The following is a 70,869-nucleotide window of genomic DNA, read 5'->3' as shown; positions in this document are numbered from 1 at the left end:
CAAGGGTACTGGCCTCCTCAACAAGAGGTGAGTTGAGAGCGGCCTTCCGTACCGGCCTCTTTCTCGCTCCATTTCACGTATGGGACCCTTTCCCCGGTCTCTCCTACACGAGCACTGTGAAATTCCTCTGGCTTCAGGAACGGCAATATTAACTAAAGCGCAGGAACTCTCTAGCATTGATTCTTGGTGTTAGTAGCCCGCCACCTAGGCATCCAGGCACACAAGGCAAAGCACGGCGAATCTCCTAACACAACAGGTGAGTCGACAGCAGCCTTCCTTACAGGCCTGCTTCTCACTCCGGGTTCCGTTTAGGTTCCATGTCGCATGCTTTCACAGAAACACACACGAGATGAAGTTCACGCTCAGGAAGGGCGATCTGTGCTGAGGCACGCGTTCTCTACAGTTTTGTTCCTTTGCGTAGGGTGGACGGCCCTTAGGACTCCACGCACACGCGGGAGAGCCGACCTAGGTTCCTGAAACAAGAGTTGAGTCGACGGGTGCCTTCTCTGCCCATGCTTATTTCTCCCTCGGAATTCTACTGGGACTCACTCCCCACATTTGCCCTGAAGCAGAGTTCAAAATGCTGCCACCCTGTGGAGAGGCAGATGAACTGAAGCTGGGGTTCTTTACTGGCTTCTTTCTGCCAAATCAGTGTGGAGCCCTTAGCATTCCTAGGCACACATGGAGCAGTAAGGGTTAGCTTCAGGTAACAAGAGCTGAGTCGAGAGGTGCCTTCTGGCCCGGACATCTTCTCCCTCAGTTTCACGCGGGGAACGCGTTCCCCAGGCTCTCACCCACGGTAGCCCGGAAACTGCTTCTTCCCTCAGAGAGGTGGATGGTAGCTAAAGCACGGTTTCGCTACCGTGTTGTTTCTTCGAGTTCGAACGTTAACAGTTAGGCTTCCATGTAAAAGTGAGGCCGCAGTGCGAGCTTCATGAAGCAAGTGGGGAGTCGTGCGTTGCCTTCTGCAAGGGCCTGAGTCTCACTCGGAACATGCCTCCGGACTCCCTTGCAGTGCTCTCACGCATGCACACAGCAAAATGCTTCCAGCCTCAGGAAGGCCTAATTTCGCTGAAGCAGGAATTCTCTACAGACCTCTTACTTCGACTTAAGTGCTTGGCTTTAGGCCTGCAGGCACACACGTGGCAACGGTACTAGCCTCGTAAACAAGGAGTGAGGTGACAGCTTCCTTCTACACCAGCCTGTTTCTCCATCGAGTTCACCTATGGAACCCGTGCCCAGGCTCTTACCCACAATGCAGGGTAAAATGCTTCCTCACACAGACCATGAAACAAATTGGGAGTCGTGCTCTGGCTTCTTCCGGGGCCTGAGTCTCACAGGGACATTGTTCTGGGACTCCCTTGCAGTGCTCTCACGCATGCACACAGCAAACTGCTTCCAGCCTCAGGAAGGCCTAATTTCGCTCAAGCAGGAATTCTCTACAGACCTGTTCCTTCGACTTAAGTGCTTGGCTTTCGGCCTGCAGGCACACACGGGGAACGGTACTAGCCTCGTAAACAAGGAGTGAGGTGACAGCTTCCTTCTGCACCGGCCTCTTTCTCCGTCCAGTTTACGTATGGAACCCATCCCCAGGCTCTCACCCACAGTGCAGAGTAAAGTGCTTCCTCCCATAGACAATGAAACAAGTGGGGAGTGGTGCTCTGCCTTCTTGCGGAGCCTCAGTCTCACACGGACAATATTTTGGGACTCCATTGCAGTGCTCTCACGCATGCACACAGCAAAATGCTTCCATCCTCAGGAAGGCCTCTTTTCGCTGAAGCAGGAATTCCCTACAGTCTTGTTCCTTCGACTTAGGTGCTTGGGGTAGGCCTGCAGGCACAAAAGGGGCAACGGTACTAGCCTCGTAAACAAGGAGGGAGGTGACAGCTTCCTTCTGCACCGGCCTGTTTCTCCATCGAGTTTACCTATGGAACCCGTGCCCAGGCTCTTACCCTCAGTGCAGGGTAAAATGCTTCCTCCCACAGACCATGAAACAAATTGGGAGTCCTGTTCTGCCTTCTTCCGGTGCCTGAGTCTCACACGGACAATGTTTTGGGACTCCCTTGCAGTTCTGTCACGCATGCACACAGCGAAATGCTTCCACCCTCATGAAGCCCTCTTTTCGCTGAAGCAGGAATTCTCTACAGACTTGTTCCTTCGACTTAGGTGCTTGGCTTTAGGCCTGCAGGCACACACGGGGCTATGGTACTATTCTCGTAAAGAAGGAGGGAGGTGACAGCTTCCTTCTACACCGGCCTCCTTCTCCGTCCACTTTACGTATAGAACCCATCCCCAGGCTCTCACCCACAGTGCAGGGTAAAGTGCTTCCTCCCACAGACCATGAAACAAGTGGGGAGTGCTGCTCTGCCTTCTTGCGGAGCCTGAGTCTCACAAGGACAATGTTTTGGGAATCCCTTGCAGTACTCTCACGCATGCACACAGCAAAATGCTTCCAGCCTCAGGAAGGCCTCTTTTCGCTGAAGCAGGAATTCCCTACACTCTTGCTCCTTCGACTTAGGTGCTTGGCGTTACGCCTGCAGGCACAAAAGGGGCAACGGTACTAGCCTCGGAAACAAGGAGTGAGGTGACAGCTTCCTTCTGCACCGGCCTGTTTCTCCATCGAGTTCACCTATGGAACCCGTGCCCAGGCTCTTACCCACAGTGCAGGGTAAAATGCTTCCTCTCACAGACCATGAAACAAATTGGGAGTCGTGCTCCTGCTTCTTCCGCGGCCTGATTGTCACAGGGACATTGTTCTGGGACTCCCTTGCAGTGCTCTCACGCATGCACACAGCAAACTGCTTCCAGCCTCAGGAAGGCCTCTTTTCGCTGAAGCAGGAATTCTCTACAGAGTTGTTCCTTCGACTTAGGTGCTTGGCTTTAGGCCTGCAGGCACACACGGGGCAACGGTACTAGCCTCGTAAAGAAGGAGGGAGGTGACAGCTTCCTTCTGCACCGGCCTGTTTCTCCATGGAGTTTAAGTATGGAACCCGTCCCCAGGGTCTCACCCATGGTGCAAACAGCCTCGTCCCACAGAGAGGTCGACGGTAGCCAAAGCACAGTTTCTGTACACTGTTGTTTCTAAGAGGTAGAACGCAAGCGATTTGACTTCCATGCAGAAGTGCGGCCGCAGTTCTAGCTTCATGAAACAAGCGGGGAGTCGTGTGCTGCCTTCTGCCAGGGCCTGAGTCTCACTCGGAACCTGCCTCCGGAATCCCTTGCAGTTCTCTCACTCATGCACACAGCAAAATGCTTCCAGCCTCAGGAAGGCCTCTTTTCGCTAAAGCAGGAATTCTCTACAGACCTGTTCCTTCGACTTAAGTGCTTGGCTTTAGGCCTGCAGGCACACACGGGGCAACGGTACTAACCTCGTAAACAAGGAGTGAGGTGACAGCTTCCTTCTGCACCGGCCTGTTTCTCCATCGAGTTTACCTATGGATCCTGTGCCCAGGCTCTTACCCACAGTGCAGGGTAAAATGCTTCCTCCCAGAGACCAGGAAACAAATTGGGAGTCGTGCTCTGGCTTCTTCCGTTGCCTGAGTCTCACAAGGTCAATGTTTTGGGACTCCCTTGCAGTTCTCTCACGCATGCACAAAGCAAAATGCTTCTAGCCTCAGGAAGGCCTCTTTTCGCTGAAGCAGGAATTCTCTACAGACTTGTTCCTTCGACTTAGGTGCTTGGCTTTAGGCCTGCAGGCACACACGGGGCTAAGGTACTAGCCTCGTAAAGAAGGAGGGAGGTGACAGCTTCCTTGTGCACCGGCCTGTTTCTCCATGGAGTTTACGTATCAACCCGTCCCCAGGGTCTCCCCCAGAGTGCAAACTGCTTTCTCCCACAGAGTGGTCGACGGTAGCCAAAGCACGGTTTGTGTACACTGTTGTTTCTAAGAGGTAGAACGCAAGCGATTGACTTCCGTGCAGGAATGGGGCTGCAGTGCTAGCTTCAGGAAACAAGTGGGGAGTCGTGTGCTGCCTTCAGCCAGGGCCTGAGTCTCACTCGGAACCTGCCTCCGGACTCCCTTGCAGTGCTCTCACGCATGCACACAGCAAAATGCTTCCAGCCTCAGGAAGGACTAATTTCGCTGAAGGAGGAATTCTCTACAGACCTGTTCCTTCGACTTAACTGCTTGGCTTTCGGCCTGCAGGCACAAAAGGGGCAACGGTACTAGCCTCGGAAACAAGGAGTGAGGTGACAGCTTCCTTCTACACCGGCCTGTTTCTCCATCGAGTTTACATATGGAACCCGTGCCCAGGCTCTTACCCACAGTGCAGGGTAAAATGCTTCTTCCCACAGAGCATGAAACAAATTGGGAGTCGTGCTCTGGCTTCTTCCGGTGCCTGAGTCTCACACGGACAATGTTTTGGGACTCCCTTGCAGTTCTCTCATGCATGCACACAGCAAAATGCTTCCAGCCTCAGGAAGGCCTCTTTTCGCTGAAGCAGGAATTCTCTACAGACTTGTTCCTTCGACTTAGGTGCTTGGCTTTAGGCCTGCAGGCACACACGGGGCAACGGTAGTAGCCTCGTAAAGAACGATGGATGTGACAGCTTCCTTCTGCACCGGCGTCTTTCTCCATCGAGTTTACCAATGGAACCCGTGCCCAGGCTCTTACCCACAGTGCAGGGTAAAATGCTTCCTCCCACAGACCATGAAACAAATTGGGAGTCGTGCTCTGGCTTCTTCCGGTGCCTGAGTCTCACACGGACAATGTTTTGGGACTCCCTTGCAGTTCTCTCACGCATGCACACAGCAAAATGCTTCCAGCCTCAGGAAGGCCTCTTTTCGCTGAAGCAGGAATTCTCTACAGACTTGTTCCTTCGACTTAGGTGCTTGGCTTTAGGCCTGCAGGCACACACGGGGCAACGGTAGTAGCATCGTAAAGAAGGAGGGAGGTGACAGCTCCCTTCTGCACCGGCCTGTTTCTCCATGGAGTTTACGTATGGAACCCGTCCCCAGGGTCTCCCCCACAGTGCAAACTGCTTCCTCCCACAGAGAGGTCGACGGTAGCCAAAGCACGGGTTCTGTACACTGTTGTTTCGAAGAGGTAGAACGCAAGCGATTTGACTTCCATGCAGAAGTGGGGCTGTAGTGCTAGCTTCATGAAACAAGTGGGGAGTCGTGTGCTGCCTTCTGCCAGTGCCTGAGTCTCACTCGGAACCCGCCTCCGGACTCTCTTGCAGTGCTCTCACGCATATACACACCAAAATGCTTCCAGGCTAGAAGGCCTATTTTCGCTGAAGGAGAAATTCTCCTCAGACCTGTTCCTTCGACTTAAGTGCTTGGCTTTCGGCCTGCAGGCACACACGGCGCAACGGTACTAGCCTCGTAAACAAAGAGTGACGTGACAGCTTCCTTCTGCACCTGCCTCTTTCTCCGTCCAGTTTACGTATGGAACCCATTCCCAGGCTCTCACCCAAAGTGCAGAGTAAAGTGCTTCCTCCTACAGACCACGAACCAAGTGGGGAGTGGTACTCTGCCTTCTGGCGGAGCCTGAGTCTCACACGGACAATGTTTTGGGACTCCCTTGCAGTGCTCTCACGCATGCACGCAACAAAATGCTTCCAGCCTCAGGAAGGCCTCTTTTCGCTGAAGCAGGAATTCTCTACAGTCTTGTTCCTTCGACTTAGGGGCTTGGATTTAGGCCTGCAGGCACACACGGTACAACGGTACTCTCCTTGTATACAAGGAGTGAGGTGACAGGTTCCTTCTGCACCGGCCTGTTGCTCCATCGAGTTTACCTATGGAACCCAATCCCACACTCTTACCCACAGTGCAGGGTAAAATGCTTCCTCCCACAGACCATGAAACAAATTGGGAGTCGTGCTCTGGCTTCTTCCGGGGCCTGAGTCTCACACGGACAATGTTTTGGGACTCCCTTGCAGTTCTCTCACGCATGCACACAGCAAACTGCTTCCAGCCTCAGGAAGGCCTAATTTCGCTGAAGGAGGAATTCTCTACAGACCTGTTCCTTCGACTTAAGTGCTTGGCTTTCGGCCTGCAGGCACACACGGGGCAACGGTACTAGCCTCGTAAACAAGGAGTGAGGTGACAGCTTCCTTCTGCACCGGCCTCTTTCTCCATCGAGTTTACCTATGGAACCCGTGCCCAGGCCCTTACCCACAGTACAGGGTAAAATCCTTCCTCCCACACACCATGAAACAAATTGCGAGTCGTGCTCTGGCTTCTTCCGGTGCCTGATTCTCACACGGACAATGTTTTTCGACTCCCTTGCAGTTCACTCATGCATGCACACAGCAAAATGCTTCCAGCCTCAGGAAGGCTTCTTCGCTGAAGCAGGAATTCTCTGCAGACTTGTTCCTTCGACTTAGGTGCTTGGCTTTAGGCCTGCAGGCACACACGGGGCAACGGTACTAGCCTCATAAAGAAGGAGGGAGGTGACAGCTTCCTTCTGCACCGGCCTGTTTCTCCATGGAGTTTACATATGGAACCCGTCCCCAGGGTCTCCCCCACAGTGCAAACTGCTTCCTCCCACAGAGAGGTCTACGTTAGCCAAAGCACGGTTTCTGTACACTGTGTTTTCCAGGAGGTATAACGCAAGCGATTTGACTTCCATGCAGAAGTTGGGCCGCAGTGCTAGCTTCATGAAACAAGTAGGGAGTCGTGCGCTGCCTTCTCCCGGTTCCTGAGTCTCCCACGGGAAATGGTTTGGGACTCAGTTGCAGTGCGCTCACGCATGCACACAGCAAGATGCGTCCACTCTCAGTCATGGCTCTTTTAGCCGAAGCAGGAATTCCCTACAGACTTGTTCCTTTGACTTAGGCGGTTGGCTTTCGGCCTGCAGGCACACCCGGGGCAAGGGTACTGGCCTCCTCAACAAGAGGTGAGTTGAGAGCGGCCTTCCGTACCGGCCTCTTTCTCGCTCCATTTCACGTATGGGACCCTTTCCCCGGTCTCTCCTACACGAGCACTGTGAAATTCCTCTGGCTTCAGGAACGGCAATATTAACTAAAGCGCAGGAACTCTCTAGCATTGATTCTTGGTGTTAGTAGCCCGCCACCTAGGCATCCAGGCACACAAGGCAAAGCACGGCGAATCTCCTAACACAACAGGTGAGTCGACAGCAGCCTTCCTTACAGGCCTGCTTCTCACTCCGGGTTCCGTTTAGGTTCCATGTCGCATGCTTTCACAGAAACACACACGAGATGAAGTTCACGCTCAGGAAGGGCGATCTGTGCTGAGGCACGCGTTCTCTACAGTTTTGTTCCTTTGCGTAGGGTGGACGGCCCTTAGGACTCCACGCACACGCGGGAGAGCCGACCTAGGTTCCTGAAACAAGAGTTGAGTCGACGGGTGCCTTCTCTGCCCATGCTTATTTCTCCCTCGGAATTCTACTGGGACTCACTCCCCACATTTGCCCTGAAGCAGAGTTCAAAATGCTGCCACCCTGTGGAGAGGCAGATGAACTGAAGCTGGGGTTCTTTACTGGCTTCTTTCTGCCAAATCAGTGTGGAGCCCTTAGCATTCCTAGGCACACATGGAGCAGTAAGGGTTAGCTTCAGGTAACAAGAGCTGAGTCGAGAGGTGCCTTCTGGCCCGGACATCTTCTCCCTCAGTTTCACGCGGGGAACGCGTTCCCCAGGCTCTCACCCACGGTAGCCCGGAAACTGCTTCTTCCCTCAGAGAGGTGGATGGTAGCTAAAGCACGGTTTCGCTACCGTGTTGTTTCTTCGAGTTCGAACGTTAACAGTTAGGCTTCCATGTAAAAGTGAGGCCGCAGTGCGAGCTTCATGAAGCAAGTGGGGAGTCGTGCGTTGCCTTCTGCAAGGGCCTGAGTCTCACTCGGAACATGCCTCCGGACTCCCTTGCAGTGCTCTCACGCATGCACACAGCAAAATGCTTCCAGCCTCAGGAAGGCCTAATTTCGCTGAAGCAGGAATTCTCTACAGACCTCTTACTTCGACTTAAGTGCTTGGCTTTAGGCCTGCAGGCACACACGTGGCAACGGTACTAGCCTCGTAAACAAGGAGTGAGGTGACAGCTTCCTTCTACACCAGCCTGTTTCTCCATCGAGTTCACCTATGGAACCCGTGCCCAGGCTCTTACCCACAATGCAGGGTAAAATGCTTCCTCACACAGACCATGAAACAAATTGGGAGTCGTGCTCTGGCTTCTTCCGGGGCCTGAGTCTCACAGGGACATTGTTCTGGGACTCCCTTGCAGTGCTCTCACGCATGCACACAGCAAACTGCTTCCAGCCTCAGGAAGGCCTAATTTCGCTCAAGCAGGAATTCTCTACAGACCTGTTCCTTCGACTTAAGTGCTTGGCTTTCGGCCTGCAGGCACACACGGGGAACGGTACTAGCCTCGTAAACAAGGAGTGAGGTGACAGCTTCCTTCTGCACCGGCCTCTTTCTCCGTCCAGTTTACGTATGGAACCCATCCCCAGGCTCTCACCCACAGTGCAGAGTAAAGTGCTTCCTCCCATAGACAATGAAACAAGTGGGGAGTGGTGCTCTGCCTTCTTGCGGAGCCTCAGTCTCACACGGACAATATTTTGGGACTCCATTGCAGTGCTCTCACGCATGCACACAGCAAAATGCTTCCATCCTCAGGAACGCCTCTTTTCGCTGAAGCAGGAATTCCCTACAGTCTTGTTCCTTCGACTTAGGTGCTTGGGGTAGGCCTGCAGGCACAAAAGGGGCAACGGTACTAGCCTCGTAAACAAGGAGGGAGGTGACAGCTTCCTTCTGCACCGGCCTGTTTCTACATCGAGTTTACCTATGGAACCCGTGCCCAGGCTCTTACCCTCAGTGCAGGGTAAAATGCTTCCTCCCACAGACCATGAAACAAATTGGGAGTCCTGTTCTGCCTTCTTCCGGTGCCTGAGTCTCACACGGACAATGTTTTGGGACTCCCTTGCAGTTCTGTCACGCATGCACACAGCGAAATGCTTCCACCCTCATGAAGCCCTCTTTTCGCTGAAGCAGGAATTCTCTACAGACTTGTTCCTTCGACTTAGGTGCTTGGCTTTAGGCCTGCAGGCACACACGGGGCTATGGTACTATTCTCGTAAAGAAGGAGGGAGGTGACAGCTTCCTTCTACACCGGCCTCCTTCTCCGTCCACTTTACGTATAGAACCCATCCCCAGGCTCTCACCCACAGTGCAGGGTAAAGTGCTTCCTCCCACAGACCATGAAACAAGTGGGGAGTGCTGCTCTGCCTTCTTGCGGAGCCTGAGTCTCACAAGGACAATGTTTTGGGAATCCCTTGCAGTACTCTCACGCATGCACACAGCAAAATGCTTCCAGCCTCAGGAAGGCCTCTTTTCGCTGAAGCAGGATTTCTCTACAATCTTGTTCCTTCGACTTAGGTGCTTTGTGTTAGGCCTACAAGCACACAAGGGGCAACGGTACTAGCCTCGTAAACAAGGAGTGAGGTGACAGCTCCCTTCTGCACCGGCCTGTTTCTCCATCGAGTTTACCTATGGAACCCATGCCCTGGCTCTTACCCACAGTGCAGGGTAAAATGCTTCCTCCCACAGACCGTGAAACAAATTGGGAGTCGTGCTCTGGCTTCTTCCGGAGCCTGAGTCTCACACGGACAATATTTTGGGACTCCCTTGCAGTTCTCTCACACATGCACACAGCAAAATGCTTCCAGCCTCAGGAAGTCCTCTTTTCGCTGAAGCAGGAATTCTCTACAGACTTGTTCCTTCGACTCAGGTGCTTGGCTTTAGGCCTGCAGGGACACACGGGGCTAAGGTACTAGCCTTGTAAAGAAGGAGGGACTTGACAGCTTCCTTCTGTACCGGCCTGTTTCTCCATGGAGTTTACGTATGGAACCCGGCCCCAGGGTCTCCCCCACAATGCAAACTGCTTCCTCCCACAGAGAGGTCAGTGGTAGCCAAAGCACAGTTTCTGTACACTGTTGTTTCTAAGAGGTAGAAGGCAAGAGATTTGACTTCCATGCAGAAGTGGGGCCGGGGTGCTAGCTTCATGAAACAAGCGGGGAGTCGTGTCCTGCCTTCTGCCAGGGGCTGAGTCTCATTCGGAACCTGCCTCCAGACTCCCTTGCAGTGCTCTCACGCATGCACACAGCAAAATGCTTCCAGCCTCAGGAAGGCCTACTTTCGCTGAAGGAGGAATTCTCCTCAGACCGGTTCCTTCGACTTAAGTGCTTGGCTTTCGGCCTGCAGGCACACACGGGGCAAAGGTACTAGCCTCGTAAACAAGGAGTGAGGTGACAGCTTCCTTTTGCACCGGCCTGTTTCTCCATCGAGTTTACCTATGGAACCCGTGTCCAGGCTCTTACCCACAGTGCAGGGTAAAATGCTTCCTCCCAGAGACCAGGAAACAAATTGGGAGTCGTGCTCTGGCTTCTTCCGGTGCCTGAGTCTCACACGGACAATGTTTTGGGACTCCCTTGCAGTTCTCTCACGCATGCACACAGCAAAATGCTTCCAGCCTCAGGAAGGCCTCTTTTCGCTGAAGCAGGAATTCTCTACAGACTTGTTCCTTCGACTTAGGTGCTTGGCTTTAGGCCTGTAGGCACACACGGGGCAACCGTACTAGCCTCGTATAGAAGGAGGGAGGTGACAGCTTCCTTCTGCACCGGCCTGTTTCTCCATGGAGGTTACGTATGGAACCCGTCCCCAGGGTCTCACCCATGGTGCACACTGCCTCGTCCCACAGAGAGGTCGACGGTAGCCAAAGCACAGTTTCTGTACACTGTTGTTTCTAAGAGGTAGAACGCAAGCGATTTGACTTCCATGCAGAATTGGGGCCGCAGTTCTAGCTTTATGAAACAAGCGGGGAGTCGTGTGCTGCCTTCTGCCAGGGCCTGAGTCTCACTCGGAACCTGCCTCCGGAATCCCTTGCAGTTCTCTCACTCATGTACACAGCAAAATGCTTCCAGCCTCAGGAAGGCCTCTTTTCGCTAAAGCAGGAATTCTCTACAGAACTGTTCCTTCGACTTAAGTGCTTGGCTTTAGGCGTGCAGGCACACACGGGGCAACGGTACTAAGCTCGTAAACAAGGAGTGAGGTGACAGCTTCCTTCTGCACCGGCCTGTTTCTCCATCGAGTTTACCTATGGAACCCGTGCCCAGGCTCTTACCCACAGTGCAGGGTAAAATGCTTCCTCCCAGAGACCAGGAAACAAATTGGGAGTCGTGCTCTGGCTTCTTCCTTTGCCTGAGTCTCACAAGGACAATGTTTTGGGACTCCCTTGCAGTTCTCTCACGCATGCACACAGCAAAATGCTTCTAGCCTCAGGAAGGCCTCTTTTCGCTGAAGCAGGAATTCTCTACAGACTTGTTCCTTCGACTTAGGTGCTTGGCTTTAGGCCTGCAGGCACACACGGGGCTAAGGAACTAGCCTCGTAAAGAAGGAGGGAGGTGACAGCTTCCTTCTGCACCGGCCTGTTTCTCCATGGAGTTTACGTATGGAGCCCGACCCCAGGGTCTCCCCCACAGTGCAAACTGCTTCCTCCCACAGAGAGGTCGACGGTAGCCAAAGAACGGTTTCTGTACAATGTTGTTTCTAAGAGGTAGAACGCAAGCGATTTGACTTCCATGCAGAAGTGGGGCCGCAGTGCTAGCTTCATGAAACAAGCGGGGAGTCGTGTGCTGCCTTCTGCCAGGGCCTGAGTCTCACTCGGAACCTGCCTCCCGACTCCCTTGCAGTGCTCTCACGCATGTATACAGCAAAATGCTTCCAGCCTCAGGAAGGCCTAATTTCGCTGAAGGAGGAATTCTCTACAGACCTGTTCCTTCGACTTAAGTGCTTGGCTTTCGGCCGGCAGGTACACACGGGGCAACGGTACTAGCCTCGTAAACAAAGAGTGAGGTTACAGCTTCCTTTGCACCGGCCTCTTTCTCCGTCCAGTTTACGTATGGAACCCATCCCCAGGCTCTCACCCACAGTGCAGAGTAAAGAGCTTCCTCCCACAGACCATGAAACAAGTGGGGAGTGGTGCTCTGCCTTCGTGCGGAGCCTGTGTCTCACACGGACAATGTTTTGGGACTCCCTTGCAGTGTTCTCACGCATGCACACAGCAAAATGCTTCCAGCCTCAGGAAGGATTAATTTCGCTGAAGGAGGAATTCTCTACAGACCTGTTCCTTCGACTTAACTGCTTGGCTTTCGGCCTGCAGGCACAAAAGGGGCAACGGTACTAGCCTCGGAAACAAGGAGTGAGGTGACAGCTTCCTTCTACATCGGCCTGTTTCTCCATCGAGTTTACATATGGAACCCGTACACAGGCTCTTACCCACAGTGCAGGGTAAAATGCTTCCTCCTACAGACCATGAAACAAATTGGGAGTCGTGCTCTGGCTTCTTCCGGTGCCTGAGTCTCAAACGGACAATGTTTTGGGACTCCCTTGCAGTGCTCTCACGCATGCACACAGCAAAATGCTTCCAGCGTCAGGAAGGCCTAATTACGCTGAAGCAGGAATTCTCTATAGACCTGTTCCTTCGACTTAAGTGCTTGGCTTTAGGCGTACAGGCACACACGGGGCAACGGTACTAGTCTCGTAAACAAGGAGTGAGGTGACAGCTTCCTTCTGCACCGGCCTATTTCTCCATCGAGTTTACCTATGGAACCCGTGCCCAGCCTCTTACCCACAGTGCCGGGTAAAATGCTTCCTCCCACAGACCATGAAACAAATTGGGAGTCGTGCTCTGGCTTCTTCCGGGGCCTGAGTCTCACAGGGACATTGTTCTGGGACTCCCTTGCAGTGCTCTCACGCATGCACACAGCAAACTGCTTCCAACCTCAGGAAGGCCTCTTTTCGCAGAAGCAGGAATTCTCTACAGACTTGTTCATTCGACTTAGGTGCTTGGCTTTAGGCCTGCAGGCACACACGGAGCAAAGGTACTAGCCTCGTAAAGAAGGAGGGAGGTGACAGCTTCCTTGTGCACCGGCCTGTTTCTCCATGGAGTTTACGTATCAACCCGTCCCCAGGGTCTCCCCCAGAGTGCAAACTGCTTTCTCCCACAGAGTGGTCGACGGTAGCCAAAGCACGGTTTCTGTACACAGTTGTTTCTAATAGGTAGAACGCAAGCGATTGACTTCCGTGAAGGAATGGGGCTGCAGTGCTAGCTTCATGAAACAAGTGGGGAGTCGTGTGCTGCCTTCTGCCAGGGCCTGAGTCTCACTCGGAACCCGCCTCCGGACTCTCTTGCAGTGCTCTCATGCATATACACACCAAAATGCTTCCAGGCTCAGGAAGGCCTATTTTCGCTGAAGGAGAAATTCTCCTCAGACCTGTTCCTTCGACTTAAGTGCTTGGCTTTCGGCCTGCAGGCACACACGGGGCAACGGTACTAGCCTCGTAAACAAGGAGTGAGGTGACAGCTTCCTTCTGCACCGGCCTCTTTCTCCATCGAGTTTACCTATGGAACCCGTGCCCAGGCTCTTACCCACAGTGCAGGGTGAAATCCTTCCTCCCACACACCATGAAACAAAATGGGAGTCGTGCTCTGGCTTCTTCCGATGCCTGATTCTCACACGGACAATGTTTTGGGACTCCCTTGCAGTTCACTCATGCATGCACACAGCAAAATGCTTCCAGCCTCAGGAAGGCCTCTTTTCGCTGAAGCAGGAATTCTCTGCAGACTTGTTCCTTCGACTTAGGTGCTTGGCTTTAGGCCTGCAGGCACACACGGGGCAACGGTACTAGCCTCATAAAGAAGGAGGGAGGTGACAGCTTCCTTCTGAACCGGCCTGTTTCTCCATGGAGTTTACATATGTAACCCGTCCCCAGGGTCTCCCCCACAGGGCAAACTGCTTCCTCCCACAGACAGGTCTACGTTAGCCAAAGCACGGTTTCTGTACACTGTGTTTTCCAGGAGGTATAACGCAAGCGATTTGACTTCCATGCAGAAGTTGGGCCGCAGTGCTAGCTTCATGAAACAAGTAGGGAGTCGTGCGCTGCCTTCTCCCGGTTCCTGAGTCTCCCACGGGAAATAGTTTGGGACTCAGTTGCAGTGCGCTCACGCATGCACACAGCAAGATGCGTCCACTCTCAGTCATGGCTCTTTTAGCCGAAGCAGGAATTCCCTACAGACTTGTTCCTTTGACTTAGGCGGTTGGCTTTCGGCCTGCAGGCTCACCCGGGGCAAGGGTACTGGCCTCCTCAAGAGGTGAGTTGAGAGCGGCCTTCCGTACCGGCCTCTTTCTCGCTCCATTTCACGTATGGGACCCTTTCCCCGGTCTCTCCTACACGAGCACTGTGAAATTCCTCTGGCTTCAGGAACGGCAATATTAACTAAAGCGCAGGAACTCTCTAGCATTGATTTTTGGTGTTAGTAGCCCGCCACCTAGGCATCCAGGCACACAAGGCAAAGCACGGCGAATCTCCTAACACAACAGGTGAGTCGACAGCAGCCTTCCTTACAGGCCTGCTTCTCACTCCGGGTTCCGTTTAGGTTCCATGTCGCATGCTTTCACAGAAACACACACGAGATGAAGTTCACGCTCAGGAAGGGCGATCTGTGCTGAGGCACGCGTTCTCTACAGTTTTGTTCCTTTGCGTAGGGTGGACGGCCCTTAGGACTCCACGCACATGCGGGAGAGCCGACCTAGGTTCCTGAAACAAGAGTTGAGTCGACGGGTGCCTTCTCTGCCCATGCTTATTTCTCCCTCGGAATTCTACTGGGACTCACTCCCCACATTTGCCCTGAAGCAGAGTTCAAAATGCTGCCACCCTGTGGAGAGGCAGATGAACTGAAGCTGGGATTCTTTACTGGCTTCTTTCTGCCAAATCAGTGTGGAGCCCTTAGCATTCCTAGGCACACATGGAGCAGTAAGGGTTAGCTTCAGGTAATAAGAGCTGAGTCGAGAGGTGCCTTCTGGCCCGGACATCTTCTCCCTCGGTTTCACGCGGGGAACGCGTTCCCCAGGCTCTCACCCACGGTAGCCCGGAAACTGCTTCTTCCCTCAGAGAGGTGGATGGTAGCTAAAGCACGGTTTCGCTACCGTGTTGTTTCTTCGAGTTCGAACGTTAACAGTTAGGCTTCCATGTAAAAGTGAGGCCGCAGTGCGAGCTTCATGAAGCAAGTGGGGAGTCGTGCGCTGCCTTCTGCAAGGGCCTGAGTCTCACTCGGAACATGCCTCCGGACTCCCTTGCAGTGCTCTCACGCATGCACACAGCAAAATGCTTCCAGCCTCAGGAAGGCCTACTTTCGCTGAAGCAGGAATTCTCTACAGACCTCTTCCTTCGACTTAAGTGCTTGGCTTTAGGCCTGCAGGCACACACGGGGCAACGGTACTAGCCTCGTAAAGAAGGAGGGAGGTGACAGCTTCCTTCTGCACCGGCCTGTTTCTCCATGGAGTTTACGTATGGAACCCGTCCCCAGGGTCTCCCCCTCAGTGCAAACTGCTTCCTCCGACAGAGAGGTCGACGGTAGCCAAAGCACGGTTTCTCTACACTGTGTTTTCCAAGAGGTATAACGCAAGCGATTTGACTTCCATGCAGAGGTTGGGCCGCAGTGCTAGCTTCATGAAACAAGTAGGGAGTCGTGCGCTGCCTTCTCCCGGGGCCTGAGTCTCCAACGGGAAATGGTTTGGGACTCAGTTGCAGTGCGCTCACGCATGCACACAGCAAGATGCGTCCACTCTCACTCATGGCTCTTTTAGCCGAAGCAGGAATTCCCTACAGACTTGTTCCTTTGACTTAGGCGGTTGGCTTTCGGCCTGAAGGCACACCCGGGGCAAGGGTACCGGCCTCCTCAACAAGAGGTGAGTTGAGAGCGGCCTTTCGTACCAGCCTCTTTCTCGCTCCATTTCACGTATGGGACCCATTTCCCGGTCTCTCCTCCACGAGCACTGTGAAATTCCTCTGGCTTCAGGAACGGCAATGTTATCTAAAGCGCAGGAACTCTCTAGCATTGATTCTTGGTTTTAGTAGCCCGGCAACTAGGCATCCAGGCACACAAGGCAAAGGCCGGCGAATCTCCTAACACAACAGGTGAGTCGACAGCAGCCTTCCTTACAGGCCTGCTTCTCACTCCGGGTTCCGTTTAGGTTCCATGTCGCATGCTTTCACAGAAACACACGAGATGAAGTTCACGCTCAGGAAGGGCGATCTGTGCTGAGGCACGCGTTCTCTACAGTTTTGTTCCTTTGCGTTGCGTGCACGGCCCTTAGGACTACACGCACACGCGGGAGAGCCGACCTAGGTTCCTGAAATAAGAGTTGAGTCGACGGGTGCCTTCTCTGCCCATGCGTATTTCTCCCTCCGATTTCTACTGGGACTCACTCCCCACATTTGCCCTGAGCAGAGTTCAAAATGCTGCCACCCTGCGGAGAGGCAGATGAACTGAAGCTGGTATTCTTTACTGCCTTCTTTCTGCCAAATCAGTGTGGAGCCCTTAGAATTCCTAGGCACACATGGAGCAGTAAGGGTTAGCTTCAGGTAACAAGAGCTGAGTCGAGAGGTGCCTTTCGGCCCGGACATCTTCTCCCTCGGTTTCACGTGAGGAACGCGTTCCCCAGGCTCTCACCCACGGTAGCCCGGAAACTGCTTCTTCCCTCAGAGAGGTGGATGGTAGCTAAAGCACGGGTTCGCAACCGTGTTTTTTCTTCGAGTTCGAACGTTAACAATTAGGCTTCCATGTAAAAGTGAGGCCGCAGTGCAAGCTTCATGAAGCAAGTGGGGACTTGTGCGCTGACTTCTGCCAGGGCCTGAGTCTCACTCGGAACATGCCTCCGGACTCCCTTGCAGTGCTCTCACGCATGCACACAGCAAAATGCTTCCAGCCTCAGGAAGGCCTCTTTTCACTGAAGCAAGAATTCTCTACAGACTTGTTCCTTCGACTTAGGTGCTTGGCTTTAGGCCTGCAGGCACACACGGGGCAAAGCTACTAGCCTCGTCAAGAAGGAGGGAGTTGACAGCTTCCTTCTGCACCGGCCTGTTTCTCCATGGAGTTTACGTATGGAACCCGTCCCCAGGGTCTCCCCCACAGTGCAAACTGCTGCCTCCCACAGAGAGGTCGACGGTAGCCAAAGCACGGTTTCTGTACACTGTTGTTTCTAAGAGGTAGTACGCAAGCGATTTGACTTCCATGCAGAAGAGGGGCCGCAGTGCTAGCTTCATGAAACAAGTGGGGAGTCGTGTGCTGCCTTCGGCCAGGGCCTGAGTCTCACTCGGAATCTGCCTCCGGACTCCCTTGCAGTGCTCTCACGCATGCACACAGCAAAATGCTTCCAGCCTCAGGAAGGCCTAGTTTCGCTGAAGGAGGAATTCTCCTCACACCTGTTCTTCGACTTCAGTGCTTGGCTTTCGGCCTGCAGGCACACACTGGGCAATGGTACTAGCCTCGTAAACAAGGAGTGAGGTGACAGCTTCCTTCTGCACCGGCCTCTTTCTCCATCCAGTTTACGTATGGAACCCATCCCCAGGCTCTCACCCACAGTTCAGAGTAAAGTGCTTCCTCTCACAGACCTTGAAACAAGTGGGGAGTGGTGCTCTGCCTTCTTGCGGAGCCTGAGTCTCACACGGACAATGTTTTGGGACTCCCTTGCAGTGCTCTCACGCATGCACACAGCAAAATGCTTCCAGCCTCAGGAAGGCCTCTTTTCGCTGAAGCAGGAATTCCCTACAGTCTTGTTCCTTCGACTTAGGTGCTTGGCGTTATGCCTGCAGGCACAAAAGGGGCAACGGTACTAGCCTCGTAAACAAGGAGTGAGGTGACAGCTTCCTTCTGCACCGGCCTGTTTCTCCATCGAGTTTACCTATGGAACCCGTGCCCAGGCTCTTACCCACAGTGCAGGGTAAAATGCTTCCTCCCACAGACCATGAAACAAATTGGGAGTCGTGCTCTGGCTTCTTCCGGGGCCTGAGTCTAACAAGGACAATGTTTTGGGACTCCCTTGCAGTTCTCTCACGCATGCACACAGCAAACTGCTTCCAGCCTCAGGAAGGCCTCTTTTCGCTGAAACAGGAATTCTCTACAGACTTGTTCCTTCGACTTAGGTGCTTGGCTTTAGGCCTGCAGGCACACAAGGGGCAAAGGTACTAGCCTCGTCAAGAAGGAGGGAGTTGACAGCTTCCTTCTGCACCGGCCTGTTTCTCCATGGAGTTTACGTATGGAACCCGTCCCCAGGGTCTCCCCCAGAGTGCAAACTGCTTCCTCCCACAGAGAGGTCGACGATAGCCAAAGCACGGTTTCTGTACACTTTTGTTCCTAAGAGGTAGAACGCAAGCGATTTGACTTCCGTGCAGAAGTGGGGCTGCAGTGCTAGCTTCATGAAGCAAGTGGGGAGTCGTGCGCTGCCTTCTGCGAGGGCCTGAGTCTCACTCGGAACATGCCTCCGGACTCCCTTGCAGTGCTCTCACGCATGTACACAGCAAAATGCTTCCAGCCTCAGGAAGGCTTACTTTCGCTGAAGCAGGAATTCTCTACAGACCTCTTCCTTCGACTTAAGTGCTTGGCTTTAGTCCTGCAGGCACACACGCGGCAACGGTACTAGCCTCGTAAACAAGGAGTGAGGTGACAGCTTCCTTCTACACCGGCCTGTTTCTCCATCGAGTTCACCTATGGAACCCGTGCCCAGGCTCTTACCCACAGTGCAGGGTAAAATGCTTCCTCACACAGACCATGAAACAAATTGGGAGTCGTGCTCTGGCTTCTTCCGGGGCCTGATTCTCACAGGGACATTGTTCTGGGACTCCCTTGCAGTGCTCTCACGCATGCACACAGCAAACTGCTTCCAGCCTCAGGAAGGCCTCTTTTCGCTGAAGCAGGAATTCTCTACAGACTTGTTCCTTCGACTTAGGTGCTTGGCTTTAGGCTTGCAGGCACACACGGGGCAACGGTACTAGCCTCGTAAAGAAGGAGGGAGGTGACAGCTTCCTTCTGCACCGGCCTGTTTCTCCATCGAGTTTACGTATGGAACCCGTGCCCAGGGTCTCCCCCACAGTGCCAACTGCTTCCTGCCACCGAGAGGTCGACGGTAGCCAAAGCACGGTTTCTGTACACTGTTGTTTCGAAGAGGTAGAACGCAAGCGATTTGACTTCCATGCAGAAGTGGGGCTGCAGTGCTAGCTTCATGAAACAAGTGGGGAGTCGTGAGCTGCCTTCCGCCAGGGCCTGAGTCTCACTCAGAACCCGCCTCCGGACTCTCTTGCAGTGCTCTCACGCATATACACACCAAAATGCTTCCAGGCTCAGGAAGGCCTATTTTCGCTGAAGGAGAAATTCTCCTCAGACCTGTTCCTTCGACTTAAGTGCTTGGCTTTCGGCCTGCAGGCACACATGGGGCAACGGTACTAGCCTCGTAAACAAGGAGTGAGGTGACAGCTTCCTTCTGCACCGGCCTCTTTCTCCATCGAGTTTACCTATGGAACCCGTGCCCAGGCTCTTACCCACAGTGCAGGGTAAAATCCTTCCTCCCACACACCATGAAACAAAATGGGAGTCGTGCTCTGGCTTCTTCCGATGCCTGATTCTCACACGGACAATGTTTTGGGACTCCCTTGCAGTTCACTCATGCATGCACACAGCAAAATGCTTCCAGCCTCAGGAAGGCCTCTTTTCGCTGAAGCAGGAATTCTCTACAGTCTTATTCCTTCGACTTAGGGGCTTGGCTTTAGGCCTGCAGGCACACACGGGGCAACGGTACTAGCCTCATAAAGAAGGAGGGAGGTGACAGCTTCCTTCTGCACCGGCCTGTTTCTCCATGGAGTTTACATATGGAACCCGTCCCCAGGGTCTCCCCCACAGTGCAAACTGCTTCCTCCCACAGAGAGGTCTACGTTAGCCAAAGCACGGTTTCTGTACACTGTGTTTTCCAGGAGGTATAACGCAAGCGATTTGACTTCCATGCAGAGGTTGGGCCGCAGTGCTAGCTTCATGAAACAAGTAGGGAGTCGTGCGCTGCCTTCTCCCGGTTCCTGAGTCTCCCACGGGAAATGGTTTGGGACTCAGTTGCAGTGCGCTCACGCATGCACACAGCAAGATGCGTCCACTCTCAGTCATGGCTCTTTTAGCCGAAGCAGGAATTCCCTACAGACTTGTTCCTTTGACTTAGGCGGTTGGCTTTCGGCCTGCAGGCACACCCGGGGCAAGGGTACTGGCCTCCTCAACAAGAGGTGAGTTGAGAGCGGCCTTCCGTACCGGCCTCTTTCTCGCTCCATTTCACGTATGGGACCCTTTCCCCGGTCTCTCCTACACGAGCACTGTGAAATTCCTCTGGCTTCAGGAACGGCAATATTAACTAAAGCGCAGGAACTCTCTAGCATTGATTCTTGGTGTTAGTAGCCCGCCACCTAGGCATCCAGGCACACAAGGCAAAGCACGGCGAATCTCCTAACACAACAGGTGAGTCGACAGCAGCCTTCCTTACAGGCCTGCTTCTCACTCCGGGTTCCGTTTAGGTTCCATGTCGCATGCTTTCACAGAAACACACACGAGATGAAGTTCACGCTCAGGAAGGGCGATCTGTGCTGAGGCACGCGTTCTCTACAGTTTTGTTCCTTTGCGTAGGGTGGACGGCCCTTAGGACTCCACGCACACGCGGGAGAGCCGACCTAGGTTCCTGAAACAAGAGTTGAGTCGACGGGTGCCTTCTCTGCCCATGCTTATTTCTCCCTCGGAATTCTACTGGGACTCACTCCCCACATTTGCCCTGAAGCAGAGTTCAAAATGCTGCCACCCTGTGGAGAGGCAGATGAACTGAAGCTGGGGTTCTTTACTGGCTTCTTTCTGCCAAATCAGTGTGGAGCCCTTAGCATTCCTAGGCACACATGGAGCAGTAAGGGTTAGCTTCAGGTAACAAGAGCTGAGTCGAGAGGTGCCTTCTGGCCCGGACATCTTCTCCCTCAGTTTCACGCGGGGAACGCGTTCCCCAGGCTCTCACCCACGGTAGCCCGGAAACTGCTTCTTCCCTCAGAGAGGTGGATGGTAGCTAAAGCACGGTTTCGCTACCGTGTTGTTTCTTCGAGTTCGAACGTTAACAGTTAGGCTTCCATGTAAAAGTGAGGCCGCAGTGCGAGCTTCATGAAGCAAGTGGGGAGTCGTGCGTTGCCTTCTGCAAGGGCCTGAGTCTCACTCGGAACATGCCTCCGGACTCCCTTGCAGTGCTCTCACGCATGCACACAGCAAAATGCTTCCAGCCTCAGGAAGGCCTAATTTCGCTGAAGCAGGAATTCTCTACAGACCTCTTACTTCGACTTAAGTGCTTGGCTTTAGGCCTGCAGGCACACACGTGGCAACGGTACTAGCCTCGTAAACAAGGAGTGAGGTGACAGCTTCCTTCTACACCAGCCTGTTTCTCCATCGAGTTCACCTATGGAACCCGTGCCCAGGCTCTTACCCACAATGCAGGGTAAAATGCTTCCTCACACAGACCATGAAACAAATTGGGAGTCGTGCTCTGGCTTCTTCCGGGGCCTGAGTCTCACAGGGACATTGTTCTGGGACTCCCTTGCAGTGCTCTCACGCATGCACACAGCAAACTGCTTCCAGCCTCAGGAAGGCCTAATTTCGCTCAAGCAGGAATTCTCTACAGACCTGTTCCTTCGACTTAAGTGCTTGGCTTTCGGCCTGCAGGCACACACGGGGAACGGTACTAGCCTCGTAAACAAGGAGTGAGGTGACAGCTTCCTTCTGCACCGGCCTCTTTCTCCGTCCAGTTTACGTATGGAACCCATCCCCAGGCTCTCACCCACAGTGCAGAGTAAAGTGCTTCCTCCCATAGACAATGAAACAAGTGGGGAGTGGTGCTCTGCCTTCTTGCGGAGCCTCAGTCTCACACGGACAATATTTTGGGACTCCATTGCAGTGCTCTCACGCATGCACACAGCAAAATGCTTCCATCCTCAGGAAGGCCTCTTTTCGCTGAAACAGGAATTCCCTACAGTCTTGTTCCTTCGACTTAGGTGCTTGGGGTAGGCCTGCAGGCACAAAAGGGGCAACGGTACTAGCCTCGTAAACAAGGAGGGAGGTGACAGCTTCCTTCTGCACCGGCCTGTTTCTCCATCGAGTTTACCTATGGAACCCGTGCCCAGGCTCTTACCCTCAGTGCAGGGTAAAATGCTTCCTCCCACAGACCATGAAACAAATTGGGAGTCCTGTTCTGCCTTCTTCCGGTGCCTGAGTCTCACACGGACAATGTTTTGGGACTCCCTTGCAGTTCTGTCACGCATGCACACAGCGAAATGCTTCCACCCTCAGGAAGCCCTCTTTTCGCTGAAGCAGGAATTCTCTACAGACTTGTTCCTTCGACTTAGGTGCTTGGCTTTAGGCCTGCAGGCACACACGGGGCTATGGTACTATTCTCGTAAAGAAGGAGGGAGGTGACAGCTTCCTTCTACACCGGCCTCCTTCTCCGTCCACTTTACGTATAGAACCCATCCCCAGGCTCTCACCCACAGTGCAGGGTAAAGTGCTTCCTCCCACAGACCATGAAACAAGTGGGGAGTGCTGCTCTGCCTTCTTGCGGAGCCTGAGTCTCACAAGGACAATGTTTTGGGAATCCCTTGCAGTACTCTCACGCATGCACACAGCAAAATGCTTCCAGCCTCAGGAAGGCCTCTTTTCGCTGAAGCAGGATTTCTCTACAATCTTGTTCCTTCGACTTAGGTGCTTTGTGTTAGGCCTACAAGCACACAAGGGGCAACGGTACTAGCCTCGTAAACAAGGAGTGAGGTGACAGCTCCCTTCTGCACCGGCCTGTTTCTCCATCGAGTTTACCTATGGAACCCATGCCCTGGCTCTTACCCACAGTGCAGGGTAAAATGCTTCCTCCCACAGACCGTGAAACAAATTGGGAGTCGTGCTCTGGCTTCTTCCGGAGCCTGAGTCTCACACGGACAATATTTTGGGACTCCCTTGCAGTTCTCTCACACATGCACACAGCAAAATGCTTCCAGCCTCAGGAAGTCCTCTTTTCGCTGAAGCAGGAATTCTCTACAGACTTGTTCCTTCGACTCAGGTGCTTGGCTTTAGGCCTGCAGGGACACACGGGGCTAAGGTACTAGCCTTGTAAAGAAGGAGGGACTTGACAGCTTCCTTCTGTACCGGCCTGTTTCTCCATGGAGTTTACGTATGGAACCCGGCCCCAGGGTCTCCCCCACAATGCAAACTGCTTCCTCCCACAGAGAGGTCAGTGGTAGCCAAAGCACAGTTTCTGTACACTGTTGTTTCTAAGAGGTAGAAGGCAAGAGATTTGACTTCCATGCAGAAGTGGGGCCGGGGTGCTAGCTTCATGAAACAAGCGGGGAGTCGTGTCCTGCCTTCTGCCAGGGGCTGAGTCTCATTCGGAACCTGCCTCCAGACTCCCTTGCAGTGCTCTCACGCATGCACACAGCAAAATGCTTCCAGCCTCAGGAAGGCCTACTTTCGCTGAAGGAGGAATTCTCCTCAGACCGGTTCCTTCGACTTAAGTGCTTGGCTTTCGGCCTGCAGGCACACACGGGGCAAAGGTACTAGCCTCGTAAACAAGGAGTGAGGTGACAGCTTCCTTTTGCACCGGCCTGTTTCTCCATCGAGTTTACCTATGGAACCCGTGTCCAGGCTCTTACCCACAGTGCAGGGTAAAATGCTTCCTCCCAGAGACCAGGAAACAAATTGGGAGTCGTGCTCTGGCTTCTTCCGGTGCCTGAGTCTCACACGGACAATGTTTTGGGACTCCCTTGCAGTTCTCTCACGCATGCACACAGCAAAATGCTTCCAGCCTCAGGAAGGCCTCTTTTCGCTGAAGCAGGAATTCTCTACAGACTTGTTCCTTCGACTTAGGTGCTTGGCTTTAGGCCTGTAGGCACACACGGGGCAACCGTACTAGCCTCGTATAGAAGGAGGGAGGTGACAGCTTCCTTCTGCACCGGCCTGTTTCTCCATGGAGGTTACGTATGGAACCCGTCCCCAGGGTCTCACCCATGGTGCACACTGCCTCGTCCCACAGAGAGGTCGACGGTAGCCAAAGCACAGTTTCTGTACACTGTTGTTTCTAAGAGGTAGAACGCAAGCGATTTGACTTCCATGCAGAATTGGGGCCGCAGTTCTAGCTTTATGAAACAAGCGGGGAGTCGTGTGCTGCCTTCTGCCAGGGCCTGAGTCTCACTCGGAACCTGCCTCCGGAATCCCTTGCAGTTCTCTCACTCATGTACACAGCAAAATGCTTCCAGCCTCAGGAAGGCCTCTTTTCGCTAAAGCAGGAATTCTCTACAGACCTGTTCCTTCGACTTAAGTGCTTGGCTTTAGGCGTGCAGGCACACACGGGGCAACGGTACTAAGCTCGTAAACAAGGAGTGAGGTGACAGCTTCCTTCTGCACCGGCCTGTTTCTCCATCGAGTTTACCTATGGAACCCGTGCCCAGGCTCTTACCCACAGTGCAGGGTAAAATGCTTCCTCCCAGAGACCAGGAAACAAATTGGGAGTCGTGCTCTGGCTTCTTCCGTTGCCTGAGTCTCACAAGGACAATGTTTTGGGACTCCCTTGCAGTTCTCTCACGCATGCACACAGCAAAATGCTTCTAGCCTCAGGAAGGCCTCTTTTCGCTGAAGCAGGAATTCTCTACAGACTTGTTCCTTCGACTTAGGTGCTTGGCTTTAGGCCTGCAGGCACACACGGGGCTAAGGTACTAGCCTCGTAAAGAAGGAGGGAGGTGACAGCTTCCTTCTGCACCGGCCTGTTTCTCCATGGAGTTTACGTATGGAGCCCGACCCCAGGGTCTCCCCCACAGTGCAAACTGCTTCCTCCCACAGAGAGGTCGACGGTAGCCAAAGAACGGTTTCTGTACAATGTTGTTTCTAAGAGGTAGAACGCAAGCGATTTGACTTCCATGCAGAAGTGGGGCCGCAGTGCTAGCTTCATGAAACAAGCGGGGAGTCGTGTGCTGCCTTCTGCCAGGGCCTGAGTCTCACTCGGAACCTGCCTCCCGACTCCCTTGCAGTGCTCTCACGCATGTATACAGCAAAATGCTTCCAGCCTCAGGAAGGCCTAATTTCGCTGAAGGAGGAATTCTCTACAGACCTGTTCCTTTGACTTAAGTGCTTGGCTTTCGGCCGGCAGGTACACACGGGGCAACGGTACTAGCCTCGTAAACAAAGAGTGAGGTTACAGCTTCCTTTGCACCGGCCTCTTTCTCCGTCCAGTTTACGTATGGAACCCATCCCCAGGCTCTCACCCACAGTGCAGAGTAAAGAGCTTCCTCCCACAGACCATGAAACAAGTGGGGAGTGGTGCTCTGCCTTCGTGCGGAGCCTGTGTCTCACACGGACAATGTTTTGGGACTCCCTTGCAGTGTTCTCACGCATGCACACAGCAAAATGCTTCCAGCCTCAGGAAGGATTAATTTCGCTGAAGGAGGAATTCTCTACAGACCTGTTCCTTCGACTTAACTGCTTGGCTTTCGGCCTGCAGGCACAAAAGGGGCAACGGTACTAGCCTCGGAAACAAGGAGTGAGGTGACAGCTTCCTTCTACATCGGCCTGTTTCTCCATCGAGTTTACATATGGAACCCGTACCCAGGCTCTTACCCACAGTGCAGGGTAAAATGCTTCCTCCTACAGACCATGAAACAAATTGGGAGTCGTGCTCTGGCTTCTTCCGGTGCCTGAGTCTCAAACGGACAATGTTTTGGGACTCCCTTGCAGTGCTCTCACGCATGCACACAGCAAAATGCTTCCAGCGTCAGGAAGGCCTAATTACGCTGAAGCAGGAATTCTCTATAGACCTGTTCCTTCGACTTAAGTGCTTGGCTTTAGGCGTACAGGCACACACGGGGCAACGGTACTAGCCTCGTAAACAAGGAGTGAGGTGACAGCTTCCTTCTGCACCGGCCTGTTTCTCCATCGAGTTTACCTATGGAACCCGTGCCCAGCCTCTTACCCACAGTGCCGGGTAAAATGCTTCCTCCCACAGACCATGAAACAAATTGGGAGTCGTGCTCTGGCTTCTTCCGGGGCCTGAGTCTCACAGGGACATTGTTCTGGGACTCCCTTGCAGTGCTCTCACGCATGCACACAGCAAACTGCTTCCAACCTCAGGAAGGCCTCTTTTCGCAGAAGCAGGAATTCTCTACAGACTTGTTCATTCGACTTAGGTGCTTGGCTTTAGGCCTGCAGGCACACACGGAGCAAAGGTACTAGCCTCGTAAAGAAGGAGGGAGGTGACAGCTTCCTTGTGCACCGGCCTGTTTCTCCATGGAGTTTACGTATCAACCCGTCCCCAGGGTCTCCCCCAGAGTGCAAACTGCTTTCTCCCACAGAGTGGTCGACGGTAGCCAAAGCACGGTTTCTGTACACAGTTGTTTCTAATAGGTAGAACGCAAGCAATTGACTTCCGTGAAGGAATGGGGCTGCAGTGCTAGCTTCATGAAACAAGTGGGGAGTCGTGTGCTGCCTTCTGCCAGGGCCTGAGTCTCACTCGGAACCCGCCTCCGGACTCTCTTGCAGTGCTCTCATGCATATACACACCAAAATGCTTCCAGGCTCAGGAAGGCCTATTTTCGCTGAAGGAGAAATTCTCCTCAGACCTGTTCCTTCGACTTAAGTGCTTGGCTTTCGGCCTGCAGGCACACACGGGGCAACGGTACTAGCCTCGTAAACAAGGAGTGAGGTGACAGCTTCCTTCTGCACCGGCCTCTTTCTCCATCGAGTTTACCTATGGAACCCGTGCCCAGGCTCTTACCCACAGTGCAGGGTGAAATCCTTCCTCCCACACACCATGAAACAAAATGGGAGTCGTGCTCTGGCTTCTTCCGATGCCTGATTCTCACACGGACAATGTTTTGGGACTCCCTTGCAGTTCACTCATGCATGCACACAGCAAAATGCTTCCAGCCTCAGGAAGGCCTCTTTTCGCTGAAGCAGGAATTCTCTGCAGACTTGTTCCTTCGACTTAGGTGCTTGGCTTTAGGCCTGCAGGCACACACGGGGCAACGGTACTAGCCTCATAAAGAAGGAGGGAGGTGACAGCTTCCTTCTGCACCGGCCTGTTTCTCCATGGAGTTTACATATGTAACCCGTCCCCAGGGTCTCCCCCACAGGGCAAACTGCTTCCTCCCACAGACAGGTCTACGTTAGCCAAAGCACGGTTTCTGTACACTGTGTTTTCCAGGAGGTATAACGCAAGCGATTTGACTTCCATGCAGAAGTTGGGCCGCAGTGCTAGCTTCATGAAACAAGTAGGGAGTCGTGCGCTGCCTTCTCCCGGTTCCTGAGTCTCCCACGGGAAATAGTTTGGGACTCAGTTGCAGTGCGCTCACGCATGCACACAGCAAGATGCGTCCACTCTCAGTCATGGCTCTTTTAGCCGAAGCAGGAATTCCCTACAGACTTGTTCCTTTGACTTAGGCGGTTGGCTTTCGGCCTGCAGGCTCACCCGGGGCAAGGGTACTGGCCTCCTCAAGAGGTGAGTTGAGAGCGGCCTTCCGTACCGGCCTCTTTCTCGCTCCATTTCACGTATGGGACCCTTTCCCCGGTCTCTCCTCCACGAGCACTGTGAAATTCCTCTGGCTTCAGGAACGGCAATATTAACTAAAGCGCAGGAACTCTCTAGCATTGATTTTTGGTGTTAGTAGCCCGCCACCTAGGCATCCAGGCACACAAGGCAAAGCACGGCGAATCTCCTAACACAACAGGTGAGTCGACAGCAGCCTTCCTTACAGGCCTGCTTCTCACTCCGGGTTCCGTTTAGGTTCCATGTCGCATGCTTTCACAGAAACACACACGAGATGAAGTTCACGCTCAGGAAGGGCGATCTGTGCTGAGGCACGCGTTCTCTACAGTTTTGTTCCTTTGCATAGGGTGGACGGCCCTTAGGACTCCACGCACATGCGGGAGAGCCGACCTAGGTTCCTGAAACAAGAGTTGAGTCGACGGGTGCCTTCTCTGCCCATGCTTATTCCTCCCTCGGAATTCTACTGGGACTCACTCCCCACATTTGCCCTGAAGCAGAGTTCAAAATGCTGCCACCCTGTGGAGAGGCAGATGAACTGAAGCTGGGATTCTTTACTGGCTTCTTTCTGCCAAATCAGTGTGGAGCCCTTAGCATTCCTAGGCACACATGGAGCAGTAAGGGTTAGCTTCAGGTAATAAGAGCTGAGTCGAGAGGTGCCTTCTGGCCCGGACATCTTCTCCCTCGGTTTCACGCGGGGAACGCGTTCCCCAGGCTCTCACCCACGGTAGCCCGGAAACTGCTTCTTCCCTCAGAGAGGTGGATGGTAGCTAAAGCACGGTTTCGCTACCGTGTTGTTTCTTCGAGTTCGAACGTTAACAGTTAGGCTTCCATGTAAAAGTGAGGCCGCAGTGCGAGCTTCATGAAGCAAGTGGGGAGTCGTGCGCTGCCTTCTGCAAGGGCCTGAGTCTCACTCGGAACATGCCTCCGGACTCCCTTGCAGTGCTCTCACGCATGCACACAGCAAAATGCTTCCAGCCTCAGGAAGGCCTACTTTCGCTGAAGCAGGAATTCTCTACAGACCTCTTCCTTCGACTTAAGTGCTTGGCTTTAGGCCTGCAGGCACACACGGGGCAATGGTACTAGCCTCGTAAAGAAGGAGGGAGGTGACAGTTTCCTTCTGCACCGGCCTGTTTCTCCATGGAGTTTACGTATGGAACCCGTCCCCAGGGTCTCCCCGTCAGTGCAAACTGCTTCCTCCGACAGAGAGGTCGACGGTAGCCAAAGCACGGTTTCTCTACACTGTGTTTTCCAAGAGGTATAACGCAAGCGATTTGACTTCCATGCAGAGGTTGGGCCGCAGTGCTAGCTTCATGAAACAAGTAGGGAGTCGTGCGCTGCCTTCTCCCGGGGCCTGAGTCTCCAACGGGAAATGGTTTGGGACTCAGTTGCAGTGCGCTCACGCATGCACACAGCAAGATGCGTCCACTCTCACTCATGGCTCTTTTAGCCGAAGCAGGAATTCCCTACAGACTTGTTCCTTTGACTTAGGCGGTTGGCTTTCGGCCTGAAGGCACACCCGGGGCAAGGGTACCGGCCTCCTCAACAAGAGGTGAGTTGAGAGCGGCCTTTCGTACCAGCCTCTTTCTCGCTCCATTTCACGTATGGGACCCATTTCCCGGTCTCTCCTCCACGAGCACTGTGAAATTCCTCTGGCTTCAGGAACGGCAATGTTATCTAAAGCGCAGGAACTCTCTAGCATTGATTCTTGGTTTTAGTAGCCCGGCAACTAGGCATCCAGGCACACAAGGCAAAGGCCGGCGAATCTCCTAACACAACAGGTGAGTCGACAGCAGCCTTCCTTACAGGCCTGCTTCTCACTCCGGGTTCCGTTTAGGTTCCATGTCGCATGCTTTCACAGAAACACACGAGATGAAGTTCACGCTCAGGAAGGGCGATCTGTGCTGAGGCACGCGTTCTCTACAGTTTTGTTCCTTTGCGTTGCGTGCACGGCCCTTAGGACTACACGCACACGCGGGAGAGCCGACCTAGGTTCCTGAAATAAGAGTTGAGTCGACGGGTGCCTTCTCTGCCCATGCGTATTTCTCCCTCCGATTTCTACTGGGACTCACTCCCCACATTTGCCCTGAGCAGAGTTCAAAATGCTGCCACCCTGCGGAGAGGCAGATGAACTGAAGCTGGTATTCTTTACTGCCTTCTTTCTGCCAAATCAGTGTGGAGCCCTTAGAATTCCTAGGCACACATGGAGCAGTAAGGGTTAGCTTCAGGTAACAAGAGCTGAGTCGAGAGGTGCCTTTCGGCCCGGACATCTTCTCCCTCGGTTTCACGTGAGGAACGCGTTCCCCAGGCTCTCACCCACGGTAGCCCGGAAACTGCTTCTTCCCTCAGAGAGGTGGATGGTAGCTAAAGCACGGGTTCGCAACCGTGTTTTTTCTTCGAGTTCGAACGTTAACAATTAGGCTTCCATGTAAAAGTGAGGCCGCAGTGCAAGCTTCATGAAGCAAGTGGGGACTTGTGCGCTGACTTCTGCCAGGGCCTGAGTCTCACTCGGAACATGCCTCCGGACTCCCTTGCAGTGCTCTCACGCATGCACACAGCAAAATGCTTCCAGCCTCAGGAAGGCCTCTTTTCACTGAAGCAAGAATTCTCTACAGACTTGTTCCTTCGACTTAGGTGCTTGGCTTTAGGCCTGCAGGCACACACGGGGCAAAGCTACTAGCCTCGTCAAGAAGGAGGGAGTTGACAGCTTCCTTCTGCACCGGCCTGTTTCTCCATGGAGTTTACGTATGGAACCCGTCCCCAGGGTCTCCCCCACAGTGCAAACTGCTGCCTCCCACAGAGAGGTCGACGGTAGCCAAAGCACGGTTTCTGTACACTGTTGTTTCTAAGAGGTAGTACGCAAGCGATTTGACTTCCATGCAGAAGAGGGGCCGCAGTGCTAGCTTCATGAAACAAGTGGGGAGTCGTGTGCTGCCTTCGGCCAGGGCCTGAGTCTCACTCGGAATCTGCCTCCGGACTCCCTTGCAGTGCTCTCACGCATGCACACAGCAAAATGCTTCCAGCCTCAGGAAGGCCTAGTTTCGCTGAAGGAGGAATTCTCCTCACACCTGTTCTTCGACTTCAGTGCTTGGCTTTCGGCCTGCAGGCACACACTGGGCAATGGTACTAGCCTCGTAAACAAGGAGTGAGGTGACAGCTTCCTTCTGCACCGGCCTCTTTCTCCATCCAGTTTACGTATGGAACCCATCCCCAGGCTCTCACCCACAGTTCAGAGTAAAGTGCTTCCTCTCACAGACCTTGAAACAAGTGGGGAGTGGTGCTCTGCCTTCTTGCGGAGCCTGAGTCTCACACGGACAATGTTTTGGGACTCCCTTGCAGTGCTCTCACGCATGCACACAGCAAAATGCTTCCAGCCTCAGGAAGGCCTCTTTTCGCTGAAGCAGGAATTCCCTACAGTCTTGTTCCTTCGACTTAGGTGCTTGGCGTTATGCCTGCAGGCACAAAAGGGGCAACGGTACTAGCCTCGTAAACAAGGAGTGAGGTGACAGCTTCCTTCTGCACCGGCCTGTTTCTCCATCGAGTTTACCTATGGAACCCGTGCCCAGGCTCTTACCCACAGTGCAGGGTAAAATGCTTCCTCCCACAGACCATGAAACAAATTGGGAGTCGTGCTCTGGCTTCTTCCGGGGCCTGAGTCTAACAAGGACAATGTTTTGGGACTCCCTTGCAGTTCTCTCACGCATGCACACAGCAAACTGCTTCCAGCCTCAGGAAGGCCTCTTTTCGCTGAAACAGGAATTCTCTACAGACTTGTTCCTTCGACTTAGGTGCTTGGCTTTAGGCCTGCAGGCACACACGGGGCAAAGGTACTAGCCTCGTCAAGAAGGAGGGAGTTGACAGCTTCCTTCTGCACCGGCCTGTTTCTCCATGGAGTTTACGTATGGAACCCGTCCCCAGGGTCTCCCCCAGAGTGCAAACTGCTTCCTCCCACAGAGAGGTCGACGATAGCCAAAGCACGGTTTCTGTACACTTTTGTTCCTAAGAGGTAGAACGCAAGCGATTTGACTTCCGTGCAGAAGTGGGGCTGCAGTGCTAGCTTCATGAAGCAAGTGGGGAGTCGTGCGCTGCCTTCTGCGAGGGCCTGAGTCTCACTCGGAACATGCCTCCGGACTCCCTTGCAGTGCTCTCACGCATGTACACAGCAAAATGCTTCCAGCCTCAGGAAGGCTTACTTTCGCTGAAGCAGGAATTCTCTACAGACCTCTTCCTTCGACTTAAGTGCTTGGCTTTAGTCCTGCAGGCACACACGCGGCAACGGTACTAGCCTCGTAAACAAGGAGTGAGGTGACAGCTTCCTTCTACACCGGCCTGTTTCTCCATCGAGTTCACCTATGGAACCCGTGCCCAGGCTCTTACCCACAGTGCAGGGTAAAATGCTTCCTCACACAGACCATGAAACAAATTGGGAGTCGTGCTCTGGCTTCTTCCGGGGCCTGATTCTCACAGGGACATTGTTCTGGGACTCCCTTGCAGTGCTCTCACGCATGCACACAGCAAACTGCTTCCAGCCTCAGGAAGGCCTCTTTTCGCTGAAGCAGGAATTCTCTACAGACTTGTTCCTTCGACTTAGGTGCTTGGCTTTAGGCTTGCAGGCACACACGGGGCAACGGTACTAGCCTCGTAAAGAAGGAGGGAGGTGACAGCTTCCTTCTGCACCGGCCTGTTTCTCCATCGAGTTTACGTATGGAACCCGTGCCCAGGGTCTCCCCCACAGTGCCAACTGCTTCCTCCCACAGAGAGGTCGACGGTAGCCAAAGCACGGTTTCTGTACACTGTTGTTTCGAAGAGGTAGAACGCAAGCGATTTGACTTCCATGCAGAAGTGGGGCTGCAGTGCTAGCTTCATGAAACAAGTGGGGAGTCGTGTGCTGCCTTCTGCCAGGGCCTGAGTCTCACTCGGAACCCGCCTCCGGACTCTCTTGCAGTGCTCTCACGCATATACACACCAAAATGCTTCCAGGCTCAGGAAGGCCTATTTTCGCTGAAGGAGAAATTCTCCTCAGACCTGTTCCTTCGACTTAAGTGCTTGGCTTTCGGCCTGCAGGCACACACGGGGCAACGGTACTAGCCTCGGAAACAAGGAGTGAGGTGACAGCTTCCTTCTGCACCGGCCTCTTTCTCCATCGAGTTTACCTATGGAACCCGTGCCCAGGCTCTTACCCACAGTGCAGGGTAAAATCCTTCCTCCCACACACCATGAAACAAAATGGGAGTCGTGCTCTGGCTTCTTCCGATGCCTGATTCTCACACGGACAATGTTTTGGGACTCCCTTGCAGTTCACTCATGCATGCACACAGCAAAATGCTTCCAGCCTCAGGAAGGCCTCTTTTCGCTGAAGCAGGAATTCTCTACAGTCTTATTCCTTCGACTTAGGGGCTTGGCTTTAGGCCTGCAGGCACACACGGGACAACGGTACTAGCCTGGTAAACAAGGAGTGAGGTGACAGGTTCCTTCTGCACCGGCCTGTTGCTCCATCGAGTTTACCTATGGAACCCGAGCCCACACTCTTACCCACAGTGCAGGGTAAAATGCTTCCTCCCACAGATCATGAAACAAATTGGGAGTCGTGCTCTGGCTTCTTCCGGGGCCTGAGTCTCACACGGACAATGTTTTGGGACTCCCTTGCAGTTCTCTCACGCATGCACACAGCAAACTGCTTCCAGCCTCAGGAAAGCCTAATTTCGCTGAAGGAGGAATTCTCTACAGACCTGTTCCTTCGACTTAAGTGCTTGGCTTTCGGCCTGCAGGCACACACGGGGCAACGGTACTAGCCTCGGAAACAAGGAGTGAGGTGACAGCTTCCTTCTGCACCGGCCTCTTTCTCCATCGAGTTTACCTATGGAACCCGTGCCCAGGCTCTTACCCACAGTGCAGGGTAAAATCCTTCCTCCCACACACCATGAAACAAATTGGGAGTCGTGCTCTGGCTTCTTCCGGTGCCTGATTCTCACACGGACAATGTTTTGGGACTCCCTTGCAGTTCACTCATGCATGCACACAGCAAAATGCTTCCAGCCTCAGGAAGGCCTCTTTTCGCTGAAGCAGGAATTCTCTGCAGACTTGTCCTTCGACTTAGGTGCTTGGCTTTAGGCCTGCAGGCACACACGGGGCAACGGTACTAGCCTCATAAAGAAGGAGGGAGGTGACAGCTTCCTTCTGCACCGGCCTGTTTCTCCATGGAGTTTACATATGGAACCCGTCCCCAGGGTCTCCCCCACAGTGCAAACTGCTTCCTCCCACAGAGAGGTCTACGTTAGCCAAAGCACGGTTTCTGTACACTGTGTTTTCCAGGAGGTATAACGCAAGCGATTTGACTTCCATGCAGACGTTGGGCCGCAGTGCTAGCTTCATGAAACAAGTAGGGAGTCGTGCGCTGCCTTCTCCCGGTTCCTGAGTCTCCCACGGGAAATGGTTTGGGACTCAGTTGCAGTGCGCTCACGCATGCACACAGCAAGATGCGTCCACTCTCAGTCATGGCTCTTTTAGCCGAAGCAGGAATTCCCTACAGACTTGTTCCTTTGACTTAGGCGGTTGGCTTTTGGCCTGCAGGCACACCCGGGGCAAGGGTACTGGCCTCCTCAACAAGAGGTGAGTTGAGAGCGGCCTTCCGTACCGGCCTCTTTCTCGCTCCATTTCACGTATGGGACCCTTTCCCCGGTCTCTCCTACACGAGCACTGTGAAATTCCTCTGGCTTCAGGAACGGCAATATTAACTAAAGCGCAGGAACTCTCTAGCATTGATTCTTGGTGTTAGTAGCCCGCCACCTAGGCATCCAGGCACACAAGGCAAAGCACGGCGAATCTCCTAACACAACAGGTGAGTCGACAGCAGCCTTCCTTACAGGCCTGCTTCTCACTCCGGGTTCCGTTTAGGTTCCATGTCGCATGCTTTCACAGAAACACACACGAGATGAAGTTCACGCTCAGGAAGGGCGATCTGTGCTGAGGCACGCGTTCTCTACAGTTTTGTTCCTTTGCGTAGGGTGGACGGCCCTTAGGACTCCACGCACACGCGGGAGAGCCGACCTAGGTTCCTGAAACAAGAGTTGAGTCGACGGGTGCCTTCTCTGCCCATGCTTATTTCTCCCTCGGAATTCTACTGGGACTCACTCCCCACATTTGCCCTGAAGCAGAGTTCAAAATGCTGCCACACTGTGGAGAGGCAGATGAACTGAAGCTGGGGTTCTTTACTGGCTTCTTTCTGCCAAATCAGTGTTGAGCCCTTAGCATTCCTAGGCACACATGGAGCAGTAAGGGTTAGCTTCAGGTAACAAGAGCTGAGTCGAGAGGTGCCTTCTGGCCCGGACATCTTCTCCCTCAGTTTCACGCGGGGAACGCGTTCCCCAGGCTCTCACCCACGGTAGCCCGGAAACTGCTTCTTCCCTCAGAGAGGTGGATGGTAGCTAAAGCACGGTTTCGCTACCGTGTTGTTTTTTCGAGTTCGAACGTTAACAGTTAGGCTTCCATGTAAAAGTGAGGCCGCAGTGCGAGCTTCATGAAGCAAGTGGGGAGTCGTGGCTGCCTTCTGCAAGGGCCTGAGTCTCACTCGGAACATGCCTCCGGAGTCCCTTGCAGTGCTCTCACGCATGCACACAGCAAAATGCTTCCAGCCTCAGGAAGGCCTCTTTTCGCTGAAGCAGGAATTCTCTACAGACCTGTTCCTTCGACTTAAGTGCTTGGCTTTAGGCGTGCAGGCACACACGGGGCAACGGTACTAGCCTCGTAAACAAGGAGTGAGGTGACAGCGTCCTTCTGCACCGGCCTGTTTCTCCATCGAGTTTACCTATGGAACCCGTGCCCAGGCTCTTACTCCCAGTGCAGGGTAAAATGCTTCCTCCCACAGACCATGAAACAAATTGGGAGTCCTGCTCTGGCTTCGTCCGTGGTCTGAGTCTCACACTGACAATGTTTTGGGACTCCCTTGCAGTTCTCTCATGCATGCACACAGCAAACTGCTTCTAGCCTCAGGAAGGCCTCTTTTCACTGAAGCAAGAATTCTCTACAGACTTGTTCCTTCGACTTAGGTGCTTGGCTTTAGGCCTGCAGGCGCACACGGGGCAAAGCTACTAGCCTCGTCAAGAAGGAGGGAGTTGACAGCTTCCTTCTGCACCGGCCTGTTTCTCCATGGAGTTTACGTATGGAACCCGTCCCCAGGGTCTCCCCCACAGTGCAAACTGCTGCTTCCCACAGAGAGGTCGACGGTAGCCAAAGCACGGTTTCTGTACACTGTTGTTTCTAAGAGGTAGTACGCAAGCGATTTGACTTCCATGCAGAAGAGGGTCCGCAGTGCTAGCTTCATGAAACAAGTGGGGAGTCGTGTGCTGCCTTCGGCCAGGGCCTGAGTCTCACTCGGAACATGCCTCCGGACTCCCTTGCAGTGCTCTCACGCATGTACACAGCAAAATGCTTCCAACCTCACGAAGGCCTAATTTCGCTGAAGGAGGAATTCTCCTCAGACCTGTTCCTTCGACTTAAGTCCTTGGCTTTCGGCCTGCAGGCACACACGGGGCAACGGTACTAGCCTCGTAAACAGTGAGGTGAGAGCTTCGTTCTGCACCGGCCTCTTTCTCCGTCCATTTTACGTATGGAACCCATCCCCAGGCTCTCACCCACAGTGCAGAGTAAAGTGCTTCCTCCCATAGACCATGAAACAAGTGGGGAGTGGTGCTCTGCCTTCTTGCGGAGCCCGAGTCTCACACGGACAATGTTTTGGAACTCCCTTGCAGTGCTCTCACGCATGCACACAGCAAAATGCTTCCAGCCTCAGGAAGGCCTCTTTTCGCTGAAACAGGAATTCTCTACAGACTTGTTCCTTCGACTTAGGTGCTTGGCTTTAGGCCTGCAGGCACACACGGGGCAAAGGTACTAGCCTCGTATAGAAGGAGGGAGTTGACAGCTTCCTTCTGCACCGGCCTGTTTCTCCATGGACTTTACGTATGGAACCCGTCCCCAGGGTCTACCCCACAGTGCAAACTGCTTCCTCCCACAGAGAGGTCGACGATAGCCAAAGCACGGTTTCTGTACACTGTTGTTTCTAAGAGGTAGAACGCAAGCGATTTGACTTCCGTGCAGAAGTGGGGCTGCAGTGCTAGCTTCATGAAACAAGTGGGGAGTCGTGTGCTGCCTTCTGCCAGGGCCTGAGACTCACTCGGAATCTGCCTCCGGACTCCCTTGCAGTGCTCTCACGCATGCACACAGCAAAATGCTTCCAGCCTCAGGAAGGCCTAGTTTCGCTGAAGGAGGAATTCTCCTCACACCTGTTCTTCGACTTCAGTGCTTGGCTTCGGCCTGCAGGCACACACTGGGCAATGGTACTAGCCTCGTAAACAAGGAGTGAGGTGACAGCTTCCTTCTGCACCGGCCTCTTTCTCCATCCAGTTTACGTATGGAACCCATCCCCAGGCTTTCACCCACAGTGCAGAGTAAAGTGCTTCCTCTCACAGACCTTGAAACAAGTGGGGAGTGGTGCTCTGCCTTCTTGCGGAGCCTGAGTCTCACACGGACAATGTTTTGGGATTCCCTTGCATTGCTCTCACGCATGCACACAGCAAAATGCTTCCAGCCTCAGGAAGGCCTCTTTTCGCTGAAGCAGGAATTCCCTACACTCTTGTTCCTTCGACTTAGGTGCTTGGCGTTACGCCTGCAGGCACAAAAGGGGCAACGGTACTAGCCTCGGAAACAAGGAGTGAGGTGACAGCTTCCTTCTGCACCGGCCTGTTTCTCCATCGAGTTCACCTATGGAACCCGTGCCCAGGCTCTTACCCACAGTGCAGGGTAAAATGCTTCCTCTCACAGACCATGAAACAAATTGGGAGTCGTGCTCCTGCTTCTTCCGCGGCCTGATTGTCACAGGGACATTGTTCTGGGACTCCCTTGCAGTGCTCTCACGCATGCACACAGCAAACTGCTTCCAGCCTCAGGAAGGCCTCTTTTCGCTGAAGCAGGAATTCTCTACAGAGTTGTTCCTTCGACTTAGGTGCTTGGCTTTAGACCTGCAGGCACACACGGGGCAACGGTACTAGCCTCGTAAAGAAGGAGGGAGGTGACAGCTTCCTTCTGCACCGGCCTGTTTCTCCATGGAGTTTAAGTATGGAACCCGTCCCCAGGGTCTCACCCATGGTGCAAACAGCCTCGTCCCACAGAGAGGTCGACGGTAGCCAAAGCACAGTTTCTGTACACTGTTGTTTCTAAGAGGTAGAACGCAAGCGATTTGACTTCCATGCAGAAGTGCGGCCGCAGTTCTAGCTTCATGAAACAAGCGGGGAGTCGTGTGCTGCCTTCTGCCAGGGCCTGAGTCTCACTCGGAACCTGCCTCCGGAATCCCTTGCAGTTCTCTCACTCATGCACACAGCAAAATGCTTCCAGCCTCAGGAAGGCCTCTTTTCGCTAAAGCAGGAATTCTCTACAGACCTGTTCCTTCGACTTAAGTGCTTGGCTTTAGGCCTGCAGGCACACACGGGGCAACGGTACTAACCTCGTAAACAAGGAGTGAGGTGACAGCTTCCTTCTGCACCGGCCTGTTTCTCCATCGAGTTTACCTATGGAACCTGTGCCCAGGCTCTTACCCACAGTGCAGGGTAAAATGCTTCCTCCCAGAGACCAGGAAACAAATTGGGAGTCGTGCTCTGGCTTCTTCCGTTGCCTGAGTCTCACAAGGACAATGTTTTGGGACTCCCTTGCAGTTCTCTCACGCATGCACAAAGCAAAATGCTTCTAGCCTCAGGAAGGCCTCTTTTCGCTGAAGCAGGAATTCTCTACAGACTTGTTCCTTCGACTTAGGTGCTTGGCTTTAGGCCTGCAGGCACACACGGGGCTAAGGTACTAGCCTCGTAAAGAAGGAGGGAGGTGACAGCTTCCTTGTGCACCGGCCTGTTTCTCCATGGAGTTTACGTATCAACCCGTCCCCAGGGTCTCCCCCAGAGTGCAAACTGCTTTCTCCCACAGAGTGGTCGACGGTAGCCAAAGCACGGTTTGTGTACACTGTTGTTTCTAAGAGGTAGAACGCAAGCGATTGACTTCCGTGCAGGAATGGGGCTGCAGTGCTAGCTTCAGGAAACAAGTGGGGAGTCGTGTGCTGCCTTCAGCCAGGGCCTGAGTCTCACTCGGAACCTGCCTCCGGACTCCCTTGCAGTGCTCTCACGCATGCACACAGCAAAATGCTTCCAGCCTCAGGAAGGACTAATTTCGCTGAAGGAGGAATTCTCTACAGACCTGTTCCTTCGACTTAACTGCTTGGCTTTCGGCCTGCAGGCACAAAAGGGGCAACGGTACTAGCCTCGGAAACAAGGAGTGAGGTGACAGCTTCCTTCTACACCGGCCTGTTTCTCCATCGAGTTTACATATGGAACCCGTGCCCAGGCTCTTACCCACAGTGCAGGGTAAAATGCTTCTTCCCACAGAGCATGAAACAAATTGGGAGTCGTGCTCTGGCTTCTTCCGGTGCCTGAGTCTCACACGGACAATGTTTTGGGACTCCCTTGCAGTTCTCTCATGCATGCACACAGCAAAATGCTTCCAGCCTCAGGAAGGCCTCTTTTCGCTGAAGCAGGAATTCTCTACAGACTTGTTCCTTCGACTTAGGTGCTTGGCTTTAGGCCTGCAGACACACACGGGGCAACGGTAGTAGCCTCGTAAAGAACGATGGATGTGACAGCTTCCTTCTGCACCGGCGTCTTTCTCCATCGAGTTTACCAATGGAACCCGTGCCCAGGCTCTTACCCACAGTGCAGGGTAAAATGCTTCCTCCCACAGACCATGAAACAAATTGGGAGTCGTGCTCTGGCTTCTTCCGGTGCCTGAGTCTCACACGGACAATGTTTTGGGACTCCCTTGCAGTTCTCTCACGCATGCACACAGCAAAATGCTTCCAGCCTCAGGAAGGCCTCTTTTCGCTGAAGCAGGAATTCTCTACAGACTTGTTCCTTCGACTTAGGTGCTTGGCTTTAGGCCTGCAGGCACACACGGGGCAACGGTAGTAGCATCGTAAAGAAGGAGGGAGGTGACAGCTCCCTTCTGCACCGGCCTGTTTCTCCATGGAGTTTACGTATGGAACCCGTCCCCAGGGTCTCCCCCACAGTGCAAACTGCTTCCTCCCACAGAGAGGTCGACGGTAGCCAAAGCACGGGTTCTGTACACTGTTGTTTCGAAGAGGTAGAACGCAAGCGATTTGACTTCCATGCAGAAGTGGGGCTGTAGTGCTAGCTTCATGAAACAAGTGGGGAGTCGTGTGCTGCCTTCTGCCAGTGCCTGAGTCTCACTCGGAACCCGCCTCCGGACTCTCTTGCAGTACTCTCACGCATATACACACCAAAATGCTTCCAGGCTAGAAGGCCTATTTTCGCTGAAGGAGAAATTCTCCTCAGACCTGTTCCTTCGACTTAAGTGCTTGGCTTTCGGCCTGCAGGCACACACGGCGCAACGGTACTAGCCTCGTAAACAAAGAGTGACGTGACAGCTTCCTTCTGCACCTGCCTCTTTCTCCGTCCAGTTTACGTATGGAACCCATTCCCAGGCTCTCACCCAAAGTGCAGAGTAAAGTGCTTCCTCCTACAGACCACGAACCAAGTGGGGAGTGGTACTCTGCCTTCTGGCGGAGCCTGAGTCTCACACGGACAATGTTTTGGGACTCCCTTGCAGTGCTCTCACGCATGCACGCAACAAAATGCTTCCAGCCTCAGGAAGGCCTCTTTTCGCTGAAGCAGGAATTCTCTACAGTCTTGTTCCTTCGACTTAGGGGCTTGGATTTAGGCCTGCAGGCACACACGGTACAACGGTACTCTCCTTGTATACAAGGAGTGAGGTGACAGGTTCCTTCTGCACCGGCCTGTTGCTCCATCGAGTTTACCTATGGAACCCAATCCCACACTCTTACCCACAGTGCAGGGTAAAATGCTTCCTCCCACAGACCATGAAACAAATTGGGAGTCGTGCTCTGGCTTCTTCCGGGGCCTGAGTCTCACACGGACAATGTTTTGGGACTCCCTTGCAGTTCTCTCACGCATGCACACAGCAAACTGCTTCCAGCCTCAGGAAGGCCTAATTTCGCTGAAGGAGGAATTCTCTACAGACCTGTTCCTTCGACTTAAGTGCTTGGCTTTCGGCCTGCAGGCACACACGGGGCAACGGTACTAGCCTCGTAAACAAGGAGTGAGGTGACAGCTTCCTTCTGCACCGGCCTCTTTCTCCATCGAGTTTACCTATGGAACCCGTGCCCAGGCCCTTACCCACAGTACAGGGTAAAATCCTTCCTCCCACACACCATGAAACAAATTGCGAGTCGTGCTCTGGCTTCTTCCGGTGCCTGATTCTCACACGGACAATGTTTTTCGACTCCCTTGCAGTTCACTCATGCATGCACACAGCAAAATGCTTCCAGCCTCAGGAAGGCTTCTTCGCTGAAGCAGGAATTCTCTGCAGACTTGTTCCTTCGACTTAGGTGCTTGGCTTTAGGCCTGCAGGCACACACGGGGCAACGGTACTAGCCTCATAAAGAAGGAGGGAGGTGACAGCTTCCTTCTGCACCGGCCTGTTTCTCCATGGAGTTTACATATGGAACCCGTCCCCAGGGTCTCCCCCACAGTGCAAACTGCTTCCTCCCACAGAGAGGTCTACGTTAGCCAAAGCACGGTTTCTGTACACTGTGTTTTCCAGGAGGTATAACGCAAGCGATTTGACTTCCATGCAGAAGTTGGGCCGCAGTGCTAGCTTCATGAAACAAGTAGGGAGTCGTGCGCTGCCTTCTCCCGGTTCCTGAGTCTCCCACGGGAAATGGTTTGGGACTCAGTTGCAGTGCGCTCACGCATGCACACAGCAAGATGCGTCCACTCTCAGTCATGGCTCTTTTAGCCGAAGCAGGAATTCCCTACAGACTTGTTCCTTTGACTTAGGCGGTTGGCTTTCGGCCTGCAGGCACACCCGGGGCAAGGGTACTGGCCTCCTCAACAAGAGGTGAGTTGAGAGCGGCCTTCCGTACCGGCCTCTTTCTCGCTCCATTTCACGTATGGGACCCTTTCCCCGGTCTCTCCTCCACGAGCACTGTGAAATTCCTCTGGCTTCAGGAACGGCAATATTAACTAAAGCGCAGGAACTCTCTAGCATTGATTCTTGGTGTTAGTAGCCCGCCACCTAGGCATCCAGGCACACAAGGCAAAGCACGGCGAATCTCCTAACACAACAGGTGAGTCGACAGCAGCCTTCCTTACAGGCCTGCTTCTCACTCCGGGTTCCGTTTAGGTTCCATGTCGCATGCTTTCACAGAAACACACACGAGATGAAGTTCACGCTCAGGAAGGGCGATCTGTGCTGAGGCACGCGTTCTCTACAGTTTTGTTCCTTTGCGTAGGGTGGACGGCCCTTAGGACTCCACGCACACGCGGGAGAGCCGACCTAGGTTCCTGAAACAAGAGTTGAGTCGACGGGTGCCTTCTCTGCCCATGCTTATTTCTCCCTCGGAATTCTACTGGGACTCACTCCCCACATTTGCCCTGAAGCAGAGTTCAAAATGCTGCCACCCTGTGGAGAGGCAGATGAACTGAAGCTGGGGTTCTTTACTGGCTTCTTTCTGCCAAATCAGTGTGGAGCCCTTAGCATTCCTAGGCACACATGGAGCAGTAAGGGTTAGCTTCAGGTAACAAGAGCTGAGTCGAGAGGTGCCTTCTGGCCCGGACATCTTCTCCCTCAGTTTCACGCGGGGAACGCGTTCCCCAGGCTCTCACCCACGGTAGCCCGGAAACTGCTTCTTCCCTCAGAGAGGTGGATGGTAGCTAAAGCACGGTTTCGCTACCGTGTTGTTTCTTCGAGTTCGAACGTTAACAGTTAGGCTTCCATGTAAAAGTGAGGCCGCAGTGCGAGCTTCATGAAGCAAGTGGGGAGTCGTGCGTTGCCTTCTGCAAGGGCCTGAGTCTCACTCGGAACATGCCTCCGGACTCCCTTGCAGTGCTCTCACGCATGCACACAGCAAAATGCTTCCAGCCTCAGGAAGGCCTAATTTCGCTGAAGCAGGAATTCTCTACAGACCTCTTACTTCGACTTAAGTGCTTGGCTTTAGGCCTGCAGGCACACACGTGGCAACGGTACTAGCCTCGTAAACAAGGAGTGAGGTGACAGCTTCCTTCTACACCAGCCTGTTTCTCCATCGAGTTCACCTATGGAACCCGTGCCCAGGCTCTTACCCACAATGCAGGGTAAAATGCTTCCTCACACAGACCATGAAACAAATTGGGAGTCGTGCTCTGGCTTCTTCCGGGGCCTGAGTCTCACAGGGACATTGTTCTGGGACTCCCTTGCAGTGCTCTCACGCATGCACACAGCAAACTGCTTCCAGCCTCAGGAAGGCCTAATTTCGCTCAAGCAGGAATTCTCTACAGACCTGTTCCTTCGACTTAAGTGCTTGGCTTTCGGCCTGCAGGCACACACGGGGAACGGTACTAGCCTCGTAAACAAGGAGTGAGGTGACAGCTTCCTTCTGCACCGGCCTCTTTCTCCGTCCAGTTTACGTATGGAACCCATCCCCAGGCTCTCACCCACAGTGCAGAGTAAAGTGCTTCCTCCCATAGACAATGAAACAAGTGGGGAGTGGTGCTCTGCCTTCTTGCGGAGCCTCAGTCTCACACGGACAATATTTTGGGACTCCATTGCAGTGCTCTCACGCATGCACACAGCAAAATGCTTCCATCCTCAGGAAGGCCTCTTTTCGCTGAAGCAGGAATTCCCTACAGTCTTGTTCCTTCGACTTAGGTGCTTGGGGTAGGCCTGCAGGCACAAAAGGGGCAACGGTACTAGCCTCGTAAACAAGGAGGGAGGTGACAGCTTCCTTCTGCACCGGCCTGTTTCTCCATCGAGTTTACCTATGGAACCCGTGCCCAGGCTCTTACCCTCAGTGCAGGGTAAAATGCTTCCTCCCACAGACCATGAAACAAATTGGGAGTCCTGTTCTGCCTTCTTCCGGTGCCTGAGTCTCACACGGACAATGTTTTGGGACTCCCTTGCAGTTCTGTCACGCATGCACACAGCGAAATGCTTCCACCCTCATGAAGCCCTCTTTTCGCTGAAGCAGGAATTCTCTACAGACTTGTTCCTTCGACTTAGGTGCTTGGCTTTAGGCCTGCAGGCACACACGGGGCTATGGTACTATTCTCGTAAAGAAGGAGGGAGGTGACAGCTTCCTTCTACACCGGCCTCCTTCTCCGTCCACTTTACGTATAGAACCCATCCCCAGGCTCTCACCCACAGTGCAGGGTAAAGTGCTTCCTCCCACAGACCATGAAACAAGTGGGGAGTGCTGCTCTGCCTTCTTGCGGAGCCTGAGTCTCACAAGGACAATGTTTTGGGAATCCCTTGCAGTACTCTCACGCATGCACACAGCAAAATGCTTCCAGCCTCAGGAAGGCCTCTTTTCGCTGAAGCAGGATTTCTCTACAATCTTGTTCCTTCGACTTAGGTGCTTTGTGTTAGGCCTACAAGCACACAAGGGGCAACGGTACTAGCCTCGTAAACAAGGAGTGAGGTGACAGCTCCCTTCTGCACCGGCCTGTTTCTCCATCGAGTTTACCTATGGAACCCATGCCCTGGCTCTTACCCACAGTGCAGGGTAAAATGCTTCCTCCCACAGACCGTGAAACAAATTGGGAGTCGTGCTCTGGCTTCTTCCGGAGCCTGAGTCTCACACGGACAATATTTTGGGACTCCCTTGCAGTTCTCTCACACATGCACACAGCAAAATGCTTCCAGCCTCAGGAAGTCCTCTTTTCGCTGAAGCAGGAATTCTCTACAGACTTGTTCCTTCGACTCAGGTGCTTGGCTTTAGGCCTGCAGGGACACACGGGGCTAAGGTACTAGCCTTGTAAAGAGGGAGGGACTTGACAGCTTCCTTCTGTACCGGCCTGTTTCTCCATGGAGTTTACGTATGGAACCCGGCCCCAGGGTCTCCCCCACAATGCAAACTGCTTCCTCCCACAGAGAGGTCAGTGGTAGCCAAAGCACAGTTTCTGTACACTGTTGTTTCTAAGAGGTAGAAGGCAAGAGATTTGACTTCCATGCAGAAGTGGGGCCGGGGTGCTAGCTTCATGAAACAAGCGGGGAGTCGTGTCCTGCCTTCTGCCAGGGGCTGAGTCTCATTCGGAACCTGCCTCCAGACTCCCTTGCAGTGCTCTCACGCATGCACACAGCAAAATGCTTCCAGCCTCAGGAAGGCCTACTTTCGCTGAAGGAGGAATTCTCCTCAGACCGGTTCCTTCGACTTAAGTGCTTGGCTTTCGGCCTGCAGGCACACACGGGGCAAAGGTACTAGCCTCGTAAACAAGGAGTGAGGTGACAGCTTCCTTTTGCACCGGCCTGTTTCTCCATCGAGTTTACCTATGGAACCCGTGTCCAGGCTCTTACCCACAGTGCAGGGTAAAATGCTTCCTCCCAGAGACCAGGAAACAAATTGGGAGTCGTGCTCTGGCTTCTTCCGGTGCCTGAGTCTCACACGGACAATGTTTTGGGACTCCCTTGCAGTTCTCTCACGCATGCACACAGCAAAATGCTTCCAGCCTCAGGAAGGCCTCTTTTCGCTGAAGCAGGAATTCTCTACAGACTTGTTCCTTCGACTTAGGTGCTTGGCTTTAGGCCTGTAGGCACACACGGGGCAACCGTACTAGCCTCGTATAGAAGGAGGGAGGTGACAGCTTCCTTCTGCACCGGCCTGTTTCTCCATGGAGGTTACGTATGGAACCCGTCCCCAGGGTCTCACCCATGGTGCACACTGCCTCGTCCCACAGAGAGGTCGACGGTAGCCAAAGCACAGTTTCTGTACACTGTTGTTTCTAAGAGGTAGAACGCAAGCGATTTGACTTCCATGCAGAATTGGGGCCGCAGTTCTAGCTTTATGAAACAAGCGGGGAGTCGTGTGCTGCCTTCTGCCAGGGCCTGAGTCTCACTCGGAACCTGCCTCCGGAATCCCTTGCAGTTCTCTCACTCATGTACACAGCAAAATGCTTCCAGCCTCAGGAAGGCCTCTTTTCGCTAAAGCAGGAATTCTCTACAGACCTGTTCCTTCGACTTAAGTGCTTGGCTTTAGGCGTGCAGGCACACACGGGGCAACGGTACTAAGCTCGTAAACAAGGAGTGAGGTGACAGCTTCCTTCTGCACCGGCCTGTTTCTCCATCGAGTTTACCTATGGAACCCGTGCCCAGGCTCTTACCCACAGTGCAGGGTAAAATGCTTCCTCCCAGAGACCAGGAAACAAATTGGGAGTCGTGCTCTGGCTTCTTCCTTTGCCTGAGTCTCACAAGGACAATGTTTTGGGACTCCCTTGCAGTTCTCTCACGCATGCACACAGCAAAATGCTTCTAGCCTCAGGAAGGCCTCTTTTCGCTGAAGCAGGAATTCTCTACAGACTTGTTCCTTCGACTTAGGTGCTTGGCTTTAGGCCTGCAGGCACACACGGGGCTAAGGTACTAGCCTCGTAAAGAAGGAGGGAGGTGACAGCTTCCTTCTGCACCGGCCTGTTTCTCCATGGAGTTTACGTATGGAGCCCGACCCCAGGGTCTCCCCCACAGTGCAAACTGCTTCCTCCCACAGAGAGGTCGACGGTAGCCAAAGAACGGTTTCTGTACAATGTTGTTTCTAAGAGGTAGAACGCAAGCGATTTGACTTCCATGCAGAAGTGGGGCCGCAGTGCTAGCTTCATGAAACAAGCGGGGAGTCGTGTGCTGCCTTCTGCCAGGGCCTGCGTCTCACTCGGAACCTGCCTCCGGACTCCCTTGCAGTGCTCTCACGCATGTATACAGCAAAATGCTTCCAGCCTCAGGAAGGCCTAATTTCGCTGAAGGAGGAATTCTCTACAGACCTGTTCCTTTGACTTAAGTGCTTGGCTTTCGGCCGGCAGGTACACACGGGGCAACGGTACTAGCCTCGTAAACAAAGAGTGAGGTTACAGCTTCCTTTGCACGGGCCTCTTTCTCCGTCCAGTTTACGTATGGAACCCATCCCCAGGCTCTCACCCACAGTGCAGAGTAAAGAGCTTCCTCCCACAGACCATGAAACAAGTGGGGAGTGGTGCTCTGCCTTCGTGCGGAGCCTGTGTCTCACACGGACAATGTTTTGGGACTCCCTTGCAGTGTTCTCACGCATGCACACAGCAAAATGCTTCCAGCCTCAGGAAGGATTAATTTCGCTGAAGGAGGAATTCTCTACAGACCTGTTCCTTCGACTTAACTGCTTGGCTTTCGGCCTGCAGGCACAAAAGGGGCAACGGTACTAGCCTCGGAAACAAGGAGTGAGGTGACAGCTTCCTTCTACATCGGCCTGTTTCTCCATCGAGTTTACATATGGAACCCGTACCCAGGCTCTTACCCACAGTGCAGGGTAAAATGCTTCCTCCTACAGACCATGAAACAAATTGGGAGTCGAGCTCTGGCTTCTTCCGGTGCCTGAGTCTCAAACGGACAATGTTTTGGGACTCCCTTGCAGTGCTCTCACGCATGCACACAGCAAAATGCTTCCAGCGTCAGGAAGGCCTAATTACGCTGAAGCAGGAATTCTCTATAGACCTGTTCCTTCGACTTAAGTGCTTGGCTTTAGGCATACAGGCACACACGGGGCAACGGTACTAGTCTCGTAAACAAGGAGTGAGGTGACAGCTTCCTTCTGCACCGGCCTGTTTCTCCATCGAGTTTACCTATGGAACCCGTGCCCAGCCTCTTACCCACAGTGCCGGGTAAAATGCTTCCTCCCACAGACCATGAAACAAATTGGGAGTCGTGCTCTGGCTTCTTCCGGGGCCTGAGTCTCACAGGGACATTGTTCTGGGACTCCCTTGCAGTGCTCTCACGCATGCACACAGCAAACTGCTTCCAACCTCAGGAAGGCCTCTTTTCGCAGAAGCAGGAATTCTCTACAGACTTGTTCCTTCGACTTAGGTGCTTGGCTTTAGGCCTGCAGGCACACACGGAGCAAAGGTACTAGCCTCGTAAAGAAGGAGGGAGGTGACAGCTTCCTTGTGCACCGGCCTGTTTCTCCATGGAGTTTACGTATCAACCCGTGCCCAGGGTCTCCCCCAGAGTGCAAACTGCTTTTTCCCACAGAGTGGTCGACGGTAGCCAAAGCACGGTTTCTGTACACAGTTGTTTCTAATAGGTAGAACGCAAGCGATTGACTTCCGTGAAGGAATGGGGCTGCAGTGCTAGCTTCATGAAACAAGTGGGGAGTCGTGTGCTGCCTTCTGCCAGGGCCTGAGTCTCACTCGGAACCCGCCTCCGGACTCTCTTGCAGTGCTCTCATGCATATACACACCAAAATGCTTCCAGGCTCAGGAAGGCCTATTTTCGCTGAAGGAGAAATTCTCCTCAGACCTGTTCCTTCGACTTAAGTGCTTGGCTTTCGGCCTGCAGGCACACACGGGGCAACGGTACTAGCCTCGTAAACAAGGAGTGAGGTGACAGCTTCCTTCTGCACCGGCCTCTTTCTCCATCGAGTTTACCTATGGAACCCGTGCCCAGGCTCTTACCCACAGTGCAGGGTGAAATCCTTCCTCCCACACACCATGAAACAAAATGGGAGTCGTGCTCTGGCTTCTTCCGATGCCTGATTCTCACACGGACAATGTTTTGGGACTCCCTTGCAGTTCACTCATGCATGCACACAGCAAAATGCTTCCAGCCTCAGGAAGGCCTCTTTTCGCTGAAGCAGGAATTCTCTGCAGACTTGTTCCTTCGACTTAGGTGCTTGGCTTTAGGCCTGCAGGCACACACGGGGCAACGGTACTAGCCTCATAAAGAAGGAGGGAGGTGACAGCTTCCTTCTGAACCGGCCTGTTTCTCCATGGAGTTTACATATGTAACCCGTCCCCAGGGTCTCCCCCACAGGGCAAACTGCTTCCTCCCACAGACAGGTCTACGTTAGCCAAAGCACGGTTTCTGTACACTGTGTTTTCCAGGAGGTATAACGCAAGCGATTTGACTTCCATGCAGAAGTTGGGCCGCAGTGCTAGCTTCATGAAACAAGTAGGGAGTCGTGCGCTGCCTTCTCCCGGTTCCTGAGTCTCCCACGGGAAATAGTTTGGGACTCAGTTGCAGTGCGCTCACGCATGCACACAGCAAGATGCGTCCACTCTCAGTCATGGCTCTTTTAGCCGAAGCAGGAATTCCCTACAGACTTGTTCCTTTGACTTAGGCGGTTGGCTTTCGGCCTGCAGGCTCACCCGGGGCAAGGGTACTGGCCTCCTCAAGAGGTGAGTTGAGAGCGGCCTTCCGTACCGGCCTCTTTCTCGCTCCATTTCACGTATGGGACCCTTTCCCCGGTCTCTCCTACACGAGCACTGTGAAATTCCTCTGGCTTCAGGAACGGCAATATTAACTAAAGCGCAGGAACTCTCTAGCATTGATTTTTGGTGTTAGTAGCCCGCCACCTAGGCATCCAGGCACACAAGGCAAAGCACGGCGAATCTCCTAACACAACAGGTGAGTCGACAGCAGCCTTCCTTACAGGCCTGCTTCTCACTCCGGGTTCCGTTTAGGTTCCATGTCGCATGCTTTCACAGAAACACACACGAGATGAAGTTCACGCTCAGGAAGGGCGATCTGTGCTGAGGCACGCGTTCTCTACAGTTTTGTTCCTTTGCATACGGTGGACGGCCCTTAGGACTCCACGCACATGCGGGAGAGCCGACCTAGGTTCCTGAAACAAGAGTTGAGTCGACGGGTGCCTTCTCTGCCCATGCTTATTTCTCCCTCGGAATTCTACTGGGACTCACTCCCCACATTTGCCCTGAAGCAGAGTTCAAAATGCTGCCACCCTGTGGAGAGGCAGATGAACTGAAGCTGGGATTCTTTACTGGCTTCTTTCTGCCAAATCAGTGTGGAGCCCTTAGCATTCCTAGGCACACATGGAGCAGTAAGGGTTAGCTTCAGGTAACCAGAGCTGAGTCGAGAGGTGCCTTCTGGCCCCGACATCTTCTCCCTCGGTTTCACGCGGGGAACGCGTTCCCCAGGCTCTCACCCACGGTAGCCCGGAAACTGCTTCTTCCCTCAGAGAGGTGGATGGTAGCTAAAGCACGGTTTCGCTACCGTGTTGTTTCTTCGAGTTCGAACGTTAACAGTTAGGCTTCCATGTAAAAGTGAGGCCGCAGTGCGAGCTTCATGAAGCAAGTGGGGAGTCGTGCGCTGCCTTCTGCAAGGGCCTGAGTCTCACTCGGAACATGCCTCCGGACTCCCTTGCAGTGCTCTCACGCATGCACACAGCAAAATGCTTCCAGCCTCAGGAAGGCCTACTTTCGCTGAAGCAGGAATTCTCTACAGACCTCTTCCTTCGACTTAAGTGCTTGGCTTTAGGCCTGCAGGCACACACGGGGCAACGGTACTAGCCTCGTAAAGAAGGAGGGAGGTGACAGCTTCCTTCTGCACCGGCCTGTTTCTCCATGGAGTTTACGTATGGAACCCGTCCCCAGGGTCTCCCCCTCAGTGCAAACTGCTTCCTCCGACAGAGAGGTCGACGGTAGCCAAAGCACGGTTTCTCTACACTGTGTTTTCCAAGAGGTATAACGCAAGCGATTTGACTTCCATGCAGAGGTTGGGCCGCAGTGCTAGCTTCATGAAACAAGTAGGGAGTCGTGCGCTGCCTTCTCCCGGGGCCTGAGTCTCCAACGGGAAATGGTTTGGGACTCAGTTGCAGTGCGCTCACGCATGCACACAGCAAGATGCGTCCACTCTCACTCATGGCTCTTTTAGCCGAAGCAGGAATTCCCTACAGACTTGTTCCTTTGACTTAGGCGGTTGGCTTTCGGCCTGAAGGCACACCCGGGGCAAGGGTACCGGCCTCCTCAACAAGAGGTGAGTTGAGAGCGGCCTTTTGTACCAGCCTCTTTCTCGCTCCATTTCACGTATGGGACCCATTTCCCGGTCTCTCCTCCACGAGCACTGTGAAATTCCTCTGGCTTCAGGAACGGCAATGTTATCTAAAGCGCAGGAACTCTCTAGCATTGATTCTTGGTTTTAGTAGCCCGGCAACTAGGCATCCAGGCACACAAGGCAAAGGCCGGCGAATCTCCTAACACAACAGGTGAGTCGACAGCAGCCTTCCTTACAGGCCTGCTTCTCACTCCGGGTTCCGTTTAGGTTCCATGTCGCATGCTTTCACAGAAACACACGAGATGAAGTTCACGCTCAGGAAGGGCGATCTGTGCTGAGGCACGCGTTCTCTACAGTTTTGTTCCTTTGCGTTGCGTGCACGGCCCTTAGGACTACACGCACACGCGGGAGAGCCGACCTAGGTTCCTGAAATAAGAGTTGAGTCGACGGGTGCCTTCTCTGCCCATGCGTATTTCTCCCTCCGATTTCTACTGGGACTCACTCCCCACATTTGCCCTGAGCAGAGTTCAAAATGCTGCCACCCTGCGGAGAGGCAGATGAACTGAAGCTGGTATTCTTTACTGCCTTCTTTCTGCCAAATCAGTGTGGAGCCCTTAGAATTCCTAGGCACACATGGAGCAGTAAGGGTTAGCTTCAGGTAACAAGAGCTGAGTCGAGAGGTGCCTTTCGGCCCGGACATCTTCTCCCTCGGTTTCACGTGAGGAACGCGTTCCCCAGGCTCTCACCCACGGTAGCCCGGAAACTGCTTCTTCCCTCAGAGAGGTGGATGGTAGCTAAAGCACGGGTTCGCAACCGTGTTTTTTCTTCGAGTTCGAACGTTAACAATTAGGCTTCCATGTAAAAGTGAGGCCGCAGTGCAAGCTTCATGAAGCAAGTGGGGACTTGTGCGCTGACTTCTGCCAGGGCCTGAGTCTCACTCGGAACATGCCTCCGGACTCCCTTGCAGTGCTCTCACGCATGCACACAGCAAAATGCTTCCAGCCTCAGGAAGGCCTCTTTTCACTGAAGCAAGAATTCTCTACAGACTTGTTCCTTCGACTTAGGTGCTTGGCTTTAGGCCTGCAGGCACACACGGGGCAAAGCTACTAGCCTCGTCAAGAAGGAGGGAGTTGACAGCTTCCTTCTGCACCGGCCTGTTTCTCCATGGAGTTTACGTATGGAACCCGTCCCCAGGGTCTCCCCCACAGTGCAAACTGCTGCCTCCCACAGAGAGGTCGACGGTAGCCAAAGCACGGTTTCTGTACACTGTTGTTTCTAAGAGGTAGTACGCAAGCGATTTGACTTCCATGCAGAAGAGGGGCCGCAGTGCTAGCTTCATGAAACAAGTGGGGAGTCGTGTGCTGCCTTCGGCCAGGGCCTGAGTCTCACTCGGAATCTGCCTCCGGACTCCCTTGCAGTGCTCTCACGCATGCACACAGCAAACTGCTTCCAGCCTCAGGAAGGCCTAGTTTCGCTGAAGGAGGAATTCTCCTCACACCTGTTCTTCGACTTCAGTGCTTGGCTTTCGGCCTGCAGGCACACACTGGGCAATGGTACTAGCCTCGTAAACAAGGAGTGAGGTGACAGCTTCCTTCTGCACCGGCCTCTTTCTCCATCCAGTTTACGTATGGAACCCATCCCCAGGCTCTCACCCACAGTTCAGAGTAAAGTGCTTCCTCTCACAGACCTTGAAACAAGTGGGGAGTGGTGCTCTGCCTTCTTGCGGAGCCTGAGTCTCACACGGACAATGTTTTGGGACTCCCTTGCAGTGCTCTCACGCATGCACACAGCAAAATGCTTCCAGCCTCAGGAAGGCCTCTTTTCGCTGAAGCAGGAATTCCCTACAGTCTTGTTCCTTCGACTTAGGTGCTTGGCGTTATGCCTGCAGGCACAAAAGGGGCAACGGTACTAGCCTCGTAAACAAGGAGTGAGGTGACAGCTTCCTTCTGCACCGGCCTGTTTCTCCATCGAGTTTACCTATGGAACCCGTGCCCAGGCTCTTACCCACAGTGCAGGGTAAAATGCTTCCTCCCACAGACCATGAAACAAATTGGGAGTCGTGCTCTGGCTTCTTCCGGGGCCTGAGTCTAACAAGGACAATGTTTTGGGACTCCCTTGCAGTTCTCTCACGCATGCACACAGCAAACTGCTTCCAGCCTCAGGAAGGCCTCTTTTCGCTGAAACAGGAATTCTCTACAGACTTGTTCCTTCGACTTAGGTGCTTGGCTTTAGGCCTGCAGGCACACACGGGGCAAAGGTACTAGCCTCGTCAAGAAGGAGGGAGTTGACAGCTTCCTTCTGCACCGGCCTGTTTCTCCATGGAGTTTACGTATGGAACCCGTCCCCAGGGTCTCCCCCAGAGTGCAAACTGCTTCCTCCCACAGAGAGGTCGACGATAGCCAAAGCACGGTTTCTGTACACTTTTGTTCCTAAGAGGTAGAACGCAAGCGATTTGACTTCCGTGCAGAAGTGGGGCTGCAGTGCTAGCTTCATGAAGCAAGTGGGGAGTCGTGCGCTGCCTTCTGCGAGGGCCTGAGTCTCACTCGGAACATGCCTCCGGACTCCCTTGCAGTGCTCTCACGCATGTACACAGCAAAATGCTTCCAGCCTCAGGAAGGCTTACTTTCGCTGAAGCAGGAATTCTCTACAGACCTCTTCCTTCGACTTAAGTGCTTGGCTTTAGTCCTGCAGGCACACACGCGGCAACGGTACTAGCCTCGTAAACAAGGAGTGAGGTGACAGCTTCCTTCTACACCGGCCTGTTTCTCCATCGAGTTCACCTATGGAACCCGTGCCCAGGCTCTTACCCACAGTGCAGGGTAAAATGCTTCCTCACACAGACCATGAAACAAATTGGGAGTCGTGCTCTGGCTTCTTCCGGGGCCTGATTCTCACAGGGACATTGTTCTGGGACTCCCTTGCAGTGCTCTCACGCATGCACACAGCAAACTGCTTCCAGCCTCAGGAAGGCCTCTTTTCGCTGAAGCAGGAATTCTCTACAGACTTGTTCCTTCGACTTAGGTGCTTGGCTTTAGGCTTGCAGGCACACACGGGGCAACGGTACTAGCCTCGTAAAGAAGGAGGGAGGTGACAGCTTCCTTCTGCACCGGCCTGTTTCTCCATCGAGTTTACGTATGGAACCCGTGCCCAGGGTCTCCCCCACAGTGCCAACTGCTTCCTGCCACCGAGAGGTCGACGGTAGCCAAAGCACGGTTTCTGTACACTGTTGTTTCGAAGAGGTAGAACGCAAGCGATTTGACTTCCATGCAGAAGTGGGGCTGCAGTGCTAGCTTCATGAAACAAGTGGGGAGTCGTGAGCTGCCTTCTGCCAGGGCCTGAGTCTCACTCGGAACCCGCCTCCGGACTCTCTTGCAGTGCTCTCACGCATATACACACCAAAATGCTTCCAGGCTCAGGAAGGCCTATTTTCGCTGAAGGAGAAATTCTCCTCAGACCTGTTCCTTCGACTTAAGTGCTTGGCTTTCGGCCTGCAGGCACACATGGGGCAACGGTACTAGCCTCGTAAACAAGGAGTGAGGTGACAGCTTCCTTCTGCACCGGCCTCTTTCTCCATCGAGTTTACCTATGGAACCCGTGCCCACGCTCTTACCCACAGTGCAGGGTAAAATCCTTCCTCCCACACACCATGAAACAAAATGGGAGTCGTGCTCTGGCTTCTTCCGATGCCTGATTCTCACACGGACAATGTTTTGGGACTCCCTTGCAGTTCACTCATGCATGCACACAGCAAAATGCTTCCAGCCTCAGGAAGGCCTCTTTTCGCTGAAGCAGGAATTCTCTACAGTCTTATTCCTTCGACTTAGGGGCTTGGCTTTAGGCCTGCAGGCACACACGGGACAACGGTACTAGCCTGGTAAACAAGGAGTGAGGTGACAGGTTCCTTCTGCACCGGCCTGTTGCTCCATCGAGTTTACCTATGGAACCCGAGCCCACACTCTTACCCACAGTGCAGGGTAAAATGCTTCCTCCCACAGATCATGAAACAAATTGGGAGTCGTGCTCTGGCTTCTTCCGGGGCCTGAGTCTCACACGGACAATGTTTTGGGACTCCCTTGCAGTTCTCTCACGCATGCACACAGCAAACTGCTTCCAGCCTCAGGAAAGCCTAATTTCGCTGAAGGAGGAATTCTCTACAGACCTGTTCCTTCGACTTAAGTGCTTGGCTTTCGGCCTGCAGGCACACACGGGGCAACGGTACTAGCCTCGGAAACAAGGAGTGAGGTGACAGCTTCCTTCTGCACCGGCCTCTTTCTCCATCGAGTTTACCTATGGAACCCGTGCCCAGGCTCTTACCCACAGTGCAGGGTAAAATCCTTCCTCCCACACACCATGAAACAAATTGGGAGTCGTGCTCTGGCTTCTTCCGGTGCCTGATTCTCACACGGACAATGTTTTGGGACTCCCTTGCAGTTCACTCATGCATGCACACAGCAAAATGCTTCCAGCCTCAGGAAGGCCTCTTTTCGCTGAAGCAGGAATTCTCTGCAGACTTGTCCTTTGACTTAGGTGCTTGGCTTTAGGCCTGCAGGCACACACGGGGCAACGGTACTAGCCTCATAAAGAAGGAGGGAGGTGACAGCTTCCTTCTGCACCGGCCTGTTTCTCCATGGAGTTTACATATGGAACCCGTCCCCAGGGTCTCCCCCACAGTGCAAACTGCTTCCTCCCACAGAGAGGTCTACGTTAGCCAAAGCACGGTTTCTGTACACTGTGTTTTCCAGGAGGTATAACGCAAGCGATTTGACTTCCATGCAGACGTTGGGCCGCAGTGCTAGCTTCATGAAACAAGTAGGGAGTCGTGCGCTGCCTTCTCCCGGTTCCTGAGTCTCCCACGGGAAATGGTTTGGGACTCAGTTGCAGTGCGCTCACGCATGCACACAGCAAGATGCGTCCACTCTCAGTCATGGCTCTTTTAGCCGAAGCAGGAATTCCCTACAGACTTGTTCCTTTGACTTAGGCGGTTGGCTTTTGGCCTGCAGGCACACCCGGGGCAAGGGTACTGGCCTCCTCAACAAGAGGTGAGTTGAGAGCGGCCTTCCGTACCGGCCTCTTTCTCGCTCCATTTCACGTATGGGACCCTTTCCCCGGTCTCTCCTACACGAGCACTGTGAAATTCCTCTGGCTTCAGGAACGGCAATATTAACTAAAGCGCAGGAACTCTCTAGCATTGATTCTTGGTGTTAGTAGCCCGCCACCTAGGCATCCAGGCACACAAGGCAAAGCACGGCGAATCTCGTAACACAACAGGTGAGTCGACAGCAGCCTTCCTTACAGGCCTGCTTCTCACTCCGGGTTCCGTTTAGGTTCCATGTCGCATGCTTTCACAGAAACACACACGAGATGAAGTTCACGCTCAGGAAGGGCGATCTGTGCTGAGGCACGCGTTCTCTACAGTTTTGTTCCTTTGCGTAGGGTGGACGGCCCTTAGGACTCCACGCACACGCGGGAGAGCCGACCTAGGTTCCTGAAACAAGAGTTGAGTCGACGGGTGCCTTCTCTGCCCATGCTTATTTCTCCCTCGGAATTCTACTGGGACTCACTCCCCACATTTGCCCTGAAGCAGAGTTCAAAATGCTGCCACCCTGTGGAGAGGCAGATGAACTGAAGCTGGGGTTCTTTACTGGCTTCTTTCTGCCAAATCAGTGTGGAGCCCTTAGCATTCCTAGGCACACATGGAGCAGTAAGGGTTAGCTTCAGGTAACAAGAGCTGAGTCGAGAGGTGCCTTCTGGCCCGGACATCTTCTCCCTCAGTTTCACGCGGGGAACGCGTTCCCCAGGCTCTTACCCACGGTAGCCCGGAAACTGCTTCTTCCCTCAGAGAGGTGGATGGTAGCTAAAGCACGGTTTCGCTACCGTGTTGTTTTTTCGAGTTCGAACGTTAACAGTTAGGCTTCCATGTAAAAGTGAGGCCGCAGTGCGAGCTTCATGAAGCAAGTGGGGAGTCGTGGCTGCCTTCTGCAAGGGCCTGAGTCTCACTCGGAACATGCCTCCGGAGTCCCTTGCAGTGCTCTCACGCATGCACACAGCAAAATGCTTCCAGCCTCAGGAAGGCCTCTTTTCGCTGAAGCAGGAATTCTCTACAGACCTGTTCCTTCGACTTAAGTGCTTGGCTTTAGGCGTGCAGGCACACACGGGGCAACGGTACTAGCCTCGTAAACAAGGAGTGAGGTGACAGCGTCCTTCTGCACCGGCCTGTTTCTCCATCGAGTTTACCTATGGAACCCGTGCCCAGGCTCTTACTCCCAGTGCAGGGTAAAATGCTTCCTCCCACAGACCATGAAACAAATTGGGAGTCCTGCTCTGGCTTCGTCCGTGGTCTGAGTCTCACACTGACAATGTTTTGGGACTCCCTTGCAGTTCTCTCATGCATGCACACAGCAAACTGCTTCCAGCCTCAGGAAGGCCTCTTTTCACTGAAGCAAGAATTCTCTACAGACTTGTTCCTTCGACTTAGGTGCTTGGCTTTAGGCCTGCAGGCGCACACGGGGCAAAGCTACTAGCCTCGTCAAGAAGGAGGGAGTTGACAGCTTCCTTCTGCACCGGCCTGTTTCTCCATGGAGTTTACGTATGGAACCCGTCCCCAGGGTCTCCCCCACAGTGCAAACTGCTGCTTCCCACAGAGAGGTCGACGGTAGCCAAAGCACGGTTTCTGTACACTGTTGTTTCTAAGAGGTAGTACGCAAGCGATTTGACTTCCATGCAGAAGAGGGGCCGCAGTGCTAGCTTCATGAAACAAGTGGGGAGTCGTGTGCTGCCTTCGGCCAGGGCCTGAGTCTCACTCGGAACATGCCTCCGGACTCCCTTGCAGTGCTCTCACGCATGTACACAGCAAAATGCTTCCAACCTCACGAAGGCCTAATTTCGCTGAAGGAGGAATTCTCCTCAGACCTCTTCCTTCGACTTAAGTCCTTGGCTTTCGGCCTGCAGGCACACACGGGGCAACGGTACTAGCCTCGTAAACAGTGAGGTGAGAGCTTCGTTCTGCACCGGCCTCTTTCTCCGTCCATTTTACGTATGGAACCCATCCCCAGGCTCTCACCCACAGTGCAGAGTAAAGTGCTTCCTCCCATAGACCATGAAACAAGTGGGGAGTGGTGCTCTGCCTTCTTGCGGAGCCCGAGTCTCACACGGACAATGTTTTGGAACTCCCTTGCAGTGCTCTCACGCATGCACACAGCAAAATGCTTCCAGCCTCAGGAAGGCCTCTTTTCGCTGAAACAGGAATTCTCTACAGACTTGTTCCTTCGACTTAGGTGCTTGGCTTTAGGCCTGCAGGCACACACGGGGCAAAGGTACTAGCCTCGTATAGAAGGAGGGAGTTGACAGCTTCCTTCTGCACCGGCCTGTTTCTCCATGGACTTTACGTATGGAACCCGTCCCCAGGGTCTACCCCACAGTGCAAACTGCTTCCTCCCACAGAGAGGTCGACGATAGCCAAAGCACGGTTTCTGTACACTGTTGTTTCTAAGAGGTAGAACGCAAGCGATTTGACTTCCGTGCAGAAGTGGGGCTGCAGTGCTAGCTTCATGAAACAAGTGGGGAGTCGTGTGCTGCCTTCTGCCAGGGCCTGAGACTCACTCGGAATCTGCCTCCGGACTCCCTTGCAGTGCTCTCACGCATGCACACAGCAAAATGCTTCCAGCCTCAGGAAGGCCTAGTTTCGCTGAAGGAGGAATTCTCCTCACACCTGTTCTTCGACTTCAGTGCTTGGCTTTCGGCCTGCAGGCACACACTGGGCAATGGTACTAGCCTCGTAAACAAGGAGTGAGGTGACAGCTTCCTTCTGCACCGGCCTCTTTCTCCATCCAGTTTACGTATGGAACCCATCCCCAGGCTTTCACCCACAGTGCAGAGTAAAGTGCTTCCTCTCACAGACCTTGAAACAAGTGGGGAGTGGTGCTCTGCCTTCTTGCGGAGCCTGAGTCTCACACGGACAATGTTTTGGGACTCCCTTGCATTGCTCTCACGCATGCACACAGCAAAATGCTTCCAGCCTCAGGAAGGCCTCTTTTCGCTGAAGCAGGAATTCCCTACAGTCTTGTTCCTTCGACTTAGGTGCTTGGCGTTACACCTGCAGGCACAAAAGGGGCAACGGTACTAGCCTCGGAAACAAGGAGTGAGGTGACAGCTTCCTTCTGCACCGGCCTGTTTCTCCATCGAGTTCACCTATGGAACCCGTGCCCAGGCTCTTACCCACAGTGCAGGGTAAAATGCTTCCTCTCACAGACCATGAAACAAATTGGGAGTCGTGCTCTGGCTTCTTCCGCGGCCTGATTGTCACAGGGACATTGTTCTGGGACTCCCTTGCAGTGCTCTCACGCATGCACACAGCAAACTGCTTCCAGCCTCAGGAAGGCCTCTTTTCGCTGAAGCAGGAATTCTCTACAGAGTTGTTCCTTCGACTTAGGTGCTTGGCTTTAGGCCTGCAGGCACACACGGGGCAACGGTACTAGCCTCGTAAAGAAGGAGGGAGGTGACAGCTTCCTTCTGCACCGGCCTGTTTCTCCATGGAGGTTACGTATGGAACCCGTCCCCAGGGTCTCACCCATGGTGCAAACAGCCTCGTCCCACAGAGAGGTCGACGGTAGCCAAAGCACAGTTTCTGTACACTGTTGTTTCTAAGAGGTAGAACGCAAGCGATTTGACTTCCATGCAGAAGTGCGGCCGCAGTTCTAGCTTCATGAAACAAGCGGGGAGTCGTGTGCTGCCTTCTGCCAGGGCCTGAGTCTCACTCGGAACCTGCCTCCGGAATCCCTTGCAGTTCTCTCACTCATGCACACAGCAAAATGCTTCCAGCCTCAGGAAGGCCTCTTTTCGCTAAAGCAGGAATTCTCTACAGACCTGTTCCTTCGACTTAAGTGCTTGGATTTAGGCGTGCAGGCACACACGGGGCAACGGTACTAACCTCGTAAAAAGGAGTGAGGTGACAGCTTCCTTCTGCACCGGCCTGTTTCTCCATCGAGTTTACCTATGGAACCCGTGCCCAGGCTCTTACCCACAGTGCAGGGTAAAATGCTTCCTCCCAGAGACCAGGAAACAAATTGGGAGTCGTGCTCTGGCTTCTTCCGTTGCCTGAGTCTCACAAGGACAATGTTTTGGGACTCCCTTGCAGTTCTCTCACGCATGCACAAAGCAAAATGCTTCTAGCCTCAGGAAGGCCTCTTTTCGCTGAAGCAGGAATTCTCTACAGACTTGTTCCTTCGACTTAGGTGCTTGGCTTTAGGCCTGCAGGCACACACGGGGCTAAGGTACTAGCCTCGTAAAGAAGGAGGGAGGTGACAGCTTCCTTGTGCACCGGCCTGTTTCTCCATGGAGTTTACGTATCAACCCGTCCCCAGGGTCTCCCCCAGAGTGCAAACTGCTTTCTCCCACAGAGTGGTCGACGGTAGCCAAAGCACGGTTTGTGTACACTGTTGTTTCTAAGAGGTAGAACGCAAGCGATTGACTTCCGTGCAGGAATGGGGCTGCAGTGCTAGCTTCAGGAAACAAGTGGGGAGTCGTGTGCTGCCTTCAGCCAGGGCCTGAGTCTCACTCGGAACCTGCCTCCGGACTCCCTTGCAGTGCTCTCACGCATGCACACAGCAAAATGCTTCCAGCCTCAGGAAGGACTAATTTCGCTGAAGGAGGAATTCTCTACAGACCTGTTCCTTCGACTTAACTGCTTGGCTTTCGGCCTGCAGGCACAAAAGGGGCAACGGTACTAGCCTCGGAAACAAGGAGTGAGGTGACAGCTTCCTTCTACACCGGCCTGTTTCTCCATCGAGTTTACATATGGAACCCGTGCCCAGGCTCTTACCCACAGTGCAGGGTAAAATGCTTCTTCCCACAGAGCATGAAACAAATTGGGAGTCGTGCTCTGGCTTCTTCCGGTGCCTGAGTCTCACACGGACAATGTTTTGGGACTCCCTTGCAGTTCTCTCATGCATGCACACAGCAAAATGCTTCCAGCCTCAGGAAGGCCTCTTTTCGCTGAAGCAGGAATTCTCTACAGACTTGTTCCTTCGACTTAGGTGCTTGGCTTTAGGCCTGCAGGCACACACGGGGCAACGGTAGTAGCCTCGTAAAGAACGATGGATGTGACAGCTTCCTTCTGCACCGGCGTCTTTCTCCATCGAGTTTACCAATGGAACCCGTGCCCAGGCTCTTACCCACAGTGCAGGGTAAAATGCTTCCTCCCACAGACCATGAAACAAATTGGGAGTCGTGCTCTGGCTTCTTCCGGTGCCTGAGTCTCACACGGATAATGTTTTGGGACTCCCTTGCAGTTCTCTCACGCATGCACACAGCGAAATGCTTCCACCCTCATGAAGCCCTCTTTTCCCTGAAGCAGGAATTCTCTACAGACTTGTTCCTTCGACTTAGGTGCTTGGCTTTAGGCCTGCAGGCACACACGGGGCTATGGTACTATTCTCGTAAAGAAGGAGGGAGGTGACAGCTTCCTTCTACACCGGCCTCCTTCTCCGTCCACTTTACGTATAGAACCCATCCCCAGGCTCTCACCCACAGTGCAGGGTAAAGTGCTTCCTCCCACAGACCATGAAACAAGTGGGGAGTGCTGCTCTGCCTTCTTGCGGAGCCTGAGTCTCACAAGGACAATGTTTTGGGAATCCCTTGCAGTACTCTCACGCATGCACACAGCAAAATGCTTCCAGCCTCAGGAAGGCCTCTTTTCGCTGAAGCAGGATTTCTCTACAATCTTGTTCCTTCGACTTAGGTGCTTTGTGTTAGGCCTACAAGCACACAAGGGGCAACGGTACTAGCCTCGTAAACAAGGAGTGAGGTGACAGCTCCCTTCTGCACCGGCCTGTTTCTCCATCGAGTTTACCTATGGAACCCATGCCCTGGCTCTTACCCACAGTGCAGGGTAAAATGCTTCCTCCCACAGACCGTGAAACAAATTGGGAGTCGTGCTCTGGCTTCTTCCGGAGCCTGAGTCTCACACGGACAATATTTTGGGACTCCCTTGCAGTTCTCTCACACATGCACACAGCAAAATGCTTCCAGCCTCAGGAAGTCCTCTTTTCGCTGAAGCAGGAATTCTCTACAGACTTGTTCCTTCGACTCAGGTGCTTGGCTTTAGGCCTGCAGGGACACACGGGGCTAAGGTACTAGCCTTGTAAAGAAGGAGGGACTTGACAGCTTCCTTCTGTACCGGCCTGTTTCTCCATGGAGTTTACGTATGGAACCCGGCCCCAGGGTCTCCCCCACAATGCAAACTGCTTCCTCCCACAGAGAGGTCAGTGGTAGCCCAAGCACAGTTTCTGTACACTGTTGTTTCTAAGAGGTAGAAGGCAAGAGATTTGACTTCCATGCAGAAGTGGGGCCGGGGTGCTAGCTTCATGAAACAAGCGGGGAGTCGTGTCCTGCCTTCTGCCAGGGGCTGAGTCTCATTCGGAACCTGCCTCCAGACTCCCTTGCAGTGCTCTCACGCATGCACACAGCAAAATGCTTCCAGCCTCAGGAAGGCCTAATTTCGCTGAAGGAGGAATTCTCCTCAGACCGGTTCCTTCGACTTAAGTGCTTGGCTTTCGGCCTGCAGGCACACACGGGGCAAAGGTACTAGCCTCGTAAACAAGGAGTGAGGTGACAGCTTCCTTTTGCACCGGCCTGTTTCTCCATCGAGTTTACCTATGGAACCCGTGTCCAGGCTCTTACCCACTGTGCAGGGTAAAATGCTTCCTCCCAGAGACCAGGAAACAAATTGGGAGTCGTGCTCTGGCTTCATCCGGTGCCTGAGTCTCACACGGACAATGTTTTGGGACTCCCTTGCAGTTCTCTCACGCATGCACACAGCAAAATGCTTCCAGCCTCAGGAAGGCCTCTTTTCGCTGAAGCAGGAATTCTCTACAGACTTGTTCCTTCGACTTAGGTGCTTGGCTTTAGGCCTGTAGGCACACACAGGGCAACCGTACTAGCCTCGTATAGAAGGAGGGAGGTGACAGCTTCCTTCTGCACCGGCCTGTTTCTCCATGGAGGTTACGTATGGAACCCGTCCCCAGGGTCTCACCCATGGTGCACACTGCCTCGTCCCACAGAGAGGTCGACGGTAGCCAAAGCACAGTTTCTGTACACTGTTGTTTCTAAGAGGTAGAACGCAAGCGACTTGACTTCCATGCAGAATTGGGGCCGCAGTTCTAGCTTTATGAAACAAGCGGGGAGTCGTGTGCTGCCTTCTGCCAGGGCCTGAGTCTCACTCGGAACCTGCCTCCGGAATCCCTTGCAGTTCTCTCACTCATGTACACAGCAAAATGCTTCCAGCCTCAGGAAGGCCTCTTTTCGCTAAAGCAGGAATTCTCTACAGACCTGTTCCTTCGACTTAAGTGCTTGGCTTTAGGCGTGCAGGCACACACGGGGCAACGGTACTAAGCTCGTAAACAAGGAGTGAGGTGACAGCTTCCTTCTGCACCGGCCTGTTTCTCCATCGAGTTTACCTATGGAACCCGTGCCCAGGCTCTTACCCACAGTGCAGGGTAAAATGCTTCCTCCCAGAGACCAGGAAACAAATTGGGAGTCGTGCTCTGGCTTCTTCCGTTGCCTGAGTCTCACAAGGACAATGTTTTGGGACTCCCTTGCAGTTCTCTCACGCATGGACACAGCAAAATGCTTCTAGCCTCAGGAAGGCCTCTTTTCGCTGAAGCAGGAATTCTCTACAGACTTGTTCCTTCGACTTAGGTGCTTGGCTTTAGGCCTGCAGGCACACACGGGGCTAAGGTACTAGCCTCGTAAAGAAGGAGGGAGGTGACAGCTTCCTTCTGCACCGGCCTGTTTCTCCATGGAGTTTACGTATGGAGCCCGACCCCAGGGTCTCCCCCACAGTGCAAACTGCTTCCTCCCACAGAGAGGTCGACGGTAGCCAAAGAACGGTTTCTGTACAATGTTGTTTCTAAGAGGTAGAACGCAAGCGATTTGACTTCCATGCAGAAGTGGGGCCGCAGTGCTAGCTTCATGAAACAAGCGGGGAGTCGTGTGCTGCCTTCTGCCAGGGCCTGAGTCTCACTCGGAACCTGCCTCCCGACTCCCTTGCAGTGCTCTCACGCATGTATACAGCAAAATGCTTCCAGCCTCAGGAAGGCCTAATTTCGCTGAAGGAGGAATTCTCTACAGACCTGTTCCTTTGACTTAAGTGCTTGGCTTTCGGCCGGCAGGTACACACGGGGCAACGGTACTAGCCTCGTAAACAAAGAGTGAGGTTACAGCTTCCTTTGCACCGGCCTCTTTCTCCGTCCAGTTTACGTATGGAACCCATCCCCAGGCTCTCACCCACAGTGCAGAGTAAAGAGCTTCCTCCCACAGACCATGAAACAAGTGGGGAGTGGTGCTCTGCCTTCGTGCGGAGCCTGTGTCTCACACGGACAATGTTTTGGGACTCCCTTGCAGTGTTCTCACGCATGCACACAGCAAAATGCTTCCAGCCTCAGGAAGGATTAATTTCGCTGAAGGAGGAATTCTCTACAGACCTGTTCCTTCGACTTAACTGCTTGGCTTTCGGCCTGCAGGCACAAAAGGGGCAACGGTACTAGCCTCGGAAACAAGGAGTGAGGTGACAGCTTCCTTCTACATCGGCCTGTTTCTCCATCGAGTTTACATATGGAACCCGTACCCAGGCTCTTACCCACAGTGCAGGGTAAAATGCTTCCTCCTACAGACCATGAAACAAATTGGGAGTCGTGCTCTGGCTTCTTCCGGTGCCTGAGTCTCAAACGGACAATGTTTTGGGACTCCCTTGCAGTGCTCTCACGCATGCACACAGCAAAATGCTTCCAGCGTCAGGAAGGCCTAATTACGCTGAAGCAGGAATTCTCTATAGACCTGTTCCTTCGACTTAAGTGCTTGGCTTTAGGCGTACAGGCACACACGGGGCAACGGTACTAGCCTCGTAAACAAGGAGTGAGGTGACAGCTTCCTTCTGCACCGGCCTGTTTCTCCATCGAGTTTACCTATGGAACCCGTGCCCAGCCTCTTACCCACAGTGCCGGGTAAAATGCTTCCTCCCACAGACCATGAAACAAATTGGGAGTCGTGCTCTGGCTTCTTCCGGGGCCTGAGTCTCACAGGGACATTGTTCTGGGACTCCCTTGCAGTGCTCTCACGCATGCACACAGCAAACTGCTTCCAACCTCAGGAAGGCCTCTTTTCGCAGAAGCAGGAATTCTCTACAGACTTGTTCATTCGACTTAGGTGCTTGGCTTTAGGCCTGCAGGCACACACGGAGCACAGGTACTAGCCTCGTAAAGAAGGAGGGAGGTGACAGCTTCCTTGTGCACCGGCCTGTTTCTCCATGGAGTTTACGTATCAACCCGTCCCCAGGGTCTCCCCCAGAGTGCAAACTGCTTTCTCCCACAGAGTGGTCGACGGTAGCCAAAGCACGGTTTCTGTACACAGTTGTTTCTAATAGGTAGAACGCAAGCGATTGACTTCCGTGAAGGAATGGGGCTGCAGTGCTAGCTTCATGAAACAAGTGGGGAGTCGTGTGCTGCCTTCTGCCAGGGCCTGAGTCTCACTCGGAACCCGCCTCCGGACTCTCTTGCAGTGCTCTCATGCATATACACACCAAAATGCTTCCAGGCTCAGGAAGGCCTATTTTCGCTGAAGGAGAAATTCTCCTCAGACCTGTTCCTTCGACTTAAGTGCTTGGCTTTCGGCCTGCAGGCACACACGGGGCAACGGTACTAGCCTCGTAAACAAGGAGTGAGGTGACAGCTTCCTTCTGCACCGGCCTCTTTCTCCATCGAGTTTACCTATGGAACCCGTGCCCAGGCTCTTACCCACAGTGCAGGGTGAAATCCTTCCTCCCACACACCATGAAACAAAATGGGAGTCGTGCTCTGGCTTCTTCCGATGCCTGATTCTCACACGGACAATGTTTTGGGACTCCCTTGCAGTTCACTCATGCATGCACACAGCAAAATGCTTCCAGCCTCAGGAAGGCCTCTTTTCGCTGAAGCAGGAATTCTCTGCAGACTTGTTCCTTCGACTTAGGTGCTTGGCTTTAGGCCTGCAGGCACACACGGGGCAACGGTACTAGCCTCATAAAGAAGGAGGGAGGTGACAGCTTCCTTCTGCACCGGCCTGTTTCTCCATGGAGTTTACATATGTAACCCGTCCCCAGGGTCTCACCCACAGGGCAAACTGCTTCCTCCCACAGACAGGTCTACGTTAGCCAAAGCACGGTTTCTGTACACTGTGTTTTCCAGGAGGTATAACGCAAGCGATTTGACTTCCATGCAGAAGTTGGGCCGCAGTGCTAGCTTCATGAAACAAGTAGGGAGTCGTGCGCTGCCTTCTCCCGGTTCCTGAGTCTCCCACGGGAAATAGTTTGGGACTCAGTTGCAGTGCGCTCACGCATGCACACAGCAAGATGCGTCCACTCTCAGTCATGGCTCTTTTAGCCGAAGCAGGAATTCCCTACAGACTTGTTCCTTTGACTTAGGCGGTTGGCTTTCGGCCTGCAGGCTCACCCGGGGCAAGGGTACTGGCCTCCTCAAGAGGTGAGTTGAGAGCGGCCTTCCGTACCGGCCTCTTTCTCGCTCCATTTCACGTATGGGACCCTTTCCCCGGTCTCTCCTCCACGAGCACTGTGAAATTCCTCTGGCTTCAGGAACGGCAATATTAACTAAAGCGCAGGAACTCTCTAGCATTGATTTTTGGTGTTAGTAGCCCGCCACCTAGGCATCCAGGCACACAAGGCAAAGCACGGCGAATCTCCTAACACAACAGGTGAGTCGACAGCAGCCTTCCTTACAGGCCTGCTTCTCACTCCGGGTTCCGTTTAGGTTCCATGTCGCATGCTTTCACAGAAACACACACGAGATGAAGTTCACGCTCAGGAAGGGCGATCTGTGCTGAGGCACGCGTTCTCTACAGTTTTGTTCCTTTGCATACGGTGGACGGCCCTTAGGACTCCACGCACATGCGGGAGAGCCGACCTAGGTTCCTGAAACAAGAGTTGAGTCGACGGGTGCCTTCTCTGCCCATGCTTATTTCTCCCTCGGAATTCTACTGGGACTCACTCCCCACATTTGCCCTGAAGCAGAGTTCAAAATGCTGCCACCCTGTGGAGAGGCAGATGAACTGAAGCTGGGATTCTTTACTGGCTTCTTTCTGCCAAATCAGTGTGGAGCCCTTAGCATTCCTAGGCACACATGGAGCAGTAAGGGTTAGCTTCAGGTAATAAGAGCTGAGTCGAGAGGTGCCTTCTGGCCCGGACATCTTCTCCCTCGGTTTCACGCGGGGAACGCGTTCCCCAGGCTCTCACCCACGTTAGCCCGGAAACTGCTTCTTCCCTCAGAGAGGTGGATGGTAGCTAAAGCACGGTTTCGCTACCGTGTTGTTTCTTCGAGTTCGAACGTTAACAGTTAGGCTTCCATGTAAAAGTGAGGCCGCAGTGCGAGCTTCATGAAGCAAGTGGGGAGTCGTGCGCTGCCTTCTGCAAGGGCCTGAGTCTCACTCGGAACATGCCTCCGGACTCCCTTGCAGTGCTCTCACGCATGCACACAGCAAAATGCTTCCAGCCTCAGGAAGGCCTACTTTCGCTGAAGCAGGAATTCTCTACAGACCTCTTCCTTCGACTTAAGTGCTTGGCTTTAGGCCTGCAGGCACACACGGGGCAACGGTACTAGCCTCGTAAAGAAGGAGGGAGGTGACAGCTTCCTTCTGCACCGGCCTGTTTCTCCATGGAGTTTACGTATGGAACCCGTCCCCAGGGTCTCCCCCTCAGTGCAAACTGCTTCCTCCGACAGAGAGGTCGACGGTAGCCAAAGCACGGTTTCTCTACACTGTGTTTTCCAAGAGGTATAACGCAAGCGATTTGACTTCCATGCAGAGGTTGGGCCGCAGTGCTAGCTTCATGAAACAAGTAGGGAGTCGTGCGCTGCCTTCTCCCGGGGCCTGAGTCTCCAACGGGAAATGGTTTGGGACTCAGTTGCAGTGCGCTCACGCATGCACACAGCAAGATGCGTCCACTCTCACTCATGGCTCTTTTAGCCGAAGCAGGAATTCCCTACAGACTTGTTCCTTTGACTTAGGCGGTTGGCTTTCGGCCTGAAGGCACACCCGGGGCAAGGGTACCGGCCTCCTCAACAAGAGGTGAGTTGAGAGCGGCCTTTCGTACCAGCCTCTTTCTCGCTCCATTTCACGTATGGGACCCATTTCCCGGTCTCTCCTCCACGAGCACTGTGAAATTCCTCTGGCTTCAGGAACGGCAATGTTATCTAAAGCGCAGGAACTCTCTAGCATTGATTCTTGGTTTTAGTAGCCCGGCAACTAGGCATCCAGGCACACAAGGCAAAGGCCGGCGAATCTCCTAACACAACAGGTGAGTCGACAGCAGCCTTCCTTACAGGCCTGCTTCTCACTCCGGGTTCCGTTTAGGTTCCATGTCGCATGCTTTCACAGAAACACACGAGATGAAGTTCACGCTCAGGAAGGGCGATCTGTGCTGAGGCACGCGTTCTCTACAGTTTTGTTCCTTTGCGTTGCGTGCACGGCCCTTAGGACTACACGCACACGCGGGAGAGCCGACCTAGGTTCCTGAAATAAGAGTTGAGTCGACGGGTGCCTTCTCTGCCCATGCGTATTTCTCCCTCCGATTTCTACTGGGACTCACTCCCCACATTTGCCCTGAGCAGAGTTCAAAATGCTGCCACCCTGCGGAGAGGCAGATGAACTGAAGCTGGTATTCTTTACTGCCTTCTTTCTGCCAAATCAGTGTGGAGCCCTTAGAATTCCTAGGCACACATGGAGCAGTAAGGGTTAGCTTCAGGTAACAAGAGCTGAGTCGAGAGGTGCCTTTCGGCCCGGACATCTTCTCCCTCGGTTTCACGTGAGGAACGCGTTCCCCAGGCTCTCACCCACGGTAGCCCGGAAACTGCTTCTTCCCTCAGAGAGGTGGATGGTAGCTAAAGCACGGGTTCGCAACCGTGTTTTTTCTTCGAGTTCGAACGTTAACAATTAGGCTTCCATGTAAAAGTGAGGCCGCAGTGCAAGCTTCATGAAGCAAGTGGGGACTTGTGCGCTGACTTCTGCCAGGGCCTGAGTCTCACTCGGAACATGCCTCCGGACTCCCTTGCAGTGCTCTCACGCATGCACACAGCAAAATGCTTCCAGCCTCAGGAAGGCCTCTTTTCACTGAAGCAAGAATTCTCTACAGACTTGTTCCTTCGACTTAGGTGCTTGGCTTTAGGCCTGCAGGCACACACGGGGCAAAGCTACTAGCCTCGTCAAGAAGGAGGGAGTTGACAGCTTCCTTCTGCACCGGCCTGTTTCTCCATGGAGTTTACGTATGGAACCCGTCCCCAGGGTCTCCCCCACAGTGCAAACTGCTGCCTCCCACAGAGAGGTCGACGGTAGCCAAAGCACGGTTTCTGTACACTGTTGTTTCTAAGAGGTAGTACGCAAGCGATTTGACTTCCATGCAGAAGAGGGGCCGCAGTGCTAGCTTCATGAAACAAGTGGGGAGTCGTGTGCTGCCTTCGGCCAGGGCCTGAGTCTCACTCGGAATCTGCCTCCGGACTCCCTTGCAGTGCTCTCACGCATGCACACAGCAAAATGCTTCCAGCCTCAGGAAGGCCTAGTTTCGCTGAAGGAGGAATTCTCCTCACACCTGTTCTTCGACTTCAGTGCTTGGCTTTCGGCCTGCAGGCACACACTGGGCAATGGTACTAGCCTCGTAAACAAGGAGTGAGGTGACAGCTTCCTTCTGCACCGGCCTCTTTCTCCATCCAGTTTACGTATGGAACCCATCCCCAGGCTCTCACCCACAGTTCAGAGTAAAGTGCTTCCTCTCACAGACCTTGAAACAAGTGGGGAGTGGTGCTCTGCCTTCTTGCGGAGCCTGAGTCTCACACGGACAATGTTTTGGGACTCCCTTGCAGTGCTCTCACGCATGCACACAGCAAAATGCTTCCAGCCTCAGGAAGGCCTCTTTTCGCTGAAGCAGGAATTCCCTACAGTCTTGTTCCTTCGACTTAGGTGCTTGGCGTTATGCCTGCAGGCACAAAAGGGGCAACGGTACTAGCCTCGTAAACAAGGAGTGAGGTGACAGCTTCCTTCTGCACCGGCCTGTTTCTCCATCGAGTTTACCTATGGAACCCGTGCCCAGGCTCTTACCCACAGTGCAGGGTAAAATGCTTCCTCCCACAGACCATGAAACAAATTGGGAGTCGTGCTCTGGCTTCTTCCGGGGCCTGAGTCTAACAAGGACAATGTTTTGGGACTCCCTTGCAGTTCTCTCACGCATGCACACGGCAAACTGCTTCCAGCCTCAGGAAGGCCTCTTTTCGCTGAAACAGGAATTCTCTACAGACTTGTTCCTTCGACTTAGGTGCTTGGCTTTAGGCCTGCAGGCACACACGGGGCAAAGGTACTAGCCTCGTCAAGAAGGAGGGAGTTGACAGCTTCCTTCTGCACCGGCCTGTTTCTCCATGGAGTTTACGTATGGAACCCGTCCCCAGGGTCTCCCCCAGAGTGCAAACTGCTTCCTCCCACAGAGAGGTCGACGATAGCCAAAGCACGGTTTCTGTACACTTTTGTTCCTAAGAGGTAGAACGCAAGCGATTTGACTTCCGTGCAGAAGTGGGGCTGCAGTGCTAGCTTCATGAAGCAAGTGGGGAGTCGTGCGCTGCCTTCTGCGAGGGCCTGAGTCTCACTCGGAACATGCCTCCGGACTCCCTTGCAGTGCTCTCACGCATGTACACAGCAAAATGCTTCCAGCCTCAGGAAGGCTTACTTTCGCTGAAGCAGGAATTCTCTACAGACCTCTTCCTTCGACTTAAGTGCTTGGCTTTAGTCCTGCAGGCACACACGCGGCAACGGAACTAGCCTCGTAAACAAGGAGTGAGGTGACAGCTTCCTTCTACACCGGCCTGTTTCTCCATCGAGTTCACCTATGGAACCCGTGCCCAGGCTCTTACCCACAGTGCAGGGTAAAATGCTTCCTCACACAGACCATGAAACAAATTGGGAGTCGTGCTCTGGCTTCTTCCGGGGCCTGATTCTCACAGGGACATTGTTCTGGGACTCCCTTGCAGTGCTCTCACGCATGCACACAGCAAACTGCTTCCAGCCTCAGGAAGGCCTCTTTTCGCTGAAGCAGGAATTCTCTACAGACTTGTTCCTTCGACTTAGGTGCTTGGCTTTAGGCTTGCAGGCACACACGGGGCAACGGTACTAGCCTCGTAAAGAAGGAGGGAGGTGACAGCTTCCTTCTGCACCGGCCTGTTTCTCCATCGAGTTTACGTATGGAACCCGTGCCCAGGGTCTCCCCCACAGTGCCAACTGCTTCCTGCCACCGAGAGGTCGACGGTAGCCAAAGCACGGTTTCTGTACACTGTTGTTTCGAAGAGGTAGAACGCAAGCGATTTGACTTCCATGCAGAAGTGGGGCTGCAGTGCTAGCTTCATGAAACAAGTGGGGAGTCGTGTGCTGCCTTCTGCCAGGGTCTGAGTCTCACTCGGAACCCGCCTCCGGACTCTCTTGCAGTGCTCTCACGCATATACACACCAAAATGCTTCCAGGCTCAGGAAGGCCTATTTTCGCTGAAGGAGAAATTCTCCTCAGACCTGTTCCTTCGACTTAAGTGCTTGGCTTTCGGCCTGCAGGCACACACGGGGCAACGGTACTAGCCTCGTAAACAA

Source organism: Mirounga angustirostris, unplaced genomic scaffold, assembly GCF_029215605.1.
Source record: "Mirounga angustirostris isolate CCGP_5_RB_7025 unplaced genomic scaffold, mMirAng1.0.hap1 SCAF_3, whole genome shotgun sequence".
In the NCBI taxonomy this organism is placed as follows: Eukaryota; Metazoa; Chordata; class Mammalia; order Carnivora; family Phocidae; genus Mirounga; species Mirounga angustirostris.
Note: the sequence above shows the minus strand (reverse complement) of the source record.